Below are 72,089 nucleotides of genomic sequence, written 5' to 3' on the forward strand. Positions count from 1 at the left end.
GGTCCCCGAGGAAGTTCAGGCACGAGGTGGAAGAGCAAATCAAGACTAAGATACAGAAGTTGCTAGCTGCTGGCTTCATTAAACCCATCCATCATCCGACCTGTTTGGATAATATGGTTCCGGTAAAAAAGAAGAACGGAAAAATCAGGTGCTGCGTGGATTTCAGAGACTTGAACAAATGCTGCCCCAAAGACGATTTTCCCCTACCTAACATTGACATGTTGGTAGATGCCACCAGCGGACACGGCATGTTCTCCCTTCATAGATGGATATAGCGGGTACAATCAGATAAGGATGTACGAGCATGATGCAAGTAAGACAGCTTTTCGAACTCCTCTCGGAAATTTTTATTATACTGTAATGCCATTTTGGTTTGAAGAATGACGGTGCAACGTACCAACGCGCTATGACGGTAATCTTCCATGACATGATGCATAAGCAAGTTGAAGACTACGTGGACGATATGTTAGTCAAATCGGAAGCTCGGGTGGATCACAAAGGAGTCCTACGGCTAGTGTTCGAAAGGTGACGTGAATATAAATTGTAGATGAATCCTTTGAAATACGATTTCGGCGTTTCTTCAGGAAAGTTCCTGGGATTCCAGGTAACTGCTGAGGAGATCAAGGTGGACCCATCTAAGACCCAAGCTATCCTCACAATTCCGCCTCCCCGAACTGTGAAGGAGCTCCAAAGCTTCATGGGCAAGGGGAACTACATTCGAAGTTTTATACCTGGTTTGGCCCAGCTCGTTGCTTCATTCACCCCCTTGCTGAAGAAAGGAGCGAGTTTCGTCTGGAACGCACTACAACAGGAAGCGTTTCAGAAGATTCAACGGATATTGTCATCTCAAGCGGTCATGAAGTCCCCTATCCAAGGAAGACCGTTGTTCCTCTGCACCGCCTTCAGTGATACCGTCGTCGGGGCTTTGCTCGCTCAAGAGGATGATGAGGGAGTAGAACATCCCATATACTATTTCAGTCGAATATTAAGAGATACTTAACTCAGATATCCCAAAGCGGAAAAGGCATGCCTAGCCATGATTCATTCCATTCAGAAGTTCAGATGGTGCTTATATCTAAATTTGATCCTGCGAAGTTTTTACTTTCAAAGCCGGTCTTGATGGGAAGGCCGGCCAAATGTCTTCTTCAAATGTCAGAGCTAGACATAACGTGTGCATCACCAAGGGATATCAAAGGACAATCCGTTGCATATTTACTGGTAGCATTCCCTGGAGAAGGCACTACTGCACTACACGAGGATCTCCCTGGAGAATTTCCAAAGATCTCCGTTGTCGAAGGAGAGGCATGGCTTCTGTATTTTAATGGCTCCGTCACTCCTAGCAATAAAACTGTAGGGGCATGCATGGTCCCAGTGTCTCCAACTGGCGAAGTTTTCTCGCATTCCTTCAAGTTGGACTTTCAGTGCACCAACAACTCAGCAGAGTATGAAGCCTTTCTCATAGGACTGTCAATAGACAAACAAGCAGGGGCCACTCGCCTGGAGATAAGAGGTGACTCTAAGTTACTGGTTAATCAGATGAATGGAATGTATGCGTTGAAGGAGGTAGCGATGTCCCCGTATCGATCAGAGGCACAAAGATTATTAAACTACTTTGCTGATGCAACCATAACCCATGTTGGTCGCAACAACAACAGGCATGCCGATTTTTTATCCACGCTGGCATCCAAATTACAGTTCGAAGGTTTAGAAGTAACCCTGACGGTAAAGAGGAGGACGATGGAATGAACATGGCTTTCACAATGCAAAGACACTAGGACATGTGATTGGCGAACTCCTATCATTCAAGAACTCAGCATCTCGCTTTCTCAAGGAAAGGTCAGTCTCAAAACCCTGCAGAACTTCTTCATGCTTCATGGTATGCTATATCATCAAAACCCAGACGGCTCCCTATCAAGATGTCTCGGAGATGAAGAAGCGCAGCTGCAGCTTAACCGCGTTCACGATGAAATTTTTGGGAAAACGTTGGTAGTAACGCTCTATTGACGTCTTCAACGCCTGGGCTATTACTGGCCAGAAATGGAAACCCAATCTCGGCTACTCCAAAAGACTTGCTCTAACTGTCAAACACCTCCACATCAATTGGAGATTTTCAGCATAAGTCATGCTGGGGACTGGAGAGAGCCATATATTCGCTATCTCCGCGACGGAGTAACTCCTGCTAATCAAAAGGATGTTTTCAAGATGAAACAAAATTCGAAGCGATTCGTATTTCACGAAGGGATCCTGTATCGCAAAATCTTTGGAGGGGATCTGTTACGGTGCCTGGCCGAGGTAGAAATTCCAATCATGTTGAAGGAAATGCATGAAGGGGAACATCAAGGGAAGAGGAAATTGTTTCTCCAGATACACGAGAAATACTATTGGCCGACCATGGAGGATGATCCAGCTGCATTTGTTCAAAGCTGCCACAAATGTCAAATTCATGAGAACCTTGTTCACGCACCTTCCACTCCTTTACACTCGGTAAGCAATCCTTGACATTATTGGGAAGATCAATCCTCCGTCATCGAAGCAGCACGAGTATATCATAACCGCGACAGAATATTTCACCAAATGGGTTGAGGCTATTCCTCTACGAGGGACTACAGGAGCAACGATTGCGGCTTTCATTAAAGAGTACATCATTTGTCGTTTTGGTGTGCCTAAACACATTATCACTGATAACGGCACCCCCTTCGCCAACAAAAAGGCACGAGATTTTCTTGAAGAATACGGGATTAAACAGGTCTTCTCCACCATTTACTATCCTTAAGGAAATGGACAGGCTGAAAGCACCAACAAAACATTAATTCGGATTCTCAGTCGGACAGTACATGACAACCCCAGAGAGTGGCACGAGCAGTTACCGATGGCGCTATGGGCGTATCGGACGGCACCTAGAAGTTCCATTGGGGTTTCTCCATATTCACTTGTTCACGGTGCGGACGCGATCCTCCCAGCTCAAATCAAGGTTCCGTCATCCAGGATTGCAGCAGCAAGTGGGGTCCATTGGAACGAGGCTGAAGCATCTAACTCAAGAATCGCTGAGTTAGACACTCTCGATTCCCAAAGAAGCAAGGAAGATGAACGTACTCAAGTGTACTGAAATAGGATCTCCAGGGCGTATGACAAGACTGTGAAGCCACGTGTTTTTAAAGTAGGAGATCTAGTCTTGAAGACGGCCAAGCACATTCAGCAAGACATATCTGCGCCAAAGTTCTCTCCGAAATGGGAAGGTCCCTACGTGATTACTAAGGCTTACAATAACAGCTACTACAAGATCATTAAGGTGGATGGAGGCAAGTTAGAAGCAGTCATTAACGGAAAATGTCTCAAAGCATACTATGCTTGATCATTGTCCCGCTACTGGCCCGTGACATGACGATACAATCATCTTTCATTACACATTTGAATTATCAACTTGTTCAAAAAAGCAAAAACAAAAAATGAAATGGAAATTAACAATAAGGAGGCACGGCTTAGAAGAGGCCATCCAGCAGATTGTAGTTCCTTGAGAGCATCATCTTCAGCCTAGTTTGGTATCTCTCCGTCTTATTCTTCAAGTTTTGAACTGCCTACTCCACCTTCTCTGATTCCGCAGCCAGGGCCTTCTCCTCCTCCAAGATAGCTTTCGCAGCAGGAACTACATTCACAAGGATACCAGCTCGATCAACCTTGATGATGTCAAGACGCTGCCGCAACCATCCCACGTTGAACTCCATGGATTCGCAGGTAGATACCATGTTCTCTCACTTTTCAAGATTTGATTCAGCAACATTGCGAATAGAGATGTTCTCTATCTCAGCAATCATGGGAAGAAGGCAGTTTACCGTGGTGACCAAAGCAGATGAACAGTGTCGAACTACGTTCTTGGTTGCGATGTGGACATACTTTCTCCATACCTTTGTATACAAAGGCACAAACTCCTTCCGCACTAACAATCCACCGACAGCTCGGTAGCTGGAAGATAGGCATTTCATGTGGATATCGAATGAAAGACCCACGTTGGGGTATTCATAAGATGAGATACCCAGATCAGCATCTTCAAGGTCCGCATGGGTTGGTGTGTTTGAGTTTGAAGGAAGAGGACTAGTTAAGTCATCCTCATCGATAACCGTCACGCATGTTCCAGTGGGGTATCTCTACAAAAAAAAAAGGAGGATTATTCACCTGATCATGAAGAACAAGCAACTGTTCGGAAAAGAAAAGGAAGAGAAGAAGGAACCGGTATGATCTTCTTAACTTGGAGAACACGAGCAGGGAATTCATCATGAAGTTCAGGTTCACACTGAGATGCAGGTCGTGCACGTTTAACAGAAGACCCTGGATGCTATGAAGAAGACGATCTACTGTTGTTTGACATGATGGAGTTTCTGCAATAAAATCCAATCACAAAACAGTAAAAAGTGGTTCAAAATCCCTACATATACATATATGTCGAGGAAACCCTAAAGGAAGACTAAAAGCGGCTGCGGAGAGGTATACCCGATGGATAAGGATTCAACACCGACCAAGTCGTGCTTTCTTCCAAACCCTAATCAAGATCGGAAAGGCCGTTGGATATTTAAAAAAGGAACGGTTTGACCTGCCCCGGACGTTTGAGGCATAGGACGGTGTTCTTCTATGCGGTAAATATGTATTTACTTAAGCTTAATCATTCTAATATTTGAACTGTCACCATCTCATGCCTACCCCACAATAATGCAACCATTATGTGCTAGGCATGGGACTTAATGTTGATGGTGGATTTTAGTTCAGGGCTAAAATTGTAAAACCAATCTTTAATGTGTTGACATCCTGCAAAGGGTAAAGCCGTTTGATGAGTGATGAATACTTTTTCGCTTTATTTATTCGAAGCAATTCAATAAATACACAAAATTCACCCAGAATGGTGCATGTAGCAACAATCCCAAATATTCTGTGAGTTTTAGCATTATTAATTAATGCACGACTAGCCTAGTGTTTCCTGTGATGTTCCTAGCCGAGCTCTCATTATTAGCATGACATGACGACTGAGTGTTCACTCTCAACATAGTAACATTAATCTCCAAGTGTCAATTCTGAGACATGCACGAAATACCCGTACAGGCTACTCTCTGACAAAGATAATTTCGAATCGATGCACTTTCAGCTCGATCGAACACATTTAATTTCCTTAAGGAAAATTTGGACTGTCCATATCAGTCTCTGAAACGATCGCGACCACACAAGTTGTCCGCGCAATTTAACAAGCCTAGCCAAACCCTGGCAAGAGTAGGTGATTGACGTGATGACTACCGGCGGGCCCGCTTATGCCCTAGCCGGTCGAACATCACATGAACTCCTCCCAGCACGTCAAACACCATCCCTAAAAAAGGTTGGTTGCGCTGCTTTGGAAGAAGCTCGACGAGCTTAGACTGGTTGGACGGCTCAGATCATCCCGCGAATGCTCAGTGAAGCGCTAATGCACACATTGGCGGGCCCACTCTGTCCCTACCTGATCGACTTGCTCACGGCATGGTCATAGACACAATGAACGTTCGCCCAAAACATGATGGGCGTGGGGCTTTTCAAGGGTCACGGAAATTCCACTAGCGTCTTAAATTGATCTCAACCATCCAACTTAGTCAGCATATTTGGATGGATTAGATCGCGCCTAGGACCATTAGGGAGGTGCACATATGTTCACCGACAGCCCAACGTGGGCCCCACACGATCGACCTCTTCAAAGGAGAAGCATAGCTTGCCAAACCGATTGGACAAAGTCACGCGGGCGTGACCGTTTTAAAACCCTAATTAGGGTTTGCGGCGCTGCATAACTGTTGCAGTTCGATCACGTCCATCCATCTTCGCCAGCCTAAACAGAGGGTGTAGATGTAGACTCAAGAGGTCCCAAGGATGTTGACGTGATCACCTTGGGACCACCTATGTGTGTGACCGACCGGCCTAGGAAAACCATGGTCGAGCGCCTCGAAACGCACGCCTAAAGGTGGCATGTCACGCGGCTTCCAAATCCTTTGCGGCAATGGATTTCTATCGCAAATCGATCACGTCCACTCATCTTCGCCAGTCAACTTGAGTGGCCTAGATCAAGCCTTCATGGGACAGAGAGGTATAGACGTGCACAACAACGGACCGTCTCCATGCACGACCAATCGGTCCCACCAAAATTGGCGCCCATGAGTAGTTTCGGTCAAGCCAAAGAGGGATGCTTGCGCACCTCTTAGGAAACCTAGGATTCCATCAACGGTCGCAAATAAGTGCCTCAAACCATCTCATCCGTCCAACTTTGCTAGCTTGGTCGGACATCTTAGGTTAAGAACTAGAAGACCCATGAAACACCTCGATGATCACCGTCCGCCACTCTTCCATAGGGAGTGATCGACCAGGAGATAGCTCGCCCATGCGGTTCCAAAAGATCACTCAAAGATGGTTGGGCGTGATGCTATTTTAAGACGCTTAATTCGCGACTTATTCGGTTAAGCTTTAAAACAGCGCTGCTTCATACATATTGATTGTTTTTAATGCATTACATGCATCGAGCATACACGGTATTTCATGAATATCAATTTCTTAAATAACTTAGTTATTTAACCTAATAGCATCACGTGTTATTTCTTGCGGCGGGTCCCACGACTCGACCCACTCACTCGAGACATCAAACATGTCACAAACTGGGGGATACTTATTGGGGTATTGGTCTGGCGGTTTACAACGTGCGGCGTGCAACGCGCCCATATATAAGAACGTGTCAGGAGGCATGGACGGTTAAGATGATGAGGGAAGTGGGATAAGATGTGATCGTGCAATCACCTACACGACCCCACTACTCCATCACTCAACTTCCTCCACTCCCTACGAGATGAGAGTTTGCGCTCAATGACTTGTATAAATAGGTCCTCCGCCTATTTCCAAAAAACACAGAAAAACAAGTGTCGTCATCAGTATCCAAAAAACACCAGAACTGATAGCTTCATTGTATAAGCCAGTTCATCATTCTGATACAAATCATAAACAACCAACACCTTCATAATCTCAACACCTTCTTCGCTTCCCTCCCTAAGATCAACCCCATCTCCTTCACTTTGTGACCGAAGTAAGTCTGGAACGACCATTTCTTGGTTTGGGCCAGAATTGTATAGATTGATCTCTCGAATCAAAAGCACTCCCGTGCAGTGCATTTGTTTAAGGTTTGGATTCGTTTCTCATCCGCACACACCCAAATTTACCAAAACCAGCAGAAACAGTTTTCACCCATAAACACCCATTTGCCTAAAAACGTGTTGCACATGTTCATAGGATCGGTTCCCTGTTCTACTATAAACCTTGCTGCACCTCATATAAGGATCGGTTCCTCTTTGTGATGTACTGCACTTCTTACTAGGATCGGTTACCCTTTCCCATATTTGGTCAGACATAAAATCACAAACCCGGTCATACCATCTCAGGTGATTACTTAAGATCGGTTTCACTAATAAAAGTCATACCAATACATAAGTAAGGTCGTTGTGAATAGTTCTACCAAGAACACAAACAAGTCGTGAACGGTTATACTCAATCACACATATTGGTTGTTCATAAGATATGCAATGAATAACAATACCAATAATGCCTGGCGATTTCCTTTTCGATTCACAAACAAGTTTATGAACTTACTTTCTTAGAACACATGTAAAATATTGTTCCCTAGGATGAAATCCTCACCTCATACCCATACATAATCATAATAGCATTCTAATGATTATGGTCATGTCTTATCTACAAAGTTTAATGGTTAAGCAATAAACCTCATATTGTAATCTTTAATACTATGTTTATCTAGAGTTCAAATATGCTTCGCAGTTTTGTTTTCAATATGCACGACTTGAAAGATGCGTTAGGGAATGAAACAGTTCAAGTCAAATATCACTAACCTCAAGTGGAAGGATGATTGTTGTTGTTGTTGTAGCTCCTTGCTTCTTCACATCTTCAAGTCTTCGCAATACTTATAATGTCTCATTATCCTAATACTTTCAAGCTAACCTATACGAAGCTGACTCTAGTACATAATCAAGCGACTCTTAACATGAGTTTTGATCGCTAAAATATGACAACCAAACTTGACATACCAACGCTTGATGGGTTCAACCGAGCTATGCTCTAATAAAAAGTGCATCAACACCCGCGCTTTGGAAACAACATTTACTACAACTCCTGTTCGTCGAATTTCTAGGTTTGAGCAAGAAGAAAGGCGCAACAAAGGTTTATGTTTTGGTTGTGCTGAAGTTTATCAGCCAGGTCATTGGGGCTAAGCAGCAGGAGCAGGTCAATTACTACTTTTTGAAGGAGTCGACGCTGAAGATGTGATCGTAATAAATTATTCAACTGATCCAAATTGAGGATGAGTTGCATTTCAAGAGGCTGGAGATGTTGGGAGACCCACTCCAATTATAATTTACATTATCTTTATTTAGATGAAGAATTTGAGAGGTTTTTTCGTGAGAGTTTTTCCAAATCAGAGTCTAGTTATTTTAGAATTTTCTTTATTGTTTTGCAAGTTCTGTTCACTGTAAATATGCTAATTTGTTCTAGGTTTTATACATGCAATTAATATAATAAGAGTTTTAAGCTTGTCAATTTGGTGGGTAATCTCCAATAGAAGTATTTTTAAGCTTGTCAATTTGGTGGGTAATCCCCAATAGAAGTATTTTTATCGTGTTGGATCTGGTTCATAACAGGCAGGCTCTATACTTCGACATATGTTTGTCGAGGAGCTTAAATTAGGGTTTGGAAATTAACATGGAGATTGTCTTTTAGGCGACCTTCGACATATGTTTGTCAAGGAACTTAAATTAGGGTTTGGAGATTAACATGGAGATTGTCTTTTAGGCGACCGAGGAATAGGTGATTGATGTGTTGCGAAGAAACCCTCGGTACTTATTGGTCGGGGCCAGATGCTATAGAATTCAAATTTTTGGCCTAAATCATCCTCAAATTATATATACAAGATATCACAACTTTGTCCTTTAATTCCTCTGGCTTAAAAACAAAAGCATTACAATGAAACCAAAAAGAAAAAGGTAAAAAATCAAAAAAAAAAAAAAAAGAGTAACATCGACCCTTGCAGATAATTTCTTTTATACAACAACTAAACTAACTCATACATTCAGCTTCTTCTCACAAATCGACCCTGCCAAACAAACAAAAATAATCAAAGTTAACCCATATGAGTGAAAAAAAAGTTGATGATCAAAGATTGTAATAATACTTTGTATTCCAAATTGCTTCTAGAAATGAGATTCCCTTATTAAGGTCAAGCGAGGATTCTTAAGTAGTCGTCGCTACCGTTCGTAGGGCAGCCGGTTAATTTGGTCACCAACATACAGAAAATTTCAGATCATTCATGTGAGCAATTATTGGATGAGAGGTATACCAGATTTTCACCAATCAAGGGGAATAAACTTCCAATGATGGCTCAAATTATGCAAGTCATGGGTCCAGATTTTGTTTGTTGGTCTAAAAAGAAAAGGCACAAGTTTGCATTAGTACCTTCATTCTAGGGCGTTTCTCAGCATTGAGCTTCCGAACTTCATAACGGATCCTCTTAGAAAACAGCCGATTTTGCCTCTTCTCTTTGTATCTTAACACCCTAGCTTCTCTCTCTTCCATCATTTTACTGTGATCTTCTCTAATGGATTGTGCCCCATCATGGGGAAGATGTTGTTCTGGTACCTTCCAGAGCATACATCCTGCAGCATCACCATACGTTACCTGCACAACATATCAAAAATGCCCAATTGGTTAAAATGAGCTTTATTCAATGTGGTATTTCGGAATATGGTAAAAAAACCACGGTTCTAGAAGGAAAAAAACCAAGGTATTTTCAGTTAAATGCGTGGTAAAAAAAAACTGACACCGACACGAAGTAACAAGACTCTCACAGTGTTGGTGCTATCTGGAGTAAGAGGGTCATCAAGGATATCAGGAACAATCTGAGATGAGCTGCAATCTCCTCCGATGTATAACGAGCCTTTATCTGACCACGCATTCATGATCACCTCATAATCAAGCTTCAATGACAACCGTGGGGAGATTTGAGTACTAGTATTATAGTGGTGGTTACCACTATCCGGGGTGCATGTACTCATATCTTCCTCTTCTTTCTTCTCCACCACCTCCGAATAAAAAACCCACTTTTCCTCGGTAGTGCTACTATCTATCTCTCTCTCTTTTTGCCTCAAAGCCGTTCTTAGCAACAATGAATTACCATCTAATCCGTCACTAGCTTCTCCTTGGAAACTATACGTTAGCGACTGCGGAGATAACGATTCCTCCTGCTGCTCTGTCGAACACTGCTTATCAACTCCTTCTATTGAATCCCATAAAAGACCAGTCAAAGAAGCAGCTCCACAATCAGTAGTAGTATCAAAGAAATTATAAGTAACTACGGTGCTGTTATGATCTTCCTCATGTTGCAGATCTTTCATTCTATGATTATTTTTATCACTTTCCTTCATTAATGACCTTTTTGGGTGTAAAGGAAATAAGTTGATAAGAAGCTGATCATCATCATCATCATCATCATCATCATCACTCATCTTTTGATCATCTCTAGTATCGTTCTTCGAAAGCTGTCTTCGTAAATCACTAAGAAACTTATGTTTTCTAGCTTTCTTAGCCAATGGTTTCGACTTGGATGATTGTTGAGGTTCATTAGTGACGCTTTTTTTCTTGCTTTTTTTGCTGAGAACAGATCGAGAACTGCTGCTACTTCTCATTCTCATTTTGACCTTATTCTCACTGTTAGACCACATTGTTGAAACTCTTCTTTGTTAACACTCTAGTCTCAATAATATAAATTTCAATGAAGAAGAAAATACAAGGAAGATGCTAGAAAATGAAGAAAAAGTGTTGCACAATTTCACTTGGGTTTTAGGTAGGGATCGGATGGATGGATAAATGAGTATAAAGACAAAACAAAAATCAATAATCTGATCTTAGCTAGAGTTCAAAGGGATGAGTTTTTATGACATGTGGCTTTCTATAATTGGTAGATTTCATGGATTCTCGTGTTATCCAGATTCCCTCCTATTCATAGTTTATAAGCTAGATCTTGTGTTACCTATCACTGTTGCATCTACATGTACGTATGGGGTAATTAGGGTTGTCATGCGCCCATTGTGATGCAACTAGATGCAGTTGACAGGAACCGAGGTTGCAGTCTCATCTGTTAAGTAAGCATTGAGTGTTAAACTTTTTACACTCTCACCCAGTCTTTTCTATCTTAAACATTTTTTTTTTCTTCTCTAATTTATATTACTAACTCCTTCCCATTATTAAATGATCTAATCTAATTTAGTTATAAAATAGGTCACTTCATAGTGGGATCGAGGGAGTATATCTTAGTGAGCGTTACTGCTGTGTTTATAACCGGAATTCATTTACATCTTTCGATAATGCCCCCGAATCACCGATTAAAAGAGATGGAGCAAATCGACTCAAATGTGCTTATTTTTCCCGTAAGGTCGATAGCTGTCTACAGAGAAAAGACAATCGGAGGAAGTGGAGGAAGGTTTTCGTAAAGTCAAAACTTATCCACGACCTTGTTTCAATACGAATTACTAACTAGTCGATGAAACTAAACTAAAAGAAATGGAGAAAAAGGAGACTTTTTTGCCACGCTTTTGTAAGATTTGGAGGGTAAGACTGAAGAGAAGAGAGATACTACACATTAATAGAGATCACAACTCACGATTAGTTTGTGTCGTATATGGAAGGGACACTGCTACTCTTCCCGAGGAATCTGCGGTTTCCACAGAGATAGAAAGTGATGATGATGGTTCGGTTGATGATTTCAGTAAGAAAAGTAATCACGGATCCTTGCATGAAGTCGATGGGAAAAGGGTAACTAAGCAGTGATAGGTCTATGATCAATGTCAGTATGGGGTTTGATGTCAATGGAGTTTGGAGTCTTTGGACGCACCTTTCTTGTTTTTTCTGTTCTATGAATGTGGGGTCCTTATTTATACCTCTCTACGTATTATTAATAGTCACCAAGTTTGAAGCTTACATAAGCACACCCGATAAATATTTGAGCCTAGCTGGACTTAACATGGTCCAAGTCATATTGTGATTTTTCTTTTCTACTTTTCTTTTTCTTAATTTTATTTTATAATAAAACAGAGTAAGTGCCCAAGAAGAGCAACTAACTCTAGATTACACAACTTTGTTGGGATGGGCTAAGACTAGCACCATGTTGAAGAACCACAGTTAGATAAGGGGTATTACATATTTTCTCAACAGTCGAAACATGAAAAGACCGGAGAGTATCAAAAAATTGTTGGAGGTTAGGACCTTTCCAGTTTAAGTTTTGTAATAAGTTTGACTGAGTGGAAAGTTTTGCTAATCTAATAGCCGAGAGGTTCTGATGATGAGCTACTTTAATTAAGTCGCCTAAAACAAAATCAATAGCTTCAAAATTTCCCCCATGAGTCTAGTTGAATCCTACTTGAAATCTGAAAAGGCGGGGGTCTAACAACCACACCCAATATTTCGTTTGATAATATGAATAGACAAACTCCAATATACTTTCAAATGAATCAACTAGACAGTTAGACTCAATCTAAAGAAAAGTATATCAAAGAGTTTTATATCTCTATCTCTCAATTCAATCTGCAATCAGCAAATAGGAATTTGTGAGCCCGATTGAATATAAGAGAAATAACATGAACGGTATCAAAGACCAATATTCAAAGATCAATCAATTTCAATCAACAACCAAAGGTTGGATTTACCAATTGATCGATTCAACGCACAAAATATAATGCGGAAAAGAAATGACACAGACACCAGAATTTTGTTAACGAGGAAAACCGCAAATGCAGAAAAACCCCGGGCCTAGTCCAGATTTGAACACCACGATGTATTAAGCCGCTACAGACACTAGCCTACTACCAATGAACTTCAGATTGGACTGTAGTTGAACCCTAATCAATCTCACACTGATTCAAGGTACAGTTGCGCTCCTTGCTTCTCTGATCCCAACAGGATACTACGCACTTGATTCCCTTAGCTGATCTCACCCACAACCAAGAGTTGCTACAACGAAAAGTCGAAGACTTGATAAACAAATCTGTCTCATACAGAAAAGTCTATAGGAAGATAAATCTGTCTCCCACAGAAATACCTACGAGTTTTGTTCCGTCTTTTGATAAATCAAGGTGAACATGAACCAATTGATATACCAGACTTATATTCCCGAAGAACAGCCTAGAAATATCAATCACCTCACAATAATCTTAATCGTATGGTAGCGAAACAAGATATTGTGGAATCACAAACGATGAGACGAAGATGTTTGTGACTACTTTTTATCCTGCCTATCGGAGATCAAATCTCGAGCCAATCTTAGAGAAGATAACTGAAATATGATAGAAACAACAAGATCAGATTATGCAACTACAGAGAAAATAGTTGGGTCTGGCTTCACAATCCCAATGAAGTCTTTAAGTCGTTAACCTACAGGATTTGGTGAAAAACCTAAGGTTAAAGGAGAATCGACTATATCTTATACAACTAGTATCACACAAGATGTATGGGGATTAGATTTCCCAGTCGCTAGAGTTCTCCTTTATATAGTTTTCAAATCAGGGTTTGCAATCAATGTTACCTTGGTAAAAAAGCATTCAATATTCACCGTCAGATGAAAACATGATTAGATTCAAGCTAATATATTTCAACAGTTAGATCGAACTTAGCTTGTTATACACAAATGAAATGTAGCTTCATTTAGGTTTAGTAACCGTACCTAAACGTGTACACCATGTTGGCTCAACCGTAGTTAACCGAGGTTAATTATCTGAACACTCTCATATCAACCTTATTCATCTTAACCATAAATAGTTCAAATGACTCAAATGAAACTAGTTAAAGAGTTTTTCAATTGCTATATTCTAATAGAAGTATACAAGAACACAATTGAAGCAAAATCGGTTTGATTCACTCGAATCAATTCATGAACATTATAGCCACGGTTTGCAAAGAATGCATTCCTTGATATATAAATGTATTAGTTCATGAGCCAATCGATTTTATAACTTTAACCACTCAAGTATGCAAACGGGTACGCATACTTAAGTAGCCGGTCTGAGTTTGGGTTCGCCAGTATGCAAACGGGTACGCATACTTAGTACACTTCCAAAACCTAGCAGAAATTCCCAGACCTATACCTTACGCAAGTATGCGTACCGGTATGTGTACTTGGTACACGGAATTTCACAACTACAAGTATGCATACGGGTATGCATACTTTAGTTCCGGTCATGGATCACATACATGCAAGAATGCACACTATGTTTATAATCCAATGATGGTGAAGTATTCTAAACTCTTATTTCGATCATTGAAACTTTCTTAGAGGATGATAATAGCCGTTTTCACACACTAGCATCAAAGCAATTTTCAATTTATTGAAATAATCATAACGAAACATTCCAAGTCTAAACCAAATGATTGTCTCACACAAACCATGTAAGATGTTACTCGGTGATTTTCACATGATCATCATTTGACTTTCGTCAAGAATATAAGATGAACTTGGTTGAAGCGAAAGCTTACCAACACATATTCCGAGAAATATGTAAGCGAGTTAAACTCAACTCGAAATCTCAAATGTGTATAATCGAAAACTATATAGTAATACGACTTTTGTCTCAATATAGGAGATAAAGTAGAAATAGACTTTCCAAGTGATAGATGAGTTTTAGTCTCCACATACTTTTTGTTGATGAAGTTCCACAAGCTCTCCTTAGTAGTTCTTCTTCTTCAATTGATGAACGTCGTGAAGTCTAATGCTCAAATACACAATCTATCCTAGTCCGAGACACTACTATAATTAAACTAGAAATCAAGACTTATAGTTTTGATCACTAACATTGACAAACAAGCTTGAGATAGCAACGCTTGTGAGTTCGGCCGAGCAGTGCTCTAACAGTCTCCCCCTTTGTAAATTTTAGTGACAAAACTATCAATACATATGAATTACAAAACAAATAAACTTTGTAGCTTCTCATACAAATGCTTGATCTCCTTGGTACTTCAACATTACTCGAAATCTTCGTCACTTTAAAGTACTCCAATGATTCCAAATGTGTTCAACTCAGCATCATAGTTGTTGAAGATCCGTAGCTATAACAATGAGAAGACAGTTGCTCTCAATCATCGTTATACAGTGTCATAGTATCATTACACAGCATCAAAGTTCAATTGTATCACAACTTTTATAACAATACTATGGTGATATGTATCACCCCCCTTTAGTCAATACTTCATCTCACAATGAAAACCACTCTCCCTTACATAATGATCTGTAAACCATATGTATTTGTAGTGTGAACTACACATCAATTCTCCCCCTATTTGTCAACATGAATTGGAAAAGGTACGAAAACTAGTGGGATCCTCATGAAATTTCCATAGAGATAAACAACTGATGATAAATAACTGGAGGAAGATCTTAATAGATCTTTTACTGAATATCGTGAAGCTCAGCTAAAATTGATTAGATGTAAAAACGCTATTGCTACGAAAAAAGATCTTGCTGAACGTCAAAAATCTGCTCATGTAGAACATGCATATGTTATGCAAACTCAGACAGGTAATACGAAGTCTGTGGAATTTCAGTCCGTGCAGAATTTAGGAATACAACCAACGTTCGTCGCTAAGAATAACTCTGAAAGTAGGTCTGTATCCAAGCAAACTACAACTCAGGCCCTGACTACTTCTCAGGGTTTGAATATTAAAAAAACAACAAGGGTCTGATTTATAAACAAATCCAGTTTTGGATACTACTTATGTGTCCGTGTATAATTCAACTTCTAAAAAGGATTGGACACCAGTAAAGGGTTTCAAGCAAGCTGTCGGTGATACAAATGATGGATGGACGCAAGTTAAAGGGAAAAATAAAGGTAAATATTTAATGCCTATGTGTGATGCTTTGGAAAGCTCATCTGAAATGGTTATCACAATTTTTTTTGCTTCTCTAAATTCAGATTTGGGTTTTAAAGATGTTGTAGAAGAGTTTCAAAGTGTTACTGAAAGTATAGATGAGGAAGATACTGAGTTGGATGTGGCAAGTATGGTTGCTGAAGTTAAAAATTCCAAAGAGTGGGGTACAGTTCATGATGGAAAAATAAGAAGAAAAGGAAGAATAGGGCTTCGATTAGAGCTATCAATCTAGAGTCAGTGGAGAATGTAGTTGAGAAGACAACTTTTCTTGACAGATTGGAGGCTATAAGGCAACAAAGGACTGAAAATTTACTCAACAAGGAAGAGCTTTAAGCGTTAGGAAACATTAAGGATGATGAGGTTCGTTTAAATTTCATTAGAGATCCAGAGGAAAGAAATGAGTATTTTAAGGAAGTTCAAGAATAATAAGAGAGAATGAATACTCCACGGAAGAATCCTATCACTACAACTTATGTTAATGCTAGTGGAACTAAATTAACTAAAGAAGAGGTGGAGGCTCTTGATTTGGTTTCAGATGAGAATCTTAGAGAAGATTTCATTGAAAATGACTCTTTTAAAGAAGCGTGTATGAAGGAACTCAATAGAAGTGAAGAAAATTAGGCTTTTTTTTTCTTTTTTTCTTTTTAAATTTGTTGTTTTTCAGGGTTCTTGAACTCTTTTGTGTTTTTCTCTTTTTTGCTGAAGTAAGCCTTTGGACTTAGCAGAAAAAAAAACATAGAGATATTTCATGACCAAAAGAGAACAACATCCCAACTTGTTTCGATGATTTCACATAGTCGAAACTTAGTGTATTCATCAAGGAGTTTATAAATATACAAGATAACCCCTACAATATTACAAAATCGCACTCCCCACAAAGATTTGGCAATTAAGCACAAGTTCAAATAAGAACTCTCCCCAATAAAATGTCACTCCCGAAAGAACAACAAGAGCGACCTTACTTTTACAAGAAAAGAAGGATTTCTTTGGATATTAAAAAATCACATGAAACATGAATTTGTATCCAAAAACCTCAATTGAATTAACCACAAGAAAAAGATCAATTCAATTGGTCGCTCAACATAAGAGAACTTACGGATCAACACAGTATGTACACAAAGATGTGGATCAGGGAAAGACCAATAATGCGGAATAATAAAAGATTCATTTTATTTTTCATCACTATTTGCACAATGGCATTTAATAGACTTAATCTTTGTAAACAAAAGTTCATCATTTCTTCCATCTATATTTGCATAATGACATAAAAGTCTTAACTTTTGTAGTCAAAAGTTCATTATATCTTTTATCAATATTTTCATACCGACATATGATAGAGTTAACTTTTGAACAAGTATGGGACTGTCAAGGTTCACGAATGTAAACAATATATCCCATAACACTTTGCAATATATAAACCAAAAAAGATTAATACTGCAAAAATCATCTTCCAAATAAACTTTAGAATTTAAACAAATAAATCTAAAAACATTGCAATATGAAAACGTTGGCAATAGCTATGTGTACTAACAATAATGGCTATTCCAAACCCTAGTTATCCTTCTTAAAAACACAAGAATGAATTATCATAAGAAGTTTCCTATACATTTTAGAGATTTCTTAGGGCATCTACTGAGAATTTCTTCTCATTATTGATAATGGGATCATTCAATTCCTCAAGATCACCAGAGATATCAGTTAACTCACTAAGTTCTATTTTCACTCTACTCAGAGTGTTCTTTGTTAGAGACAACATTTGTTCATAGTGAGCCCCTAATTTTGTAATTCTTGTAATTAGGTTTCTTTGCTGAAGTAAACCTTTGGACTTAGCAAAAAAAAAAAAACATAGAGATACTTCATGACCAAAAGAGAACAACATACCAACTTGTTTCGATGATTTCACATAGTCGAAACTTAGTGTATTCATCAAGGAGTTTATAAACATACAAGATAAACCCTACAATATTCCACAGCCGCAATCCCCACAAAGATTTGGCAATTAAGCAAAAGTTCAAATAAGAACTATCCCCAATAAAATGTCACTCCCGAAAGAACAACAAGAGCGACCTTACTTTTACAAGAAAAGAAGGATTTCTTTGGACATTAACAAATCACATGAAACATGAATTTGTATCCAAAAACCTCAATTGAATCAACCACAAGAAAAAATTTCAATTCAATTGGTCGCTCAACATAAGAGAACTTACGGAGCAACACAGTATGTACACAAAGATGTGGATCAGGGAAAGACCAATAATGCGGAATAATCAAAGATTCATTATATTTTTCATCACTATTTGCACAATGACATTTAATAGACTTAATCACAAAAGTTCATCCTTTCTTCCATCTATATTTGCATAATGACATAAAAGGCTTAGCTTTTGTATTCAAAAGTTCATTCTATCTTTTATCAATATTTTCATACCGACATATGATAGAGTTAACTTTTGAACAAGTATGGGACTGCCAAGGTTCGTGAATGTAAACAATATATCCCATAACACTTTGAAATATACAAAACCATAAATATTAATACTGCAAAAATCATCTTCCAAATAAACTTTAGAATTTAAACAAATAAATCTGAAAACATTGCATGATGAAACCGTTGTCAATAGCTATGTGTACTAACAATAATGGCTATTCCAAACCCTAGTTATTCTTCTTAAAAACACAAGAATGAATTCTCATAAGAAGTTTCCTAGACATTGTAGAGATTTCTTAGGGTATCTACTGAGAATTTGTTCTCATTATTGAAAACCCATTGATAATGGGATCATTCAATTCCTCTAGATCACCAGAGATATCAGTTAACTCACTAAGTTCTCTTTTCAGTCCACTCAGAGTGTTCTTTGTTAGAGACAACATTTGTTCATAGTGATCCCCTAATTTTGTAATTCTTGTAATTATGTTTCTTTGCTGAAGTAAACCTTTGGACTTAGCAAAAAAAAATAAAAAAATATAGAGATACTTCCTGACCAAAAGAGAACAACATACCAGCTTGTTTCGATGATTTCACATAGTCGAAAGTGTATTCATCAAGGAGTTTATAAATATACAAGAAAGACCCTACAATATTCCACAGCCGCACTCCCCACAAAGATTTGGAAATTAAGCACAAGTTCAAATAAGAACTCTCCCCAATAAAATGTCACTCCCGAAAGAACAACAAGAGCGACCTTACTTTTACAAGAAAAGAAGGATTTCTTTGGACATTAACAAATCACATGAAACATGAATTTGTATCCAAAAACCTCAATTGAATTAACCACAAGAAAAATGATCAATTCAATTGGTCGCTCAACATAAGAGAACTTACGGAGCAACACAGTATGTACACAAAGATGTGGATCAGGGAAAGACCAATAATGCGGAATAATCAAAGATTCATACTATTTTTCATCACTATTTGCACAATGACATTTAATAGACTTAATCTTTGTAAACAAAAGTTCATCCTTTCTTCCATCTATATTTGCATAATGACATAAAAGGCTTAACTTTTGTAGTCAAAAGTTCATTCTATCTTTTATCAATATTTTCATACCGACATATGATAGAGTTAACTTTTGAACAAGTATGGGACTGTCAAGATTCACGAATGTAAACAATGTATCCCATAACACTTTGCAATATATAAAACCATAAAGATTAATACTACAAAAATCATCTTCCAAATAAAATTTAGAATTTAAACAAATGAATCTAAAAACATTGCAAGATGAAAACGTTGGCAATAGCTATGTGTACTAACAATAATGGCTATTCCAAACCCTAGTTATCCTTCTTAAAAACACAAGAATGAATTATCATAAGAAGTTTCCTAGACATTGTAGAGATTTCTTAGGGCATCTACTGAAAATTTCTTCTCATTATTGAAAAACCCACTGATAATGGGATCATTCAATTCCTCTAGATCACCAGAGATATCAGTTAACTCACTAAGTTATCTTTTCAGTCCACTCAGAGTGTTCTTTGTTAGAGATAAAATTTGTTCATTGTGAGATATTTCTTCCAAAGATGAAACGATTTGAGATTTTAAATCATTTCTATTTCTGATGAAATCTTCCACCATAGCCCTGAAGTTATTATCTTAATGACAAACAGACAAAACGCAGTTAGAGGAGGAACCTGAATCACTAACCGTAGCCTTCACCTTTTTCTTTCTTGAGGGAATGATTCCTTCACATAGATACACATTGACAGCTTCTATTGAATCTCTTTTTGTAGTACCTCTAGTTATAGTTGCCATGAGACTGTATCTTTCAAAAAAAAAAAAGTGAAGTACAATTCTGATCACAAGTGAACATAGATAGACTTATTAGAAAACTAACCCTAAAGAACTTCTGAAAAAGTCTCCACGGTATACGTTCCATTATCTATCTTAACAACAAAATATTCACTTTCTCAAAATAACTTTTAGTCATAAATGGAATAACGAAAAATAACCAACATATTTTACAGGACTTGAGAAACCTTGATGTGATCCTTATTCCAAGTCAAAAATAAGGACTCATCACATTACTATGATTTAGATAGTAATGAGGCGAACAAAATATGCACTTCTTCTGTCACAAGATGACATATGAAGACTTGTTGGATAAATAGAATTACCTCGTCTAACTCTGATTCTTTTAGACATTTTCTTCTTGTACTCAGACGTTTGCTGGTTCTCCAGAGTCAGACTCATCCTTTGCATGTTATTTTGAAGTTTGGTAATTCTTTTGTTGTTCCTCTTGAATTTCCAACACTTACTTTGAACATGACTTGCACTTCCACAAAAAGAGCAAAACAGTGAGGAGTTTTTTCTTTGTAGAGATGACTCATATTTATCACAACTTACAAAATCAGTTGTTCCAGAACCGGCTGGAACAAATGAGTTGATTGTGCCCACTGTCTTATTTTTGAACCCTAAACCTTTTGTGTTTCCAAAAACCTTTTGACCAAATAACATTGCTGAAATTTTGTCGGAGCTTCTTGTCAACCTTTGCAGGTCACACTTGAGCGAATTAATCTCTTTTTCTTTCAGAGATAGGGTTCTGGTAAATTCATCATTAAGACAGACAATCTCAAGAGATTTCACCTGAAGTGATGATTCAAGTTTCTCCAACAAAACTTTTAGTTGAAGATTTTCCTTGTGAATTTCTTCACTTTTATCCAAGAAAGCTAAAATCTCAGTGTTAGACTCACATTCCGAACCAGAATTTGAGTTAATGGAGACTTCTGCCGAGAGAGCTGAAAATTCTGAACATACTTCAGGAGTATGTATATCATTGACACACTAAGATATTTCTTCTTGAACTGAATCATCAGAGAGAGAAAGCAGTCTCTCGGATCTCTCTCTTTTCTTCATAATATCCTTGATCTTTTGTGTAGTCGACCTATTAGGGACAGATTGATTAAAACAACACTCATCAGCCCATGACAAGTTAGAAGCTTCTATTGTAATGGTCACACCATTGAACGTAGACGTTCTGACTGTATTCTGATCATGATCAAGTAATTTTAACTTTCCAAGAAGAGAATTTCTGAAAATAGTATCAAGGTTATTTTCCTCAATGATATCATGCTTATTAGAGTAGTATCTGGATGGCAGTGATCTGAGAATTTTCATCACAATGTCCGTTTCAGAAATAGTCTTACCCAAAACAAAATATGCATTAACAATTTCAGACACTTTGTGATTAAACTCATCAAATGAATCTTTGTATGCCATACGAAGGTTTTCCCAATCAGAATTTAGGTTTTGCATCCTAGCTTTCTTTTCACAAGTATTCCCTTTAAATACGGTTTCTAAGATATCCCAAGCATCTTTAGACCGAGTACACGTAGTCACATGGTGCTGAAGATCTGGGGTAATGGAATGAATAATAGCATTTAACCCGTCAGAATTTTGCTTTGCAGCGAGAATCTCGGCAGGACACTAATATCCTTTGGAACAGTTGCATCGCCTTCTGCAAAAACCGGAGGATTATAGCCATTAACTACATAAACCCATGATTGAAAATCATGTGCTTGAAGAAAGGCATGCATATCAATTTTCCACCATAAGATTTGAGCCATCGAAGACTGATGGTACGTTTATGGAGATAGCACTTCTGTCCATATTCAGATCGCTACAAACACAGACTTGTAAGGCCTCTAATGTGTTTGCATGCTCTGATACCAATTGAAAAAGCGGGGGTCTAACAACCACACCCAATATTTCTTTTGGCAATCTGAATAGACAAACTCCAGTATATACTTTCAAGAGAATCAACTAGACAGTTAGACTCATCAATCTAGAGAAAAGTATATCAAAGAGTTTTATATCTCTATATCTCAATTTAATCTGCAATCAGCAAATAGGAATTTGCGATCCCGATTGAATATAAGAGAAATAACTTGAACGGTACCAAAGACCAACATTCAAGGATCAATCAATTCCAATCAACAACCAAAGGTTGAATTTACCAATTGATCGATTCAACGCACAACCTGTAATATTTCAATTATATAAAAAATATAATGCGAAAAAGAAATAACACAGACACCAGAATTTTGTTAACGAGGAAAACCGCAAATACAGAAAAACCTGGGACCTAGTCCAGATTTGAACACCACGTTGTATTAAGCCGCTACAGACACTAGCCTACTACCAATGAACTTCAGAATAGATTTTAGTTGAACCTTAATCAATCTCACACTGATTCAAGGTACAGTTGTGCTCCTTACGTCTCTGATCCCAGCAGGATACTACGCACTTTATTCCCATAGCTGATCTTACCCACAACCAAGAGATGCTACGACCCAAAGTTGAAGACTTCATAAACAAATTTGTCTCACACAAAAAAGTCTATAGGAATATATAAATATGTCTCCCACAGAAATATCTACGAGTTTTGTTCTGTCTTTTGATAAATCAAGGTGAACAGGAACCAATTGATATACCAAACTTATATTCCCGAAGAATAACCTAGAAATATCAATCACCTCACAATAATCTCATTATATGGCAGTGAAACAAGATATTGTGGAATCACAAACGATGAGATGAAGATGTTTGTGACAACTTTTTATCTTGTCTATCGGAGATTAAATCTCGAGCCAATCTTAGAGAAGATAATACCCAAATACGATAAAAACAACAAGATCAGATCACACAACTATGGAGAAAATAGTTGGGTCTGGCTTCACAATCCCAATAAAGTCTTTAAGTCGTTAACCTACAGGGTTTCATGAAAAACCTAAGGTTAAAGTAGAATCGACTCTAGCTTATACAACTATTATCACACATGAGGTATGGGGATTATATTTCCCAGTTGCTAGAGTTATCCTTTATATAGTTTTTGAATCAAGGTTCAATCACTGTTATCTTGGTAACAAAGCATTCAATATTCACCGTTAGATGAAAACCTGATTAGATTCAAGCTAATATCTTCCAACCGTTAGATCGAACTTAGCTTGTTACACACAAATAAAATGTACCTTCTTTTAGGTTTAGTAACCGTACCTAAACGTGTACACCATGTTGGCTCAACCATAGTTAACCGAGGTTAGCTATATGAACACTCTCATATCAACCTTATTCATCTTAACCATAACTAGTTCAAATGACTCAAATGAAACTAGTTAAAGAGTTGTTCAATTGCTATATTCTCATAGAAGTATACAAGAACACAATTGAAGGAAAATCGGTTTGATTCACTCAAATCAATTCATGAACATTATATCCACGGTTTGAAAAGAATGCATTCCTTAATATATAAACATAGTAGTTCATGAGCCAACCGATTTTATAACTTTAACCACTCAAGTATGAAAACGAGTACGCATACTTAAGTAGCCGGTCTGAGTTTGGGTTCGCCAGTATGCAAACGGGTACACATACTTAGTACACTTCCAAAACCCAACAAAAACTCCTGGATCTATACCTTACGCAAGTATGCGTACCGGTATGTGTACTTGGTACACGGAATTTCACAACTACAAGTACGCATACTGGTATGCATACTTTAGTTCCAGTCATGGATCACATACATGCAAGAACGCACACTATGTTTATAATCCAATGATGGTTAAGTATTCTAAACTCTTATTTCAATCATTTAAACTTTCTTAGAAGATGAAAACAACCATTTTCACACAATATTAGCATCAAAGCAATTTTCAAGTTATTGAAATAATTATAATGAAACATTCCCAGTCTACACCAAATGAGTGTATCACACAAACCATGTAAGATGTTTCTCAAGGATTTTCATATGATCATCTTGGTTGAAGCGAAAGCTTACCAACACATATTCCGAGAAATATGTAAGCGAGTTAAACTCAGCTCGAAATCTCAAATGTGTATAATCGACAACTATATAGTAATACGACTTTTGTGTCAATATAGGAGATAGAGTAGAAATATACTTTCCAAGTGATAGATGAGTTTTAGTCTCCACATACATTTTGTTGATGAAGTTTCACAAGCTCTCCTTAGTAGTTCTTTGTCTTTAATTGATGAATGTCGTGAAGTCTAATGCTCAACCACACAATTTATCCTAGTCCAACACATCACTATAAGTAGACTAGAAATCAAGACTTATAGTTTTGATCACTAACATTGACAAACAAGCTTGAGATAGCAACGCTTGCGAGTTCGACCGAGCAGTGCTCTAACAAAATCGTTCTTGAACTTCCATCTGGTAAACCTTCTTAATGGCTTGTAAAGTTTCATCATCTTCTGCAGCAAATTTTATGTTGGATTTCTGCATTTCCTTGCCCCATTCCAGGGCTAGATGAGCTCCTCGGGCTGCTATGTCTTCTCTGTTGAGTCCAATTGTTGTGTCCTTGTAGTTCCTTGCTCCCACACATTGTCCTGAAAAGGACATAGCAACTAGAGCATAGTTAGTATAGAGGGGTAGATCACCATTAACATTGTTATTATATACTCCCCAAATACTACTACTAATAGTGATTCCAAAATTTTCCTTATGATGTCTTATGAGCCTAGCATTTCTTGTATGTTGATCATTGTTGGTACCCTAATAGTACAGATTGTTCAGAATATGCCTGGATTATTTATCACCCTGGTAAAAGAGCAAATATGTTGAGCTATTTTCAAAGCAGTATTGTCAGCAGAAGGGGTGATATTCCTGAAAACCATATCACATCTGGCTTTCCAAATGAATCAACATATAGTAGCAAAAGCTGCACTCCAGCTGGTAGTAGGATTGTGAGGAGTGAACCAGCTATTAAGCCAGTCATGGAAACAACAGAAGGTACTGAACAACTGATGAGAACTCCCAAAATAAAATCCCCATACTTCAGAAGCAGCATGGCATGTTCGGAGGGCATGAGGTATATCTTCTTGAGCACTCTTGCATATATTACAGATTGGGTCAATGTATGTCAGAATACTAGCATTCTTGGAATTGGTTGGAAGTATGTCATGAACACTTTTCCATATGAATAACTGAATAGCTGGAGATGTATTAAGTTTCCAATTTTTTTCCCAAGGAGAAGTGAAAAAATCATTAACATACTTATCAGCAATATGCTTATCATATAGAGATTTAACAGAGAAAACCCCTTTTTTAGATAGTCTCCATGTTATTTTGTCTTCAGAATTGATGCTGCGATGAGTAAGAAGGATATGTTGTTGAACATCTTGGGTGAACCATATGGCTAATGTTTCTTGATCCCAATCACATGTGGTATTCAAAAGTTGATTGACAGTGCTGAGGTTGGAGGGGCAGTTAGGGGTTTTTGGAAGGATGTCAATTTGACCATCAAACCATATGTCCTCCCAAATGTGAATTTGGTTACCATTCCCAATCTTCCAAATGTAGTACTTTTGGATGTTAGCAATTCCTTCAAGAATACCATTCCATATCCAAGAATCAGAAGGTTTAGGTTTGGTATCCATCCTTATGACTTCTTGGATCAGGGAAACATCACTACTGCGAAATTTTCAAAAGTTCATTTTATCTTTCATCAATATTTGCATAATGACACAATAGACTTAACTTTTGAAAATATATGAGATAATCATAGTTCACCGACGTAAACACAACATATCCCATAAAATATTTTTGCAATCTATAAAACCAATAAATATTAATACTGCAAAATCATGTTCCAAATAACTTAGAATATAAATAAATAAATCTAAAAACATTGCAAGATGAAAATCGTTCAAATAGCTATGTGTAATCATAAATAATGCTATTCCAAACCCTAGTTATCCTTCTTAAACATAAGAATAAATTCTCATAAGAAGTTTCTTAGACATTAAGATTCTTGAAATATTCTTTATCGTCCCCGAACTCCTTGTCGTCAACGGACATTGGAACATAAGGTTCATGAAGAAAGGAGTCAATTCCAACAAACCTTCTCGACTGATGTCGAACCATGGCCTTCTGAATTTCAAGAGATCTTAGAATAATAGACTTTATTTGCTGCATCTTCATCCTTGTTTCTTTCAACTCTTCAAGAACACCAGAAAACTTTTGAACATTTGAGATGTTAGCCCTTGGTTTCTTTATATTCTTCCTTTTTTTCTTTAAAGTTGTAGAGGAATGGGATTTATCTTTTTCCTTCATGATCGATGGTGAAAAAGTGGGGGTCTAACAACCTCACCCAATATTTCGTTTAAGAAATTTGTATGGAGTAACTCCAATATAATTCTGAGAGCACCAACTAATAAAGCAAGCTCAATCAAGAAATATATCCAAGAGTTATATCTCTATTTCTTAATGTAATCAGGAAATCAAATAGATAGAAATACGTGAGCTTGATTATTATAAGAAAAAACTTGGACGGTATCAACAACCAATATCCAAGTGTCAATCAATTCAATCAACAACCAATGGTTGGATTCACAACTGATTGAACTTACGCATAACCTGTGATATTTTAATTATATAGAAAACATAATGCGGAAAAGAAATAACACAGGCACCAGAAGTTTTGTTAACGAGGAAACCGCAAATGCAGAAAAACCCCGGGACCTAGTCCAGATTTGAACACCACATTGTATTAAGCCTCTACAGACATTAGCCTACTCCAAGTTAACTTCATACTGGAATGTATTTGAGATCTAACCAATCTCAAACTCAGTTAAATTTCCGGACATCAACTTTACGCCAGTACACATACGAGTATGCATACTAAGTTCCCGGATTTTCATTAACCAACTAGTACGCGTACGGGTATGCATAGTATGGTTCCCGGACTTGGAATAACATGCAACAGTTTAGCATACAAGTACGCATACTGTTCTATATCCAATCATGGTTAATTATTATAAACTCTCATTTCAATCATTGAAACATTCTTAGAAGACGACAATAGCTGTCTCACACAAACTATTAGCTTCAAAGCAATTTTCAAGTGATCGAATGATCAATACGAAACATTCTAAGTCTACATCAAATGACTGTCTCACACAAATCATGTAAGATGTTACCAGGCGATTTTCACATGATCATCTTTTGACTTTCGTCAAGAATATAAGATGAACTTGGTTAAATTGAAAGATCACCAACACATATTTCGAGAAATATACAAGCGAGTTAAACTTAGCTCGAAATATCAAATGTGTATAATCGGAGTCTATATAGCTATACGACATTTGTCTCAAATATGAGATAGAGTAGCTAGACTTTTGAGTGATAGATGAGTTCAAGTCTTCACATACCTTTTGTTTATGAATTTACCCAAGCTCCCCTTAGTAGTTCTTCGTCTTCAATCGATGAACACCGTGAATCCTAACGCTCAACTACACTTACTATCCTAATCCGAGGCTTAGCTATAAGTAGACTAGAAATCAAGACTTATAGTTTTGGAAACTAAAACTTGACAAACAAGATTGAGATAGCAACGCTTGCGAGTTCGACCAAGCAGTGCTCTAACATATGGCTTAACAATCATATTAACATCTTTTCCATCAGAAGATATGATGCTTGGAGTCTCCATAAGGATATGGGATTCTGACAAATACACAAGACAGTAGCTCCACAAGCAGTCTTTTGATGAAAAAAGTATTAGAGGAGGAAAAAGGAATGTAGGGTTACGGAACCTATATACAGAGTAAATACGGCTCACGTCTGATCAACACACATTACCTTCAAAAGGGTAGAAATATCGATTTTAACCCCATTTTCTTAACCAAGAGAAAAAAAACTCTTTTCAACACCATTTGAGGATATGAAAAAAAACAATATATTATTCAGAATTCAAAAATTCAAGGAAAGACAATCTAAAATATTTCTGACCTTAGAACCCGACAGTGCATAACTCTTGTCTCTTTTAGAACTGCGGGCACATGAGACAAGATGCACCTTTAACACAATCAGATTGTGTTGGGATGAAAAATAATCTGTTCACCATAAGATTCCTGCACGAAAATTTCAATACCCCCTTTTGTAGATCGTTTAGACCTAGTTATTTTTTGTCAAGATATAAGTTTTTCGTTAGAAATCAACTTCTTAGGGGGTGAGTTAAATTTACATAACTCAGATGGATTCGATTTAAGAACAAGTTTGAGCTTGTTTGCTAATCGGTTTGATCTCCATTGCAGTTTGTTGGCATATCTTACTTTGTGTTTTTACTTGAAATAATTAGAGAGTTCATGACCCTTAATAGTACAATAAGAACGTGTCAATGTGGAGGATGGTTCAGGCACCATAGACGAACATGCTGCTAAACAGATTGAAGTACCTGAAACATGTGAGATAGAATTTTCAGTAGATAGAGTAAAATCCATTTTATCCTCCAAAGTGGTCGAAGAAGTTTCTCCAAAAAGAATATCAAGATTGATGTAGGTATTGATGCAATTATCAAAAGTAATACTTTCGCCAAGGAGTGATGTACTTGATTTTTCATCTTCGTTTGAATCATAGTGATCATACATTTCATCAAGAGTTGCAACAAGACCTTTGTTTCCAGTGTATTTTCTACGATTTGGACACTCATTAGCAAAATGACCAAAATCTTTACACTTGAAGCACTGTGGCATATCCTCATCATCAATGTCGACCGTGTCTCTGTTTTTAGGAGGAACACGATCATGAGGTTTAACTGATGATCTGGGTTTATCTCTGGTGAACCGTTTACTTCTCTTTAAAACAAGATCTTTAAACTATGTTGTGAGCAAAGAGACTGATTTGTCAAGATCTCCATCTGATGAATCAGTCTCAATAGGATCATCCAGAGAGTTGCCAACACTTTTACTTTTATCAAGTAATTTAGTGTTCTTTTGTGCTTTGAATGCAATATCCTTTCCAGATTTGGATATATGCTCATGATCAAAGATCTTTAACTTCCCAACAAGTGTATTTCTGGAAAGCGTTTCAAGGTTATTTCCTTCAACGATGGCATGTTTCTTAGAATCGTATCTAGCTGGCAGAGATTTGAGAATTTTCATCACAATGTCCTTTTCAGGAATAGTCTTACCCAATGCAAAAGATGCATTAACAATTTCAGACACTTTGTGATTAAACTCATCAAATGAATCTTCATCAGCCATACGAAGGTTTTCCCAATCAGAATTTAAGTTTTGGAGCCTAGCTTCTTGTTCAAAGGTATTCCATTCAAATACGGTTTACAAGATATCCCAAGCATCTTTAGACCGAGTGCACATAGTCACAACTGAAGATCTGGGGTAATGCCATGGATGATAGTATTTAACCCGTCAGAATTTTGCTTTGAAGCGAGAATCTCGACAGGATCATACTCACCAATATCCTTTGCAACGGTTACACCGTTTACTGTAACTAATGGAGGATATACCCATTAACAACACGAACCCATGATTGAAAATCACGGGCTTGAAGAAAGGCACGCATATCAATTTTCCACCATAAGTAATTCCAGCCGTCGAAGACTGGCGGTACGTTTATAGAGATAACATTTTGTCCATAGAGTCAGATTGCTACCAACACAGACTTATGAGGTTTTAGCGTGTTTGCCCGCTCTGATACCAATTGAAAAAGCGGGGGCATAAAACCACACCTAATAATACGTTTGACAATCTGTATGGACTAAACTCCAATATAATTCTGAGAGGACCAACTTAAAAGCGAGCTCAATCAAGAGATATATCAAAGAGCTTTATCTCTTTCTCAATACAATCAGCAAATTAAACAGATAATAATCAGCGAGCCTGATTGATATGAGAAATAACTTGGACGGTACCAAAGACCAATGCCAAATTTTCAATCAAGTTATATCCAACAAACAAGGTCGGGTTTATCAACTGATTGAACTACGGACAACCTGTGATATTTCAATTATATAAAAAATATAATGCGAAAAATAAATAACACAGACACCAGAAATTTTGTTAACTAGGAAACCGCGGATGCAGAAAATCCTCGTGACTTAGTCCAGATTTGAACAACACACTGTATTAAGCCGCTACAGTCTCTAGCCTACTACAAGTTAACTACGGACTGGAATGTACTTGACCCCTAACAAAGTCTCACACCGATTAAGGTATTGTCGCGTTCCTTACGCCTCTAGAACCACGCCAGATTATGGGCACTTGATTCCCTTAGCTGTTCTCACCCACAACTAAGAGTTGCTAAGACCCAAAGTCGAAGACTTATAAACAAATATTTCTCCCACATATATGTCTATTCTTTATTCGGTTTTTGTTCTGTCTTTTGATAAATCAAGGTGAACAGGAACCAATTGATAATCCGGTCTTATACTCTCAAAGAGCATCCTAGAAATATCAATCACCTCACAATAACCCAACTGATTGACATAAAAGTTTACTGCAGAATCACAAGAGTCTGAGATGAAGAACTGTTGTGATTACTTTTTATATCTTACCTATCGGAGATAAATCTCGAGCAAATCTGGGAGAAGATAGTACTCAAGCGATAGAACAAATAAGATTATAATACGCAACAACATAGAAAATAGTTGGATCTGGGTTCACGAATCCTAATGAAGTCTTTAAGTCGTTAACCTAATATGGTTTTGGTAAAAACCTAGGTTAAAGGATAATTGACTCTAGTATGCAACTAGGAACACACATAAGTGTGGGGATTAGGTTTTCCCATTGCTTGAGTTCTCCCTTATATAGTCTTTCAAATCAGGGTTGCTTATAATCAAAGCTAAGATAGCTTAGTAACAAAGCATTCAATATTCACCGTTAGATGAACTCCTGATTTAAGATTCAAGCTAAGTCTGCTTAAGAATAAAGAAATCAATATTCACTGTTAGATGGTCTTAGATTGTTACACACAAATGAAATATACCTTCATTTAGATATGGGTAACCATACCTAAACGTGTATATTGAGTTGGCTCAATAACAGTTAACCGAAGTTAGTCGTCTTGTCTTACCACATTCATTTAACACTTCTAAATGAAATATGATGATTAACCAATAATGAAAGATAATCAAATGAATGTAATTGTGTTTCAAATAGAGTTGTTCAATTGTTCACTATCTCATAGAAATATATATGAACAAGTTGAAACAAAATCGGATTGATTCGTAATTCTACAAAGTACTTATACAAGAATCAATTCATGAACATTAAGTACGGTTTGCAAACATTGCATTCCTAAATTCATAAATGTTTTAGTTCATGAGTATGAGAATCATACTTAACCAATGTGTTTGCAAACCAGGTACGCGGACAACAACTCTAGACCTTGGCCTTGTCCAGCCGTTCGCAAACCAGGTACGCGAACAGCCGTCCCGGACCTAACTCAGGAAAAACCGTTCGCATACTAGGTACACAAACAAGGTTCTTGGACCTTTACAGGTAAAACCGTTCGCATACTAGGTACGCAACCCGGACTTGAATTATAACAATACAATTCGTATACTAGGTATGTATACCGTGTTGTATCCAGACATGGTTAATTGTTCTAAACTCCCATTTCAATCATTGAAACATCCTTGGAAGACGAAAATGGATGTCTCACACAAACCATTAGCTTCAAGTAATTTTCAAGTGATCGAATGATCAATACAAAACTTTCCAAGTCGACATCAAATGATTGTCTCACACAAATCATGTAAGATGTTTCAAGGCAATTTTCACATGATCGTCTTTTGACTTAATATTTAGTTTCCAACAAATAAATTGTTTCCAACTAACCTCGTCAAGAATAATAATGAACATAGTTAAAGAAAAAAGCTTCCAACACATATTTCGAGAAAAAGATAAGCGAGGTAAACTCAGCTTGAAATATCAAATGTGCATAATATAAAAGTATATATAGCTATACGACTTAGTCTCATTAGAATATAGAATAAAATAGACTTCTGAGTGATAGATAAGTTTTAGTCTCCACATACCTTTTACTGATGAAGTTCCTCTAAGCTCTCCTAAGTAGATCTTCGTCTTCAATCGATGAATGCCGTGAATTTTAAAGCTCAACTACACATTCTATCCTAATCCAAGACATAACTATAAATAGACTAGAAATCAAGTATGTAGTTGTGATCAACTAAACTTGATAAACAAGATTGAGATAGCAACGCTTGCGAGTTCGACCGAGCAGTGCTCTAACAAAAACTGATAAAGAAATGCACTTAAAGAGTTTGATAGAGGACCACGATATACTTGAGGTAAATAATTCATTGTTAATTAAGAAATATGAGGATTCGTTACAAGGTTTGTCTAATCATTTGCATTATTCTATATCTATTGATCATTTCCATCTAATCGAAGTAGATTCTCAAAGAGTTGTTAACCCGACTTTTAGGAAAATACCTCACTTAGAATTTGAGTTGTGTGCTTCCAAAGTCTTAACGTATTATTTTACTTCTAAATATCCACCACTTGATGTTTTTGATTCTAACATTGTGCAGGTTCACTGAGAGGAACCCGACGAAATTCCCTTATTTTATGTTCTCTATCTACTACGGAGTGTAGAAAGGACTAAGTGTGGTGGAAACTTCAATAAAGTGATAGCTTCAGTATTTATATCTTGTGCGAACATTTTTGTGAAGCTGTTGTTAGAAATGCAGATATTTTCTACCCAGACTGCCAGATTCTCAAATTGTTGGTGTATGGCCGATAACAAGAAGGTCAGTCTGAGGACGTTAAACTAAATAGGAGTAAACCTATTGGTTTTATATTCTCTATCCTTTTAATTTATTTTTTCTTGTATTGCATATCATATTAGGATTGCCCACCTTGATTTTACTTTGGATTACTTTATTACATTTGTTAGAGCATAGCTCGGTTGAACCCACCAAACGTTGGTATGTCAAGTTTGGTTGTTATATTTTAGTATCAAAACTCATCTAGAGTCGCATGAATAAATACTAGAGTCAACTTCATTTAGGTTGGACAAGAAAGTCTAGGAATGTTGAGACGTATAAGTATTATTCCGAAGACCTGAAGAATGTGAAGAAGTAACGACTACAACAAAGATATCATCATTCCACTTGAGGTTAGTAATATTTACTTGATCTTGTTTCCATTCCTAGCGTATCTTTCAAGTCGGATTATATAGAAAACATAACATGCGAAGCTGTATACAAAATACTCTAGTTGTTAAACTTGGTTATATCATTATGATCAAAGTGTCGAGGAACTTATTGAATTACGATGTATAAACGCTTATCTTTTGGAACTATCTAAATAAAACATCAACATAATCTTTGTATTTAGTTATTTGATTATATGTAAGATATAGGTATGATTTCACCCTAGGAAACAATGTTTTATAACATTTATTTAAAGGAAGTACATATATGAACTTGTTTCATAATCAAAAGGAAATCATAATTGGTCAGGTTCTTTATTGAATATATTTTGAATGGCCAATACAAGATGACAAGTTAGAACCTGCCAAGTTTCCCACAAACGATACTCGTAGAGCTTCTTGATCCCACAAAAGTCTTTAAACGAGCGGTCGTAAGAGATTTCGCTTAATTAAGGTACTTTCCTCTCTGGATAGAGGCTCCATCGGAAACAACAAGAATGAAGTTTTCCCGGCTCTTAGGATAGTTTGCAAGAAATGCAAACTCGGGTATTTATAGACCAAGGTTGTTTGGAAAACAAGGAAATTCCAAAACCGAAAATATTCTCAAGATATTAACATTAAAGTACCTAATTTTGGTTTTCCTATTTCCAATTAATTACCAAACCATATTTCCAAAAACTCCCTTAGAAAAGTTGTATTATTAGTCTAGCACATTAACTAATAATATTTTCCAGAGGATATGCATTAATTGCTGGTAATTAAAACATATATTATGAAAATCATAATTAAATGCTTTTCAATTTTTTGGTATGGGATCACCTTGAGTATTAAGGAATATCTTTGAACAATTAATGATAAGAGTTATGTACATGTTAAAATAATATCGACGTCTAGAAGTTTCTCAGCAAACCCTAATTCCAAGCTTCATACAAAACATAAAAAGAAATGTGAATATTGGAAACTCAGTTTTGCTCTTTGGGATCAGTTCGACCATAATTCACAATGTAAGTTATGATCGGTTATACCATGCTTTCCAAACTAGGTTGTGACCGGTTACACCTTGCTTCCCATAGGTTGCTTGTGATCAGTTACACCTTACTTCCCGAGTTAGCTTGTGATCGGTTACATATTGGTTCCCAAAGTAACGTGTGACCGATTACAACTAAATTCCCAAATTAGCTTGTGTTCGGTTACACCTTGCTTCCAAAAGGTAGCTTGTGACCAATTACAACTAACTTCTTAATGTAGCTTGTGACCGGTTACACTATGCTTCAAAAACTAGCTTGTGACCGATTACAACATGTTACACAGTATAGGCTATGACCGATTATGCATCAAATCTCAACAAGTTAAGATAGGTTCTACCTTGTCATCTTGTATTGATAATTCAAAAGATATTCAATAAAGAATCTGATCAATCATGATTTCCTTTCGATTATGAAACAAGTTCATATATGTACTTCCTATATACAAATGTTATAAAACATTGTTTCCTAGGGTGAAATCGTACCTATATATTACACATAATCAAGTAACTAAATACAAAGATTATGTTGATATCGTATTTACGAAGTTCCAAAATAAAAGCTTTTATATTTCGTAATTCAATAAGTTCCTTGACACTTTGATCATAATGATATGACCTAGTCTAACCACTAGAGTACTATACATACAACTTCACATGTTATGTTTTCAATATAATCTGACTTGAAAGATACGTTAGGAATGTAAAAAAGATCAATTTAATATTACTAACCTCAATAGAAAGGATGATATCCTCGTTGTGCCATTACTTCTTCACATTCTTCATGTATTCGGAGTAATACTTTTACGTCTCAACATTCCTAGACTTTCTAGTCTAACCTAAACAAAGTTGACTCTAGTATTTCATCAAGCGACTCTAAATGAGTTTTGACACTAAAATATGACAACTAAACTTGACATACCAACACTTGGTGGGTTCAACCGAGCTATTCTCTAACAATCCCCCCCTTTGTCAATTTTAGTGACAAAACTCTATTACATATTGAGATAAACGAATTACAAAATAACTCATTCTTCATATGCTTGATTCCAAGTTTTAAAAACACAATAACCTGCATATATTCAAAAAATAAATACGTTGTTGACATTTGAATAACAAAAGCTTTTACTCCCCCTAAAGGCAATCTAGGTAAATATTCAATATGAACATCTTTGTTATTCCCCTTTTGTAGTATGAAATACTACCCAACATGATAATATGTTTCTCCCCCTTAGTCTATGCTTTACTATCTCGTTAGATATAATGTTTAAACACATATATCTTTTGCAAGTGATTAAAACTCACTTGTCCCCTTTTTGTCACAAAAATGACTAAGGTAGGAGCAAACAAAAGGACAAACCTAAAGGATCTTACAAATGCATAAGACTTGTACAACCTATAAGAGTTAAGCACGAGGGTTTCACATACCATTTTAGATAACCAATACTAAAACCGAATCTACAAAAGTAATTTAGTTTTAGTATGTTATCAAGGAAAAAATTGCCCGAAGCAATTTTCCCTTTAGTCCGACAAACCGACTAAGATAACTTAATTCTTTTGCGAACCGATTGTGTATGTACAATCGCTTATTTTGATAAGATACAAATAGATATCAGAATTAACTCTATTTCTCTTATCATGCTCTAATTATTTCATAAAATAACTTAGACCTTTCCCTTTAGAAAAAAAAACACTAGCTTAGTTAACTAGTTTTTCTTGTCAAGGAATTCGATTAGACTTGAATAACCGAATCCTCCAATTCATAAGTCTAACTAAGATCAGAATTAACTTAGTTTCTCTTATCCGGAATCAAATGGACTAAACAAATGACCCCGTAAATTCGTTAAGCCAAAAACAATAGAAACAAACCAAACAAATTGACTTGCTCTAGTTTTCCTTAACCAGAAGCAATTTGAAATAAATATAACCAGTGTAAGCACCGCAATTGGACCAAATTTCGTTAAGAAAAAACACTTGATACCAAACAATAAAGAAGATATCAAATCGCAAGTCAATAAATTGACACATTTTTTGTTAACGGGAAAAAATTGAATCACCATAATCGATCCATACAATAATAGAACGTATCAATTGTACCGAAATTTTGTTAAGCAAAATAAAAATATATGCAATAAACTCAAGCTTTTCTTAAACAGGAAAAATGATTAACTAACAATAAAAATCGTTACCTCAAATTCTGCAGCCACTTCTCCCCAAAAAGATATATTTTTTAAGCGCAAGTTCAAATAAGAACTATCTCCCAGTTTGTTGTCATCATCTCGCAAGAACAAAAGAACAACAACAAGAGTAACCTTTACCAGAGAAAGGTTGAATTGGGTTTAACTAATGCTTGCCAATAGCGAAATTTTAAACCCGAAACACATATGTTATGCCAAACACAACTTATGTAAACATAAATTTATCATCAACATATTGTGACTTTTCACATATGAGTTTCAGTCGGAACACCTTATGATCCTTTGATAAAGCCTACCAATAAGGGCTAGAACTTAATCTCGCTAAATCAGAAATCCACACAAATCATAAGGGAATCCAGAACATGAGATCGAATATTTAGGTTAATAAAATCCGAAACTAACATCTCACAATCCGAAAGAAAATAACATAAAATTTATTCATCCATAAGATATGCAATCGGAAACTATCAAATAATGAAACACAAAAGTTATAAAATAAAATTTTATTAATTCATAATTAATTGATAGTTTTATTCAAATAGGCCTTACAAAATATCGAAATAAATCAACAAGTTGAATAGCCTAATTTTAAATAAGAACTTAATATTATTTTGCTTTACATGCCTTTTCCGTGATTTCCTTCAAAAGTTTCTTACATTATGTCATATTCTTTTTATTGTAATCCAACATCTTTCTATGATAGGCATCATCTCCTTCTTGTTTTAGTGGCCACTGATGATGGGCTTGTCTATACTCATAGCAGTAGATCCCATGCTTAGTATCAGCAATGTCATCCTTGAGTAGATCCCTTCTTCCAATGAGTTCTAGTGTTCCTTCAAACAAACTAAAAGCATTCACCGTTGTGACAGTTGTCTTAATGGGAAAAAGACAGTATTCGGAGCATAATTCGAATTTCCCTTTCTCGAGCTTGAGTCAAGAATTTTCTCAATCTTTCCGAGACAGTATTCACAGACAACATCACTACTTTCTTTTCCATCTTTTACAAAAAGAAAAGTATGAAGTTCTTTCGACAATGGCAGAAATCTGCAGGAGTTGATTACATCCAAAATTTCCTTTGTTAAATCTTCCTCCTCCGCATAAAGAAAATACATTATGAAACATTCTTCTGTATACCAAAGTATTTCTTTAAAGTATTCTTGATTTTGTATGAAAAAGAATAAAACCAAAACCATTCATATAAATAGTCTCTTTCAAAACGCTCAAGAAAGAACCTTTTAAATTTCGGAAGTAAATTTTTTGAAAACATACACAGTTAAAGAAAGTCCCTTTTGGATTACTTTTTTTTATTGGTAAAGAGATATCCATTGATTAAAAAAAGTGAGGGTATAAAGGTTGTACTACCCTAGACAAAGTACAAGGGGAAAACATAAAAAATAAAAGAGGTTAGTAACAGGCTACTAACCTAAACAAAATTAAAGTATATCCTACACCAGTCTCATAACAGTAGAAGAGTTTACATAATCAAACTCTTTGATTGCTAATGCCCAAGTAAACAAATAGTAAACTGCATTGTTAACCACCCAAATAACATTGCTTCGCTTATCAGTAAATATTCTTGCATTCCTCTCCTTCTAGAGACACCAAATGATGGCCATAGGGACTAAATTTCAGACTGCTAAGTAGCTGCATTGAGTTGAGGTAGATTACAGGCCTGTAAAGATGGTATTATATCCATGTGCACACTACAAAACCATTTCAGATTTGCTAAGAAATTATTCCACACATCTGTAGCAAAGGAGCAGTGAAGAAGTAGATATGCACTAGTTTCACGGCTATTGCAAAAAACACAAGTTGCAGGAACTTCAATTCCTCTATTTGTCAGAAGATCTCTAGTGGGGAATCTATTATAGGCAATCAACCAGAAGAAAAACCCAACTTTTGGAGGGCATTTAAGATTCTAGATGAAGGTGAAAATAGAGTTGTTATGAATAACACCATTCTCCATTATGATTTTATCATAAGCTGAACTGACTATGAAAATCTTACTCTTTGTCAAGGACCATTGCAATTCATCTTCAGTACCTACATTGAACCTGAAAGAGGATAAATATAGCATGAGAATGTGATACTCAGTTCTTGCAGCAACATTGAGCCTTGTTGGAACTTGAAGATTCCAAGAATAAGCAGGTCCATCTGTATTGCAGATTTCAGCTACAGAAAGATGCCTAGCTCTGGATAAAGCATACAAGTTAGGATAACTAGTTTTAATAGGCTGATCATAAATCCAATTATCATCCCAAAACAGAAGTACCATTGTTTACTTTAAATTTGATGAACTGCAAAACAAAAGATTTGTATTTCATGATTGCTCTCCACACAGACCTCCGTACATGCATTTAGGGGTTTTTGAAATCCATTTAGCATCTTCACAACCATATTTTCAGAAACAATTGCTTTCCAAAGAATACCATCTTCCACAGCAAACCTCCAAGTCCATTTTGAGAGTAAAGCTTTGTTCATCTTCTTCAAGCTTTTAATCCCAAGACCACCCAAATTTTTTCTTATGCATAAAGTTCTCCATTTAACCAAATGAATCTTCTTCTTCCCTTTGTTATAATTCCACAAAAAATCTCTCATGATTTTCTCTAATTTCTTAATGACTGAAACATGCATCTCAAAAAGAGACATGTAGTAAATAGGAATACTACTAAGAACACTATTAATCAAAGTGATCTTACCTGCTCTAGAGAGTAAAATCTTCTTCCACCCAGCAAGTTTAGAAATAAACTTCTCAATGATTCTGTCCCATTTATCTACTCCACAACATTTGTCACCTAATGGAAAACTAAGGTATGTTGTAGGCAGAGTACCACTATGGCAACCCAGAAGAGAAGAGAAGATAGTTAAATCACTATCATAAGCAACTCTAAAAATCAGACTTTTAGCAAAATTAATCTTCAATCTATTTAGCAACTCAAATAAAATAAGAATTAATCTTAGGTTTTAACTTGATCTACATCTGCATCAAGAAAAATAAGAGTGTCAACTGCAAATTGCAAATGACTGACCATAATACCATCTTCTTTAGTTTGAAAACCAGAAATAAGACCTTCTTCTTGAGCTTTTTTAATCATGAAAGCGAGAGCTTCTTCAACTAATAAGAAAAGAAAAGGTAAAATTGGGTCTCCTTGCCTAATCCCTTTATTTCTTTTAAAGTAACCAGTTGCACTACCATTCACCAACACTGAAAATATAACATATTCAACATAGCACTTTATCCAACTTTTCCATTTTTCTCCAAACCCCATGAGATTGAACATATCATCCAATAAATTCCAGTTCACATGGTCAAAAGCTTTCTCAAAATCAACTTTACATAACAAACCTGGTTTTCCACTCCTAATTCTTGAATCAATGAGCTCATCAGCTACTAAGACACCATCCAAAATTTGTCTTTTTTTTACAAAAGTTGATTGTTGTCGAGAAATAATAGCAGGTAGAGTAACTTTAAACCTTTCAGCTAAAATTTTAGAGACAATTTTATAGGCCTCATGAATAAGACTTATAGGTCTCAAATCCTTAATCACCTCTATGCAATCTTTCTTAGGAATCAAAGCAATAAATGTACTCTTCAGCCTCCAGTCAAGAATTTTTTTTTCTTGTAATTCTTTGATAATGTTGAGAAAATCACCTTTTAGAATGTCCCATCAAACAGTATAGAATCTAATTGGAAAAGCATCTGGACCTGGATCCTTAAATTGACCAAGTTGTTTGGTAGCAGCTAAACATTCATCTTCCTCAATATCTCTCTCTAACCAATTGCACATATCTTCAGAAATTTGATTGAAATGCATACCTTCTGCAGAAGCAATTCTTTGTTGTTGAGATTGAAAAATGTTCTGAAAAAGGCAACAATACCATTCTTTTTCTCCTCATTGGTAAGAACTCCATCCACCTTAATAGAACCAATGTAGCTTTTTCTCCTTCTGTCATTTGCAAGTCTGTGGAAGTATTTAGTGGTTTTTTCAAATATTTGAAATAAGTAGCTCTACTTCTACTTATCCACTTCTGTACCCTGATGATGCTCAAATTGCAATATTCCTGCCTTGCTTTAACCCTTTCATTCTATTGAGAATCAGATAAGCCATTATTGTTATGCTCCACTGTATCCAAATCAACAAAAATGTCCTCCAACTCCTCAAGACTTCTATACACCTCTTCGTACTCTCTTTTGCTCCATAATCTTAACTGATGTTTGAGTAATTGAAGCTTTTTGCAAAAGACAAATCCATCACTTCCGGAAACATATCTCTAACAAAAGTAAGAAAATCTAGATGTGCAAACCAATAATACTCACAAGGGAATGGAGATGGACCATGCTTCACTCCTTCACAGATCAGAGCTATAGGATTATGATCAAAACATGGACGAGCAAGAGCATGCTGAGTTGCTTGAGGATAAACAATTCCCCAAGCTGTACAAATTAAAATTCTATCAATCCTAATCCTTATGGCACAACTTGCTTTGCTGATATTTTAGGAGATGATGGTTTGGACAAGTCTGCTCGTGTTAGTGATTTAATCATCAACATAGAGTGGGTTATGCCGGAGGAACACCTACGGAACTTAGTTCAAGCTGGTGGGGTTTATGAGCTGCTGCCTTCTCTACGGGATGAACCTGATTGTACGGTCTGGATGCCAGACTTGCATGGGAAGTTTCTGGTGAAGTCAGCAAAGGAGATTATTCGTACAAATCAAGTGCCAGTTCCTGGTACTAACCTTCTTTGGCGTCATGCAATACACCCGTTCTTGCAGCTCAAAACTGGAAGATCTTGAGGGGGGCTTGTGCAACAATGGACAAGGTACAGAGAAGATTCAAATATTCACTCCCTACTAAGTGTTATGTGTGCAGGTGTACGGAGGAGTCTCTTGATCATATCATTTGGAGTTGTAGCTTTGTTGTTCGTGCTTGGCAGTGGATGGCGGATGTTTTTGGATTACGGCCTCATCTTAATCTAACGCTCTCTTACAAAGCTGCTAAAGGAAGGAGTTGCATCATTAAGGACATGTGGTTTGTTGCTATTTTAGTTATCCGTTTTGAACTTTGGAACACTCGTAATAAAGCAATTTTGAAGGAAAGGCAGCAAATTGGACTTTTTTCAAAATACGAATTGTTCACTTGATTATGGAGTATGAAACAAGGTTAAATAGCTACATGTTCAACTCTGGTGATGATGTGAGAATTTTGAACTACTTCAGAGTTCATCATAGACGAGTGAAGAATAGAGATCCTGTGAAAGTTTTTGGGAGCCTCCGGCAAGTCATCATCTGCTTCTTTGTTGCGACGGTGCTGCTAGGGGTAGTCTGGGAGTGGATGGAGCTGGGTTAGTGGTTCGTGACAGTGATTGTCAAGTTCTTGGTGCTATGAGTATCGGCCTTGGTATCACTAATAATTATTTGGCGGAGTTGTATGGTATTATAATTGGTTTGGAATGGGCTACCAGGTGGGGAGTTGCGCATATTTTAATCCGTTCTGATTCTAAGAGTGCTATTCATGCTTTGGAAAACAATGATGTTCCATGGTTTTCCAGACAAAGATGGGATGATGTGAGAAGATTATATGACTCAATTTGTTTTCAACATACTTATCATGAAGAAAATTTTGAAGCTGGTGTTATTGCCAAGAGAGGTTGCTTTTTAGGTGAAGAGGAAGGTTGGAATTTTGAAGGAAGACCTAACTTTTTACTTTCAATTGAATTTCTAAATGTTTCTTATTTCAGATTCAAATAGTTTATAAGTTTTTGGGGTTTCTATAACCTCTTTTCTTGTAAACTTGTTTGTAAATATTGCTATTTCTTAATATAATTTTTTGACTTATCAAAAAAAAAAAAAACCTCAACTTAACCATGTCGTTGGCGAATTAAGTGGAGAAGGAAATGCATTATTATAGAGTTGATCAACCTTAGTGGAGACTACCTATTTTTACATCAAGTGAGGCACCAAACCTTCAATTCTTTGTAGCTGATTAAAGCTTTTTAGAGTCTGTGTCACCAAACTTTTATTTCCAGGTAGAATGGTGAGCTACCAAACCTCGCACCATTTTCAGCACTATTTGATCTCTTGAGTGCTAATTTTGTCAATCATGAGGGTGACGTCCATAGATATAAACACCTTCTTGTATTTTGATTTGCAGTTAGCACCATTCTCCCTCTCGCCAACAACAGGTCCATAGAAACATATCATCATCAGCAAGGGAGCGAGATCAAAATCTACAGGGAAAGTTGAAAACGTTTATGGTTTACAAGCAACAATACAAGGAAGGGCAAATTTAATATCCAAGTAAAGCAACATACAAAGAGCAGATTTCTATATACTTGTTAAAGACTTACAATACATTGAGCAGAATTTTATATCCAAGTTGAAGACTTATTTACAAGCGCGAAGAAAAATAAAAGATGAGAATTATTGAAGTTTATGATACGAAACCAATACAATTTGTTAAGATTCTAGTGGTAAAATACTTTTTTCATGGCCATGTTAATTTAAAAAATGAAACTATCAATTATTAACAAAGGATCAATACTTTACCACTACCAACTCTTGTGGTAAAGTACTTTTTTCATGGCCATGTTAATTTTGGTTTCGTTTTTATTATTGTAGTTGCAATCTTTTTATCTTTTAAATAATAATAATAATAATCTAAAGAAGAAGAAGAAGAAGAGAAAATACAAAAAAAAATGCATTTAGGTTGTTATTTGTTCAATAAGGCCATGAGGAATAAAAATCTATAAAGAAGTTTCAAGCAACAAAGAAATAGTGAAAAAGAGTTACAAATTGTCGAAGTTCTACGAAGTTCAAGATTTTATCATCAGTAGTTGAAGCCAAAGACGAAGACCAAGAAGATGGAGAAGACGAGTCGAAGACGTTTCTATTGGATGTTATGAGAGTGGTGCTACCATTACTGCCGATCGAATGTGAAGGTGAGTGAGTACTCCCATCCTTGCATAGTGGTTGGTTCCCTTTCTTAGAGATCATACTACACCAAAAATGAACTTTAGCAACTGGCTGCTGATGCTGCAAATCGGAGTCGCAACAGCACTCAGCTGTTGCGACAGGGGGAGACACGAATTTTCGCAACGGAATTGTAGTTGTTGCGAATTTCAAGTCGCAACTGTTTTCGCAACAATTTTAAGCTGTTGCGACATAAAATTTTAGCAACAGTCCGTTAGCTGTTGCGAATTTGTTACTAGTTGTTGCAATTTATTGACTAAGTCAACGAAGACTGACCCAACAGAAGTAGCGGTAAAAATTTAACAACAGCTTCTATCTGTTGCTGAAGTTTTCAACCAGGAAAAAAAGTCAATCTTCATTGACCTAGTCAAAATCAATCCCCATTTTTCCTGCAATACTACTAGTTCTTACCTGCAACTACCCTGGTTCAACAATTCAATCTAATAATTCATATTCAACATACGATCAGGATCAAATTTAACTACAATATCTGATTATTGACACAAAACAAAAACAATATCTAGAGTAGCTTTAGTTTGCAATCTATCAAGACATCCGACAACATAAGCATTTTGATTAAACGCAGTTATGCCACTTTTAAATTTCTGTGTTATGAAATGATACCATGGTAATGAGTTCAATCACGATTCTATGTTATAAAATATGCACATATTGAGGTCAATAACTTACTAATTTTGCTCCGTCACTTGGTTCAATTCCACGTCTTTCAATCTCCTTCACATCACTTACTTTATCTTCACATCACTTACTTTATCTTTGACATAGTTAAATCCCAGTAAACCATTGTAGCATATACATTATCTCTCAGATGAGAAGATAACCTCCTGAAAGATCATGCGTATGCTCCAAAGGTTTGCTGGAACGAGAAGAAGTCGACCGAATACTGTATATGACAAGGTAGGTCCTATGTTATCACACCTCAAAAAATGGAAGTTGTTTCTCTGCGATCAACCAATTTCAACCATCACAAGTAAAATGACAATGTAATAAAAATGAAGTCGAAAAGAAGAAGAAAACTAAACTTAGTGTACTATGAGACTTATAAATAAAGATCAAACAAAAGCAATGAAAATTTATCTTCTTGATCAAGAGAGTAACTATACCTTGTCTCTGCCGCATTAAATAAGTTGCTTCAAGAAGAAGTCTTGACTGATGATCAACATTATAAGCTCTAGCAAAAGCTATATTATCCATAACATCAGCACCATTCCATCCAAACCTGCAAGCATCCTCAATTCAGCATCACTAAGCCATGGTCTATGCAAAGCTAGAATGTCCAAACATACACTTCATATGTGACTCAATCAAACAAAGCTCCATTTGTCCAATTCCTGAAAACAAACAGTTGACAGTTTGGAAACAACCAAACATGATGCAATAATCAGTGTGTGACAATCAAACAAAGCTTATCACTACCTACACCGAAACTTTATATGTGAATAACACCCAACACCAAAGGGCTCTACTACCAGCAAACAAAAAGTGCATCAGAATTGAACTCGCTGGAAAGGAAAATTAAGAATTAACATAAGACTAAACATCTTAGTTACCTGAACATTGGTCTCCTCTGCAATCCGGATGTTCTGCAAGCCCAACCTACTGAACTAAACATGCATTCAACTGAGTAGTTCAATGAAAATCAATAAAGTCACTACTTAAAAAGGAACAAAAAAACACAACTATATGCTGATACTAAATATTAATAAATCAATAAAGTCACTACTTAAAAGCATAAACCTTTTCCTTGGGTACCAGAATACGACAAGGACAAATAGTACAAATATGGGAGTAAAACTTCAGCACTTAAGTGCTTATCAACTCCTTGTTCTCTCTGTGTTTTGTGCTCTTTTTTTTCTCTCGTTCATCTATATTTCAGATTATAGTGAGAGGAATTAGCATAAGATACCAAAGCAAATTTAGTCGAGTTCTATGATATCAAACTGACTTAGTTTGTGCTTATAATCTGGAGATCAGTTTATGCTATAACTAGTAACATAAAATCCTCACAGGTACTCATTTAGGGTAGCTAACAAACGATATATTAGTTCATCTAATTTTAATTTGTACCCACCTCTTTAAACCGGAGCAGGTTTTTTGCTGTACATGTATTGCAGATCATGTGGACTCACCTCCTTGTATGGTAATCTACCCTTAACCGAAACCGAACCTGCGGTACCATTTCAATGGAGGTTTAGAAAATTTACACATACATATCTGTAGGCAGAGATACTAAACAAAATTTACCATTTCAGTGGGAGGCCGACGAAGAAAAAAATAAATAAAATTTGTTATATGTAAGGAAATGCAATAGTTGTGTTCTTTCATCAAACCATACAGTAAAAATATGAGTTGATTGGTGGACAGAATAAACAAAAGGTTGAATTGGCACCTGCGGGAAACAATAACAACACAACCTTAAGACAGAATCAATAAACTCCCATGCAAATGCTTTGCAGAGTCCCTTGATACTGTATCCATAAAACAGACACCACAAAACTATTAGTGACCAGACAGTCAAAAATGTTATTATATGCAGGGATATGTACAACACTTGCCATCTTTATAATGACTGAAAAGTCTATTCCCTGTATGTTATTATCATAATGGGTGATTACTGCTGAAGAAATCAGATTCAACAGCGCATCGTCGATGAATAAAACAGTAAGTTTTAATGGAAACCTGACGTGTTGGTGTAGGATGTTAGTACTGGAAACGATAGAAATAACACATCTTTATAAACTTCTCAATAAGAAGTGATTTTATTAATCTCTGATTCAATGTCTTTACATTTAGACGAGACAGCCTTTATATATAGGCTTCAAAACTCCTAAACCAAAACCTAGAAAATAAAGCTACGGATACTGAAAATCTAATCAAATATGAATTCATGCCATAAGTAGCGACATATTCTTTTATTCCCTAGCTAAAAATCTCAAACATACCATCTTAGACTGAAATGCCATATTCAAGACTAAATTCCCATAATACGTCAACGATTACGGTGTCGACGTTCCCTTTCTTCTAGGTATGCTTCTGCTATATCGTACACTACATCACGTGTTAAGCTCGACACGGTGTCATGGCCTCTCACACTTTGAGATTATCCACATCGCCAAAGACTTGTCATTGGTATATTGCTTTTCTAGCAGCTAATCAGTTGGAAACACTCAGATCTTTTCCAGAAAACAGAAAAGAAATAGACTGTTGTTATACCTTGGATTGGTAAGTGCAGGCACAGGTAAGTCCACTCTAATGAAGTGTTTCACTGAATCGCATTGTTATGCCTTGGATTGGTGAGTGCAGGCACAGGTAAGTCCACTCTAATGAAGTGTTTCACTGAATCGCCTGGTACTGTATCAATAAAACACGCAACCAACACGTAAGTGAAGAGTAGAATAAAGCAATTGCCAGAGCATGTCAGACCCGCAAAATTAAATTTGGGCATAGTTGTAAAAGTAATCAGGTGAACACTCAGAAATAACTTAACAATGAAATGTTGTTACAACCTCTGACCAAAAGGCATATCTTTTTATATTGCATTGTAAAATTTACATAACCCAACTTAACAAAGAAATCTTGTTACCACCAAAGGCAGTTCCCTTCCAAACTCAACCTGCCCTTCAACTTCTTAAACTCAACCTCTACAAACACAAAACCCAGGTAGTGAAATTATAATATTATGAGGACTCATTACTATAAAACCTTGTATTAACACTTAACACTAGTCAAAACCTCTTTAAAATCCTAAAACTAAGCATCGTATACAAATGTTAAGTGCTTCAAATAAGGCCAAATAAACTATAACCTAGAACGAAAATTAAATTCATCAATTCCATGAATTTATGAATCATTATTATACTCGGTGTATGACAATCTTGGTACAGAACTGTTTATCTGATTGTATCTAAATGAAATTGTTCATCAATTAAACGGATTCAGTCAAATCTCATCTTAATTTCATGCAATTATGAGATAAAAAAATGATTTCTATTTCCTGGGACAAACTTTGTGACCGACACATAACAGTTAAGTCATCTGTCATCGTGTAGAAGTCCTCCTAAAGTCGGCCAATTATATTTTCAAGTGTGTATGGTTTACAGTGGATTACCTGGTACAGGTTCGTTAATCAGTATCTGAAACTTGGTGCACCATGACTTATCTCTACCGTGCAATTGATGACAATTAGAGATAACGTAAATTTTTAAGAACACTGACTTGCAAAAACTTCCTGGTTTTAGTACAATACTCATCTATTTCACCAGGTCTTCAGCTAACTAACTACAGCATCACATCAGAGTCACTACAGCTGTAGCTGCAATATGACTGCAAAGCCATCTTCTCACAAACCTCAGCTGCATCCACTGCTCAAACCTGGAACCCACTGCTGAGTTTAACAGCTCCATCAAAACTTAGAGCAGCAACAACATTTCAGCTTCTACCACCTACATACCCTTATGCACATAGCCGATGCAGTTGAGGTCCACCACTGCCTAGCCATTTCTGCATACCCATTCTTACCAGGACTCAACCCCAACACCATGACTAGCCACCAGTTATGCCCATTGCTTGCTTCCATCTCAAACCATTCAAAACTCAGCCACATCAAGACTCCACTTCACATCTTCTTCTGCAATTTGAGTAACAACAAAATTCCCTGTAGCTCCATCTCCTCATACCGCCTGCATCACTTATTGCTCATACACAGATTAATCAACCCCGGCGAACCCATCTCTTCCTTGAGCTCAAACACCATCGACCTCCATCACAGGATCTGTTCAACAACCCATTTCACCATGTAATAGATTTCCATCAGCTCTCTGACCCAATTCAACATACCAGACCTGAGCTTCAAATCACCACTTCCCTGTAACTTTTACTAGAAACTCAAATTCATCAATCACCAGATCTGTAAATCAGAATTACCACCACCTTCGCTGCAATTTCAATTCCATTCCTGCAGTTTCACATACACAACCAGCATCAGGGCTTGACTGACTGTGGTGACAAGATCAAGTCACTTCTTCTTGTTCTCTTATTTGTAGTTGCAGCTGCAATTACCATCACCAGCTTCATCTCTGCTTAAACATATCAGCTTTACACTATCCTCATCCTTACCAATTCATCTCAAACCCCAATTTTAGAAGCAAACTCAACCAGTGATCAAGTAGTCACCAATTGCAGCTACATCATCTGTTCTCAACACCATCAAAACCTTCTCGACTCTGAATTTGAACTCAACCCCATATCTCTGTAACCAAGTGCCTGCCCACCAGCATAATACCAAGCGAAAACCAAAACATCAGCGAATTCTTAACAAAAAGAATCAAAAGAGGCCTAAGAATCGGAAACCTAAAACCTAATATCTTCACTATTATAAAGCAAATACTAACAAAGAATAAAAAGAAGGAAAAAATAATTACCTATTTGAAATAACTGCCCTAAATCCCCAAATCAAATTAGCTGAAATAAGTAAAACCCAATCCTGGATTTCCTTTCTTCTCACCTAACAAAATCAAAGAAAAAATAAATCATTAACATATAACATACACGAATTAAATCTCTATCTCTATTTCTCTTAGGAAAAAACCCAAAAAACAGTGAAAGAGATTCGTTACCGTACTTTTCAATTTTCATCCTTTTATAGATCAATCAAAGAAATCTCCTGCTCATTTTATGATTGAAACCCTAGATTAGAAATAAAAATACTGGATCTAGGTTTTCAGCTGCAGAGATTAAACAAGAGATCAAGTTTTACGAAGAACTGATCTAAGAAGAAGAAGGTAGGACAGTTTAGTGACATGGTGCTCAAGATTGTAGTTGTGGAGTGAATCGCAGAATTTCAATGGCGGCATGTTTATTTCTCTTCTGTCTGAGATAGTGAGAGAGGACGAGTGGTTGTGAGGATAATGACTTGATATTTTTTCCAAGGATAAGAAGTGGCTTGACACACGATAAATTCGCATGATTGAAAAAATGAGAACTTTTTTCAGGTGTTTGCTGCCACACGCATAAGTGGTATGCGTGAAAAAAAAGACAGTTGCTATGGCAACTGAGCGACAGCAGATGCGAAATTAGCAACAGCGAAGACTGTTGCGAATATTTAGCAACAGTAATTCGCAACTGAACTATGTTTCCATTGCGAATTTGAGTTGCTAAAACCCATTTTTGGTGTAGTTGGAAAAATATTTTTATTTCCCACGATCTTGTGGGGTCTCCAGAAACAATTCTGAGGGTTTTCTTCCTACATTTAACATGCGCGAGATTTCTATCTTCATTCCCGCCTGCACACATATGTGAGACTAAAAAAGCGATCTTTTGTGTGCAACTATTGTAAAACCCTATTGGTGAGGCAGAAGTCGAAACATTCGATCAAAAATGCATTCTCTCATTATGGCATAGGTTGACCGATCACACTTTCTTCGATAATCGCATATTACATGTTAATTTTCTCTTGTACTTTTTACTTCTTGACAATAAGTTGAGAACCCTTATGTCTTTCTATCTCTTTGGATGTTTGGAATCCTTGAAGGCATTGAAGTTGGAGCAGGTTTTGTAGGTATACCTCTTGTAAGCCCTCATGAGACTATAACTCGTCCATTAGGGACACCTAGGGGTTTAAAGGATTGTTGCACATGCTAAGTGTATCCGTGACCTCAACTAAAGGGAGTTGTTGTATTTAGTTTAGGTAGGTAGTTTGCGCGAGTACTAACAAAAGCTAAGTGTGGGGGAATTTGATAAGTGATTAATTTACATGTTTTGATTGTCAATTCCATATTTGTTTTAGCTACATTTCTTGCATATTACTTTGTATTATGATTGTTTTCTAGTTTATGTCTTTTGTTAGGTGAATCATCCGAAAAAAGTGAAAATAGCTATAAAAGTGAGTCTACAAATGGAGAAGGTCCAAAGACCAATTAGAACTTGAAATAATTTCTTCCCATCATCTTGAAGAGGACGAAAATACGAAGCCAGTAGCGAAAAAAAGAGCTCAATCCGACATCGTATGAAGAAGTTATGGACGAAGCGAGAAGTTAAGCTTGTCATTTTTCTGTAACTAATAGTTAAAATGAGAAGTGCCAAAGCCACCAGGATGATTACTCAGGGCTGCCACTGCTGATAAGGGCACCACGACATTTGATATGGGCACCCTGTTTTCTTCCCCATTCAAAATACATACTTCGATGGTGATGCTGCCGTGATGTTAGATGATGTTTTGATGGAATTCAAGAAGAACACTTCATGGGTGAATGATTGATGGTCTATTGGTTTGAGTCGGATAGAAAAATGGAAATATATGAGAGTTAATGGGAAGGAGTTATTTGCTTCCACGGTGATAAGATAAAGATGGTGGTGATAATGGGTTGTCGAGACTGTGGACAAAGATGATTGTTGGGTTCTATTGATTCTCCGTTAGCAGCGAAGGTTGAGATAGAGTTGGAAGACTCGATGGAAACGATGTATATAGTAAGTTAAAGATCAGCTTGGTTGGTGATTGATCATGATGAATGATGGCTGCTATCATTGAAGTTGAAGACGAGCTCGATTCTATAAGGAAACAAGGGTTTGTCGAATCGTTGGTGATGAGAGGTTGATGTCATGGGAGCTCGAGAATAAACCAGTTGAGTAGTGATGATGGAGCCCGAGTATGTGGTCGTTGGTGATGGCAGGAAAGCACAACTGAAAAGAAGGCGATGAGGGAGAATATGTAGGAACTAAATGGTCTCTACCATTAATGGCAACATTGTTTGGGTCTGTAATGGAGGAATGAGGACGATGGTTTTTTTGTTGTCGATAGAGAATGTGAGTTGTGGTTATCATGGTATGCCAGTTGTTGTTGGGAATGGTTAGAGCTGGACGAAGAGATTCGGACCTCAAGATGGATAAGGAACATGTTGTAACAATTTCCGATTTCACACCTGCAAAAAAAAGATTAGAACACAAAATAAAATGACGGGTGAGTCACGACCAGATCGCTTTCTTTAAGATGTTTGGCTCTGCCTTGAGTTTTGTGCAAGTAGTTCTTTATTCGTCACAACGCCCTCGGGACAAAACAACCGAGAAAAACTCTCTTTCGATCTCTCACGCATACAATGAGAAATCGATCACTTCTACTCTCCATTCTTGCTCATTATTTTTGGTCTCTTCATTCTTAGAAAACAATGGTGTTAAAAACTTATGTTTTCTTTCTGTTTTCAAAATTGATTTTATAGCCAGAAAATCAATACGAATTAATAACAATAAATTGAATTAATTGCTGCAGTTATAGTTCCATTCGTCAGTCAAAAAATGGGAAAATAAATCATACCATAATTGGAGTAACTAAAACATAATTAAGTGAAATAAAACGGTTTGAAAAAATATTTTCAAAATCAGCAAAAATTAATTTCCAAATTCAAGAGACCTCCCAAGACCCCCAAGGCCTCGCTCCCGGACTAATCTATTATATGTTTGCGTCCGTGAACGGTGATTGTCCCATAGAATGAATCTTTGAACATTCCGCAGTATTCGTCTTTCCCTGATCCACATCTTTGTATAAATACTGTGCGGCTCCGTAAGTTCTCTTATGTGAGCATTTCCGATTAAATTAATCATGGGTTCTCTTGTGGTTAATTTAATTGAATTTTCTGGATACAAATTCATGTTTCATGTGATTTGTTAATGTCCAAAGAAATCCATCTTTTCTTGCAAAAGTAAGGTCGCTCTTGTAGTTCTTTCGGGAATGACATTTTATGGGAGAGAGATCTTAATTGAACTTGTGCTTAATTGCCAAATCTTTGTGGGGAGTGCGGCCGTGGAATATTGTAGGATTTTTCTTGTATCTTTATTAACTACTTGATGAATGCATTTAGTTTCGACTATATGATTGCATCTAAACAAAGTTGATATGTTTTCTTTTGGTCATGAAGTGTCTCCATGAGAATTTCATTAGGATCCCACTAGTTTTCGTACCTTTGCAAATTTATATTGACAAAAAGGGGGAGAATTAATGTATAGTTCACACTACAAATACATATGGTTTATGGATCATTATGTAAGGGGGAGTGGTTTTCATGTGAGATGAAGTATTGGCTAAGGGGGAGTGATACATATCAACGTAGTATTGTTGTCAAAGTTGTGATACAATTGGACTTTGATGCTGTGTAATAACACTATGACATTGTATAACAATGATTGAGAGCTACTGTTTTCTCATTGTTATAGCTAAAAATCTTCAACAACTATGATGCTGAGTTGAGCACGTTCAAAATCACCGGAGTACTTGGAAGTGACGAAGATTTCGAGTAATGTTGAAGAACCAAGGAAATCAAGCATTTGGATGAGAAGCTACAAAGTTTATTTATTTTGAAATCCATATGTATTGATAGTTTTGTCACTAAAATTGACAAAGGGGGAGATTGTTAGAGCACTGCTCGATCGAACTGGCAAGCGTTGCTATCTCAAGCTTGTTTGTCAAGTTTAGTTGTCAAAATTATAAGTCTTGATTTATAGTTTACCTATAGCTAAGTCTCGGATTAGGATAGTAAGTGTAGTTGAGCATTAGACTTCACGGACTTCATCGATTGAAGATGAAGAACTACTAAGGGAAGCTTGTGGAACTTCATCAACAAAAGGTATGTGGAGACTTTAACTCATCTATCACTCAAAAGTCTATCTACTCTATCTCCTATTTGAGACAAAAGTCAAATAGCTGTATAGACTTCGATTATACACATTTGATATTTCGAGGTGAGTTTAACTCGCTTACATATTTCTCTAAATATGTGTTAGTAAGCTTTCGCTTTAACCAAGTTCATCTTATATTATTGACGAAAGTCAAAGGATGATCATGTGAAAATCACCTGGTAACATCTTACATGATTTTTGTGAGACAATCATTTGATGTAGACTCAGAATGTTTCGTATTGATCATTCGACCAGTTGAAAATTGCTTTGAAGCTAATAGTTTGTGTGAGACAGCTATTACCGTCTTCCGAGAATGTTTCAATGATTGAAATGGGAGTTTAGAACATATAATCATGATTGGATATAGCACAATATGCGTACTGATATGCTAATTGTAACAAGTTATTCCAAGTCTGGGAACCATGGTATGCATACACGTATGCGTATTGATTGGTTTAGTAGAGGTCCGGGAACTAAGTACGCATATCGGCACGCGTACTAGCGTGAGTTTCAAGTTCTAGGACTTAACCGAGTTTGGTGGTATGCGTACCCGTTCGCGTACTGGTGAATCCAAACTTAGTCCGACTACTTAGGTATGCGTACCCGTTTGCATACTTGAGTAGGTTATGTTCTTTGTTCATGAACTAATACATATATATAATAAGGAATGCAATCTTTTTCAAACCGTGGATATAATGTTCATGTATTGATTCACGTGAATTAAAATCGATTTTGCTTCAATTATGTCTTGTATACTTCTATGAGAATATAAACAATTGAAAAACTCTAGAACTAGTTTCATTTGATTCATTTGAACTAGTTATGGTTAAGATGAATATGATTGATATGAAAGTGTTCATATGGATAACTTCGGTTAACTATTGTTGAGCCAACAAAGGTGTACACGTTTAGGTACAGTTACTCGTATCTAAATGAAGTCACTTTTCGTTTGTATGTAACAAGCTAAGTTCGATCTAATGGTTGAAAGATATTAGCTTGAGTCTAATCATGTTTTCATTTAATAGTGAATATTGAATGCTTTGTTACCAAGGTAACATTGATTGCAAACCCTTATTTTAAGACTATATAAGGGATAACTCTAGCAACTTGGAAACCTAATCCCCACACCTCTTGTGTGATACTAGTTGCGACTAGAGTTGATTCTCCTTTAACCTTAGGTTTTTCTAAAACCCTGTAGGTTAACAACTTGAAGACATCATTGGGATTTTGAAGCCTGACCCAACTATTTTCTCTGTAGTTGCATGTTCTGATCTTGTTGTTTTCTATCGTGATTGAGTATTATCTTCTCTAAGATTGGCTCGAGATTTAATCTCCGATAGGCAAGATAAAAAGTAGTCACAAACATCTTCGTCTCATCGTTTGTGATTCCACAATATCTTGTTTTGCTACCATACGATTAATATTATTGTGAGGTGATTGATATTTCTAGGCTATTCTTCGGGAATATAAGTCTGGTATATCAATTGGTTCCTGTTCACCTTGATTTATCAAAAGACGGAATAAAACTCATAGGTTTATCTGTGGGAGACAAATTTATCTATTCAATAGACTTTTCTGTGTGTGACTGATTGGTTTATCAAGTCTTCGACTTTGGATCGTAGATACTCTTAGTTGTAGATGAGATCAGCTAAGGGAATCAAGTGCGCACAATCCGGTGTGGTTCTAGAGGCGTAAGGAACGCGACTGTACCTTGATCAATGTGAGATTGGTTAGGGATCAACTACATTCCGGTCCGAAGATAACTTGGAGTAGGCTAGTGTCTGTAGCAACTTAATACAGTGTGGTGTTCATATCTGGACTAGGTCCGGGATTTTTCTACATTTGCGGTTTCCACGTTAATAAAACTTCTGGTGTATGTGTTATTTCTTTTCCGCATTATATTTGTTTATGTAATTGAAATATCACAAGTTGTGCGTAAGTTCAATCAATTGTGAATCCAAATTTGGTTGTTGATTAAATTGGTTGACACATGGATTTTGGTTTTTGATACCATCCAAGTTATTTCTTAGATTCAATCGGGCTCGCAAACTCATATTTGTTTGATTGCAGATTGAATTGAGAAATTGAGATATAATTCTTGGATATATTTCCATTGATTGAGTCTAACTGTCTAGTTAATTCTCTTGGAATTATATTGGAGTTTGTCCATACAGATTGCTAAGCGAAATATTGGGTGTGGTTGTTAGAACCCCGATTTTTAAATTGGTATCAGAGTGGGAAAACACGTCCAAGACTTTATAAGTCTGTAGTTGTAGCGATCTGACTCTATGGATAGAAGTGTTATCTCTGATAAACGCATTACCAGAAATAAAAATTTTGTTTCCAAGAAATATATTAAAGAGAAAGATTCGTCTATCTCGAATTTAGATAAACATTATGTTCCAATGAAACAAGATTGCACTGATAAGTGTCATCCCGATTACCTTTCTAACAAGTCTAACTCTGTTGATGAAAAGGAAGCATCCAAAGAGAGTGAACTGATTCTAAATCTTGTAAGAATCCAGGATAATATAATCAATCGGTTGAAACACAACGTCAATGCATTCATCGGTATCGTAAAAGATCGTGACTCTAAATTAAAGGCTCTTAGCAAAGAAAACGCCGAAGTTTGCTCCTCACGAACCTTACTCGAGGCGAACTTACGAAAGATGCCTTGGAAATTGAACATCTTTTGAGTAAACTCTCTATTCGAGGATGTTCTAAAGAGTCGACTATACTAACCGCTTCTGACCCAACTGTAAATTCAGTTCCGGAAGCTGAATGGCAATCCCTTCCGATTAGAAAAGATGTGCGTGTATCTTCCTATAATCAAGGAAACTTCACATCGCTCGAAAGGAAGAAATCTTCTGACGATAGTGTTAAGACTCTTCACTCTAATCACTTCGGTGATCAGAAAGTGTATCTCTTTTGTGATTCAAAAGAATATGTTGAACATAAGAGCAAATCTAGGTTGAATGACAATTTCATTGCTCAACTTCAACAAAACTTAGATTCAATTCTCAAAGGTGTAACTGACATTTGTATGTCTAAACCAATTGGTTGTAGTACTCACCTTGTGAATCCTTCCATGAAAGTCAGTTCTATTTGTTCTTCGAATCGCAAGAGCCATTTTAACACAAATCGTCCAAGAAGTATTCAAGGATCTTCTTCGGATAAAAATGGAGATGATGTTGTTCTTGATGTGAAAAAGATACCAGAAGAAAGCAAAAATGGATATATGAAAGACAACCTGAATTTGAAAATTGAAGGATACAAAGAGCTCATCAATAGGCTGTCGAATCCCTCTAGACAAAATTCTTCAGGTAAGAATCTCTATTATGCGTCGTATCTTGATGATAGTAAGTTTTATGATAACTTTTCACATCAAAAGGTTATTCCTCAAAAATTTAGGGAAAAGAGGTGTAACTATGAACAACCACCATTTGATGAGTACAAAGATCATACTTGTGCTAGTTAATTACAAGGTTGGAAACTCACTCACAAAAATACTGGTGAGTGAATTATGTTTAGGTATACTTGATGGCAAAAATGTTTTCTGATCGTCTAGCTATTTTCTTATCGTTCTTAGCTGGAATATCATTTGCAGACATTGTTGCATAAGTATGTGTGCCTTGGCTTTGTCATTATTGACTCTAAATTTCTTATGAAACTTTAATGTACTAAAATGCTACTCTTATGCTCTAATTTTTTCTCTTGAGAGAATATAAAATTTATCGAGCTAAGATTTGTGAACTTATTCACTTAGCAATATTTTGCTTTGCAAACAATTTTTCTTGGTTTGCCCTTTCTGTCGTTTCTTCGATTATGGGTCAAGGTTGTATTCTTACGGGTACTTGTGTTACATGTGTCGAATCAACTATAGAAACCTTAAAATTTCCCTGAAAGTGTTTATATATCTTCCCTAGTGAGTTGAGATTATCTCACTCTAGGTTTTCTCTTATAAAAAATGTCTTTTCCTCCTTGCTCTTGGGATTTGCCAGAAGGTTTTATTGATAATGCTATATATTTCGATTTTGGTGGGAAGAAGAAAAGAACTCTTGTAGAAGTTGACGATATCTCTTCTCAATCACCTGATAATTATTCAGACATTGAGGATGGTGAAGATATTTCTGCTGAAGCAGTTCTTGATTTTATTAAACTCTTTCAGGAAACAAAGTTGCAACTTGTTGACACCATGAAGGGTCTTCATGTGCTACGTACTGAGTTGAAAAGGGTTAATTCTGACCTTGCTCTCATGAATTCACATGTTAAGGATTGTCTCATTGAGAATACCGTCTCCGAAGAAGCGGTCAATGCTGTCAATCACAAGCTTAAATGCCTTGAAACCCGTGAAGCTTTCGAACGTGGACTTTGATTTTTCTTGTGATTGGGTGTTTAGAGTTTTTTATTTTTGTCTAGGAAACTTCTTATGAGAATTTATTCTTGTGTTTTAAGAAGGATAACTAGGGATTGGAATAACAATTATTGTGAGTACACATAGCTATTGCCAACGTTTTTCATCTTGCAATGTTTTTATATTTATTTATTTAAGTTCTAAAGTTTATTTGGAAGATGATTTTGCAGTATTAATCTTTATTGGTTTAATATATTGCAAAAATTATTGTGGAATATGTGTGTTTGCGTCCGTGAACTGTGATTGTCCCATATATGCTCAAAAGTTAACTCTATCATATGCCTTTATTAATAGAAGATAGGATGAACTTTTGTTTGCAAAGATTTAAGTCTATTATATGTCTTTATGCAAATATTGATGAAAAATAGAATGAATCTTTGAACATTCCGCATTATTGGTCTTTCCCGATCCACATCTTTGTGTAAAAACTGTGCGGCTCCGTAAGTTCTCTTATGTGAGCATTTCCGATTAAATTAATCATGGGTTCTCTTGTGATTAATTTAATTGAGTTTTCTGGATACAAATTCATGTTTCATGTGATTTGCTAATGTCCAAAGAAATCCTTCTTTTCTTGCAAAAGTAAGGTCGCTCTTGTTGTTCTTTCGGGAATGACATATTATGGGGGAGAGTTATTAATTGAACTTGTGCTTAATTGCCAAATCTTTGTGGGGAGTGCGGCTGTGGAATATTGTAGGATTTTTCTTGTATCTTTATTAACTCCTTGATGAATAAATTTAGCTTCGACTATATGATTGCATCTAAACAAAGTTGGTATGTTTTCTTTTGGCCATGAAGTGTCTCCATGAGAATTTCATTAGGATCCCACTAGATTTCATACCTTTGCCAATTTATATTGACAAAAAGGGAGAGAATTAATGTATAGTTCACACTACAAATACATATGGTTTACAGATCATTATGTAAGGGGGAGTGATTTTCATGTGAGATGAAGTATTGACTAAGGGGGAATGATACATATCAACGTAGTATTGTTGTCAAAGTTGTGATACAATTGGACTTTGATGCTGTGTAATAATACTATGACACTGTATAACATGATTGAGAGCTACTTTTTTCTCATTGTTATAGCTACGGATCTTCAACAAGTATGATGCTGAGTTGAACACGTTCAGAATCACTGGAGTACTTGGAAGTGACGAAAATTTCGAGTAATGTTGAAGGACTAAGGAGATCAAGTATTTGGATAAGAAACTACAAAGATAATTTATTTTGTAATCCATATGTATTGATAGTTTTGTTACTAAATTGACAAAGAGGGAGATTGTTAGAGCACTGCTCGGTCGAACTCGCAAGCGTTGCTATCTCAAGCATGTTTGTCAAGTTTAGTTGTCAAAACTATAAGTCTTGGTTTATAGTCTACCTATACCTAAGTCTCGGATTGGGACAATAAGTGTAGTTGAGGATTACACTTCATGGCGCTCATCGATTGAAGACGAAGAACTACTAAGGAGAGCTTGTGGAACTTCATCAACAAAAGGTATGTGGAGACTTGAACTCATCTATCACTCAAAAGTCTATCTACTCTATATCCTATTTGAGACAAAATTCGTATAGCTGTATAGACTTCGATTAGGCACATTTGATATTTCGAGATGAGTTTAACTCGCTTACATATTTCTCGAAATATGTGTCGGTAAGCTTTCACTTTAACCAAGTTCATCTTATATTCTTGACGAAGTCAAAAGATGATCATGTAAAAATCGCTTGGTAAAATCATACATGATTTGTGTGAGACAATCATTTGATGTAGACTCGGAATGTTTCGTATTGATCATTCGATCACTTGAAAATTGCTTTGAAGCTAATAATTTATGTGAGGCAGATATTCCCGTCTTCCGAGAATGTTTGAATGATTGAAATGGGAGTTTAGAACAAATAACCATGATTGGATATACCACAGTATGCGTACTTATATGCTAACTGTTGCAAGTTATTCCAAGTCTCGGAACCATGGTATGCATACACGTATGCGTATTGATTGGTTTAGTAGAGGTCCGAGAACTAAGTACGCATATCGGTATGCGTACTAGCGTGAGTTTCAAGTTTCGGGACTTAACTGAGTTTGGTGGTATGCGTACCCGTTCGCGTACCAGCGAACCCAAACTTAGTCCGCCTACTTAGGTATGTGTACCCGTTTGCATACTTAAGTAGGTTATTGTTCTAAAATCGGTTTGTTCATGAACTAATACATTTATATGATAAGGAGTGCAATCTTTTGCAAACCGTGGCTATAATGTTCATGAATCGATTCGAGTGAATCAAAATCGGTTTTGCTTCAATTGTGTCTTGTATACTTCTATGAGAATATAAACAATCGAACAACTCTAGAGCTAGTTATGGTTAAGATTAATATGATTGATATGAAAGTGTTCATATGGCTAACTTCGGTTAACTATTGTTGAGCCAACAAAGGTGTACACATTTAGGTACGGTTACTCATATATAAATGAAGTCACTTTTCATTTGTGTGTAACAAGCTAAGTTCGATCTAACGGTTGAAAGATATTAGCTCGAGCCTAATCAGGTTTTCATCTAACAGTGAATATTGAATTCTTTGTTAACAAGGTAACATTGATTGCAAACCCTGATTTGAAGACTATATAAGGGAGAACTCTAGCAACTGGGAAAACTAATCCCCACAACTCCTGTGTGATAGTAGTTGGGACTAGAGTTGATTCTCCTTTAACCTTAGGTTTTTCCAAAACCCTGTAGGTTAACGACTTGAAGACTTCATTGGGATTGTGAAGCCAAACCCAACTATTTTCTCTGTATTTGCGTGTTCTGATCTTGTTGTTTTCTATCGTGATTGAGTATTTTCTTCTCTAAGATTGGATCGAGATTTAATCTCCGATACGCAAGATAAAAAGTTGTCACAAACATATGCGTCTCATCTTTTGTGATTCCACAATATCTTATTTCGCTACCACACGATTAAGATTATTGTGAGGTGATTGATATTCTAGGATGTTCTTCGGGAATATAAGTCTAGTATATCAATTGATTCCTGTTCACCTTGATTTATCAAAAGAAGGAACAAAACTCATAGGTTTATCTGTGGGAGACAGATTTATCTATTCAATAGACTTTTCTGTGTGAGACAAATTGGTTTATCAAGTCTTCGACTTTGGGTCGTAGCAACTCTTAGTTCTGGGTGAGATCAGCTAAGGGAATCAAGTACGCAGTATGTGGCGTGGTTCCAGAGGCGTAAGGAACATGACTGTACCTTGATCAATGTGAGATTGGTTAGGGCTCCACTACATTCCAATCTGAAGTTAACTTGGACTAGGATAGTGTCGGTAGCGGCTTAATACAGTGTGATGTTAAAAGCTGGACTAGGTCCCGAGGTTTTTCAGCATTTGTGGTTTCCTCGTAACAAAACTTCTGGTGTCTGTGTTATTTCTTTTCTGCATTATATTTGTTTATATAATTGAAAAATCACAGGTTGTGTTTTTTTTTTTGCCAAGTCCAATGGTTTATTTCAGCAAAAAAATGTAATTACAAGAATTACAAAATGAGGGGCTCAACCCCCCCCCCCCCCCCCCCCCCCCCCCCCCCCCATAAACCAAAGGGGTGAAAAAAAAAATAACAAAAAGGGGAAAATGAAAAAAAACTAAACGACTAGTTTTCTTCGGTTCTTGTATCTTCATTGATTTCCCGCATACATGCCTCTCTAAAAAAATCATCTTCAATGAATTTTTTTCTGAAATTCTCATCTTCAACAAGATTAAGTGCCTCTACCTCATCCTTTGTTAATTTTTTGCCACTAGCACTAACATAAGTTGGTGATCTAGGTTTCTTCTTTGGAGTTTTCATTCTCTCTAATTGCTCTTGAATTTTCTGAAAATATTCCTTTCTATATGCTGGATCTCTAATGAAATTTAGACGAAGCTGCTTTATAGCCTCTAGTCTGTCAAGAAAATATCTTTTCCTTTCAGCTTCAACTCCATTCTCCACTGCCTCCGAATTGGTATTAGAATTACCTCTCACTGAAGCCCTATTCTTCTTTATTTTTTTCCATCATGAACTGTACCCCACTGATAGACACATTTTTGTGTACGATTTGTCTCGATTCTATATATTGTTAGGGCTCATTTTTGTACTTATTATGGTGTTTTATTTATTTTTAGGTATTTTTGGCTAATAAACATTTTTGGAAAAAATTGGCTCGAAAAGTTGTCGGAAAGCACCCGGAGGACATTTGCTATTCGGACTCTCACTTTGGATAAGGGGTAACCTAATTACTAAGTGGCATCCCATTTCCAGCAGTTGCTAATCGCACCCCTACTCTGGATAAGGGGCAACCATCTTCAACATTTCAAAAACCAGATTTTTGGCGGGAAAAAGTGCAGTGAAGAACAGTTTTGGCAATCGTGATTTGGAGGAGTTTGAGGTCGATTAAACCTCTGATTTTCATGGGATAGACTCCTTATGGGTCTAGGAACCTGATTTGGGTGTTTAAATCGATTAGACTGGGCTCAATCGACGGATTTTTCTCACAACATAAAATATGGAAAGTCACGTGTGTGACCTGTTTTAGGGAATTTTAGAGAGATTAAAGCGCTGTAAATCTTCCCAAAGATTTGTATCTATCTAAGGAAGAGTTTAGAATAAAAAGAAAAGCTCAGAAATGCGTAGAAATCCTAAAACAAGAAATTGCCGCAACTTGGCCGTGAAGAGAAGGAAAGAGATTTTGGAAGATTTGGGAGAGATTTAATCGGTATTTTTGATATAAATAGATGCCTTGGGTCATATAGGAGAGGTGTCGAGAGTTTGGGAACCTAAGGAGAGCCAGAGAAGAAGAAATCAGAGCTTTACCAAACTCTGTTTCTGCTGCTGCTGCTGCTGAAGAAGAAGAACGCGAAGAACATTGACGCACGGTAAACAGTCGCAAAATAGTGTCGTTGTTTAACAGCTGAAGAACATTAAGCTGTTCAGGGCAGTCGTATTCTAGGGTCTTAAAATCAGCGACAAAGCAACAGTTTTTCTGTAACAGTTCCATTGTAACAGCTGTTTTGCAACACCAATACACTGTTGCAAACAGTCTGTGTTATTACTTTTCACTCTTTTAATCATCTTTTGAGCAACAAACACATATTTTGAGATCATGATTAATATGAGGAGCTAAACCCCATTGCTGAGGCGATAGAGGAAGCTATTTTTCCAACAAAATAATATGATTATTTGCCTTGAACCATTATTGAATATGATTTTTATTTGAGTGATTGTGATCTATTTTGATGGAGTATGCTTAGTTTTAAGACTTTTGATGCTTCATACTTGGTATTTACAATTATTACTTTTGAAAATCTACTTGTTGCAATATTTTAGAATCAAATTAAACAAGAAAATTGCATAAATATAAGTATTGGTTTAATCACTTTGAACTTGGAAAATAGTGGAATCATAGCCTCAGTGTTTCTTTTAGTATTGATATCATCTTTGATTGAGTTTGCTATAATTTTTAGTGAGTTTTCTATTTTAATATTAGAATTTAAGTCTAATTAATATCCTTCACAAGTCTGAGAATCGAACCACTTTTACCACTATCTACAAATAACATCAATTTTTGGCGCCGCCGACGCGGACTTGTTTTTAGGGTTTTAGATTTTTTTTATTTTTTTTTTATTTTTATTTTTTGTTTTTTTTTACTTTATTATTTTTGTCTTTTTTTATGTTTTTGGGTATTTATCTTGTGTCTACAGGTTCTGGATCATAAAGAAAATTGAGCCAAGGAGTTTGGTGATTTCATAAAGACTTGGAGCTAAAGATTAAAGCAAAAAGAACAGAAAAGAAGACAATTTTATTTTAGACAATTTTAATTTAGAGTTTGTTTATTTTATTTTTAAAAAAAAATTGTATTAGGGTTTATTATTTTTGTAATTTTTCTTTATTTTTTTTGGACTTTTGGACTTTGGGACACTTTTTTTTTTTATTACCCTACGGAAGGGTACTTTAAATATAAACTGTTTGCAGAGAAGGAGGACAATTACGATATTGTCTCTGCACCTTGGGTTCGTACACTAGACATCGGAGTCAGTGGCCCGAGTCGACTACAACCGATTCATCCCCCGTCTGGAACGGGAGGTAAGATTCTAAACACTCGCGAATCCCCTGTCAGCGAGTTACTGGACTCCTTCGTATGCATATATGTTGAGGACTGAATACGGACATTTATTTTTCTAGTAAAGGGCAAGGCCTGGCCATACAAGATAAGGGTTCGGATTTCATCACCGTTCTCTTCTTGCCCGCTTTAGGAACACGTAACCTACGCGAACCTAAGCCTAAAATTTTGACTAGAACGAGACCGATAGAGTAACGAGCTTAACAGGAAAGTCAGTCGAAAAATATTGGTTACTCTTTTAAGCATACTTCGAAGTTCTTGACGGTTTCTGTAAGTTGAACGCGTGACTGCGCCGCCTTGTAATACCGGTGAGGCCTTGGGTATCAAAGCTCCACCGAGCTTCTCTCGCCTCTATTTAACTTACGTTAACTCGGATTGATTCCAGAGGGGTTTGCTTAAATTGTAACGAATTCCCGTTCGAAGGATTAGAAGCTGGTCTAGAAACAATCTAAGTGGAGCCATCATGCTTTTTGTTTGCTAGAAATCAATAGGTATGGTTTGGTTGAGTCGGCCTTGATCTGTGTTTGCTTACCCTTCCAATTTAGAAAATTCTATTGTATTCCTGAACGTAATAGAGACGCACTAGGTATATTTGTTAAAGAGAAACCTAGTAGTTCGAAGCGTCTCGATTACCTTAATCTAGAAAGTCCGGCTTTTGAAGAGTCTGTTTTTGAACGTTCTTTGACTGAGGAGAGAATCCATGTTGATCCGATAGCACCAGAAATGGCAACTTTGAAAGCTTTGTTGAATCCAACTAGGACTACCCGTCCTTCGTGTATTAAGTTAGCTGAAACGGAGGCACCCTATGAACTGAAACCTGGGACCTTACAGATGCTCCCAATCTTTTTAGGGAAAGAAAATGAAAACCCTTATTACCATGTTAGGGATTTTGAGGAAATTTGTAGTACTCTAAGAATTAGAGTCTTAGATGATGATGCTTTGAAACTTAGGTTATTCTCATTTTCCCTGAAAGATAAGGCCGAGTCGTGGTTGTATAGTTTGGACTCCGAGTCAATTGAGACATATGAACAACTTACATCTGCCTTTTTCAATAAGTTTTTCCCTAGGCACAAAACATTGTCTATTAGGACGTAAATATGCACATTTTCACAACAAGAGGGAGAATCTTTATATAGGTATTTGGAAAGGTTCAATGATTTATTATCCCAGTGTCCTCATCATGGTTTACAAAAGGTTAGGCTAGTTCAGATCCTTTATGAGGGTTTAGATTATTCCACAACGACCATGGTTGAGTCTCTATGCACTGGTGGATTTGAAAACCAAACTGTTGATGCGGCGATGAAATTTTTTAATGAAATCGCCGAAAAAACTTAGCAATGGGAAAATAGTAGTGCACCCCAGAAAACAATTCTTTTAAGTAGAGGAGACGTTAATAGGGTAGAAGGAGGCTATGAATTAGATGCCAAAATTGTTCTATAGCAAAAAGGTTAGAAGCCTTAGAAGTGGGCCAGACTAGTGGTAGAGTGGAGCCTTTTTGGGAAGGCCAGAATATTGAAGAGCAGGCCAATGCTCTTTATAATAACACTAGATTTGATAACCGTCAAAAGATTGACCCATATTCAGAAACCTATAATCCTGGTTGGAGAAACCATCCGAACCTTTCGTGGTCTAAGGGCCAAAGTCAAGGTCAGTTTAGTAATTCTAATGCTCCCCCAGGTTTTGGCTATACTAAGAATCCTTCAGGACTAGCTCAGTTTCAGAATCAGTCAGATAAGAAAATCCTAAGTTTAGAGGAATCTCTCGCCTTGTTAACTCAGCAAACTGCAAAATTCCAGTTATCCGTAGAACAGAGTCTACAAGCTAGTAACAGGATAGGACAAGAAAATAGTCAGGCTATTTCCGAGTTAAAAACCCAGGTTGGTCTGATAAGTGATTCTTTGAGAGAAAAAGGTAAGTTTCCTAGTCAAACACAACCCAACCCTAGAGGAGTTCATGAATTAGGTGCAAAACCATCGAATCAATTGAATGTTGTTAGAACCCTTAGAAGTGGTAGAGTTGTAGACAATAAGGTAACCATGCCCGATAGTGAACATATGTAGTTCACCCCTCAGGATCTCACCTCTCAGGACCAGTAGCTGAAGAGACTGATAAAGTTTCTGATGATGTGAATTCGGTTCCTGAAAGGTCTGATTTTAGGCCTAGAGCCCCATTTCCTCAGCTATTAGTACCAACAAAGAATCGAACTTTAATGACATAGTGGAGGTTTTTAAGCAAGTTACCATAAACCTTCCCTTATTAGATGCAATTAGGCAAATTCCTGCTTATGCCAAGTTCCTTAAGGATATGTGTACGCGAAAGCGAAAACTTAGCGTCCATAAGAAAGCCTTTTTAGCTAGTCACGTAAGTTCAACATTCAGAACACCACAACTCCAAAGTACAAAGACCCAGGTTCTCCTACCATTGCTTGCACAATAGGTAACTTCCGGGTAGAAAAAGCTTTACTTGACTTAGGAGCCAGTGTGAACTTACTGCCATTCCATGTATACTTACAGCTAGGACTTGGTGAAATGAAACCTACTCAGATGACACTGCAGTTAGCTGATAGGTCTGTTAAAAAATCCCTCGAGGTGTTATCGAGGATGTTCTTATTGAGGTCGACAAGTTTATTTATCCAGTGGATTTCGTGGTCCTAGATACCCAACCTGTCCCTGACCCAGAGAACCAGATACCTGTGATTTTAGGTCGCCCATTTTTAGCTACGTCTAATGCGATCATTAACTGTCGAAATGGTGTGATGAGTTTATCTTTTGGTAATATGACTATGGAGATGAACATTTTTAATGTCAGTAAGCAACCTCATGAGCTAGATGACACATGTGTTGAGGAGGTGAACATGATAGAAGCCTTAGTTCAGGAGTCATTACCAAACATCTTGTCTGAAGACCCATTAGAAAGTTGTCTATCCCATTTTGGTTTAGATTTTGACGACGATAGCACTATTGAACAGGTGAATGCTCTATTAGATTCTACCCGTGTTAGACACTGATAGATGGAAAGCTAGGTTCGAACCGTTACCAGTTTCTGAGACTACCCTAATTCCTTCTTTAGAAGAGCCCCCAAAGTTGGACCTTAAACCACTACCCGATACTCTAAAGTATGTGTTTTTAGGCCCATCTGAGACTTTACCTGTGATTGTAGCTTCCAATTTGGATAGTGATCAGGAAAGTAGGCTAGTAAATGTACTTCAAGACAATAAGGAAGCTTTAGGGTGGACTATAGCAGACATTAAGGGTATAAGTCCTACTGTGTGTATGCATCAGATTCATTTAGAGGAAGACTCCAAACCTTCTAGGGAGATGCAACGTCGACTGAACCCTAACATGAAAGAGGTAGTTCGAAAAGAGGTGCTTAAGTTGTTAGATGCGGGTATTATTTACCCAATTTCAGACAGTAAGTGGGTCAGCCCTGTTCAGGTTGTCCCCAAGAAATCAGGTATCACTGTAGTCCAGAATGATAATAATGAATTAATCCCAACCCGAGTGACCACGGGATGGCGTGTTGTATTGACTATAGGAAATTGAACAAGGTCACAAGGAAGGATCACTTTCCCCTTCCTTTTATCGACCAAATGCTAGAGCGATTAGCTGGACATAGTCACTATTGCTTCTTAGATGGCTACTCCGGTTATAATCAGATCGTTATTGCCCCAGAAGACCAAGAGAAAACCACTTTTACCTGTCCCTTTGGTACCTTTGCGTATAGACGCATGCCTTTCGGGCTATGTAATGCCCCTGCAACTTTTCAGCGTTGTATGATGAGCATATTTTCTGATATGGTAGAACGGTTCTTAGAGGTCTTTATGGATGATTTTTCAGTGTTTGGTTCATCTTTCGATGAGTGCTTGCATCATTTGACATTAGTGTTGACTAGGTGTAAGGAAAAAATTTAGTGCTTAATTGGGAAAAATGCCATTTCATGGTTAAATCAGGAATTGTATTAGGGCACATCGTCTCTTCAAAGGGTATAGAGGTAGACAAAGCCAAAGTTGACCTTATTAAGACTTTACAGGTCCCAAAAACCGTAAAAGATATTAGGTCATTCCTAGGGCATGCAGGTTTTTACCGTCGATTCATTAAGGATTTTAGCTTGATTTCTAGACCTCTTTGCAATTTGCTTGCAAAAGATGTTAAGTTTGTCTTTGATGATGCTTGTTTAGAGGCTTTTGAGAAGCTTAAAACTTTACTCACTACTGCCCCGATAGTCCAGGCACCTAACTGGAACCTACCCTTTGAGATTATGTGTGATTCTTCAGATTATGCTATAGGCGTCGTTTTAGGACAACGAGAAAACAAATTACTTCATGTGATTTATTATGCTAGCAAAACTCTGAATGATGCCCAAATGAACTACACAACTACCGAGAAGGAACTTTTAGCCATCGTGTTTGCCTTGGATAAGTTTAGGTCCTACCTATGAGGTTCGAAGATCATAATTTATACAGATCATGCCGCTTTGAAATACCTTTTATCTAAGAAGGATACCAAACCTAGATTGATTAGATGGATCATATTGTTACAGGAATTTTTCCCAGACATTAGAGACAAAAAGGGTGCAGAAAATGTAGTAGCAGATCACTTGTCTAGGCTAGTTGTTAGTTCCGCTAGTGATTCCCTTCCTATAAGGGATATCTTTCCTGATGAACAATTGTTCTCTGTTTCCCAATCACCTTGGTATGCAAATATAGTGAATTATCTTGTTACTGGTCGAACCCCTCAACATTAAGGTAAGCAAGATCGTTCTAGGTTTTTAGCCGATGTTAAGCATTTCTTTTGGGACGATCCTTATCTGTTTAAGTATTGTCCGGACCAGATTATTAGGATATGTGTATCTGAGAGTGACCAGTATAGTATTATCTCCTTTTGTCATGAACATGCATGTGGGGGTCATTTTAGTTCTAAGAAGACTGCTGCTAATATTTTGCAGTGTGGATTTTACTGGCCTTCGTTGTTTAAAGATTCCCATAGTCATTGTGTTTCTTGTGAGCGTTGCCAGAAGTTAGGAACCATTTCCCGTAGAAATATGATGCCTTTGAACACTATTTTAGTTACTGAGGTCTTTGATGTGTGGGGCATTGATTTTATGGGTCCATTTCCTATTTCTTTTGGTTATCTTTACATACTTGTCGCTGTAGACTATGTGTCTAAGTGGGCTGAGGAGATTCCGTGTAGAACGAGTGACCAAAGGGTCGTCGTCCAGTTTTTGAAAGAGAATATACTTACACGTTTTGGTACGCCGCGAGCTATAATTAGTGATGGAGGTTCACACTTTTGTAACAGACCGTTTTCTCTTTTAATGAAACAATACGGTATTACCCATAAAGTAGCAACCCCATATCACCCTCACACTAGTGGTCAGGTAGAGATTTCCAATAGGGAAATTAAACGTATTCTAGAGAAAACAGTTAATCCAAATAGGAAAGACTGGTCGTCGAGGCTTACTGATGCCTTATGGGCTTACCGTACTGCGTTTAAGACACCCATTGGAATGTCACCTTATCGTTTAGTGTTTGGCAAGGCATGTCACCTGCCTGTTGAGTTAGAGCATCGAGCCTATTGGGCTATTAGAACTTAAACTTTTCACTTGACAAGGCAGGAGCTCAAAGAAAGCTCCAGCTCAATAAGTTGAAAGAGATTCGTAGAGATGCATACGATAGTGCTAAAGAGTATAAGAACAAAATGAAACTTGTGCATGATAGGAATATTTTACGAAATCATTTTCTCCAGGTCAAAAAGTGCTTCTGTATGACACTCGTTTGCATCTATTCCCCGGGAAGTTGCGCTCTCGGTAGACCGGTCCTTTTGTGGTCCGTACTGTTTTTCCTCATGGCGCTGTTGAGATTGAGACACTAGATGGTAGTATTTCTTCGAAGGTTAACAGTCAGCGATTGAAGCCTTTTTTAGAGCCTTTTCCTACAGGTGATGTTGAGGAGGTCCCTCTGGAGGACCCTGTTTACCTTGATTGACCATCGAGGCGATTTTTTATGTTGTATAATATTTTTGTAGGTTTTTAGTTACACTTCACCCAGGTACTATCTTTCCGACTTCTCTCTTTACTATTTCCTCATGTTACTTATATTGATGGTACTGTTCTTTGATTAGAAACATTGAGGACAATGTTAGATTTAAGTTTGGGGGTGGGGTAGAACTTTTTGTTCCCTTTTCGTTGCAATAAATAAACTCCAGAGCCTAGAAATTTATCCCTATTAAGGATGGCACTAACCAATCTAAGTGGATGGAAGCATTTTGGTTGTAGGAGTTGAGGAACCAATCTAACTAGATGGCAACATCTAAAGAGTCTATTCATAAAAGCACAGAGCTCGGGTGTTAGAAATAACATGATAGTTTACCATATCTCGTTGAGTCCTTTTCACTTCTGTTTTTATTTTGTTTTGTTTTTAAACTATGTTTCTCTAAGTGATTAGGTGGGGCTCACGATTCAAGTTGTTACCAATTCTAGGGTGAATTAGAGTGATTGAGATACAAAAAAAAAAAAAAAGAGACCAGACCATCAGACCAACTGGAATAAATTCAATAAAGTCGACCACTGGAACCCTTGTATATGCTAGTGTGTTGATATTAGTCAGACCGGTATCTCAGTCCATTAGGATAGGTTCATTTTGGCGGAGGCCTTCAGACAGATATGAGAAACACCGTTCACCTAGTAAACATCAAAACCATCTATGTTTTTCTATATCCATCTTCTTGATCTATCCATGTGATTCGTTTTGACTCCGGATATTGATGTCCATAGTGCGACTATCTGAATAGAGCTCTGTCACTTCATATGAATTTTAGTATGCTCGAGTGCAAACTCGTGTACAACAATTGGAATTTCGCATCAGAGTACTTCCTCCTGTAGTCAATAAGTATGCCAACCAAGGAGATTCTTTAGTGCCTTCCAAGGTTCTGTGTAGATAGCTAGGGTCTGGAGTATAAAGGTTTTGTGGGTATACCTCTGGTAAGCCCTCCGGAGACAACACTCCGCCACTAGGGACACCTAGGGGTTTAAAGGCTTATTGCATACGATATATGCAATCGACGATGCCTGTGACAGTGAGTTAGTATTTTATTTCTATTTTATTTTTGCTCGAGGACTAGCAAATAATAGGTTTGGGGGTATTTGATATACACATTTTTGTGTCCGATTTGTCTCGATTCTATATTTTGTTAGGGCTCATTTTTGTACTTATTATGGTGTTTTATTTATTTGTAGGTATTTTTGGCTAATAAACATTTTTGGAAAAAATTAGCTCGAAAAGTGGTCGGAAAGCACCCGGAGGACATTTGCTATTAGGACTCTCACTTTGGATAAGGGGTAACCTAATTACTAAGGGGCATCCCATTTCCAGGCAGCTGCTAATCGCACCCCTACTCTGGATAAGGGGCAACCATCTTCAACATTTCAAAAACCAGGTTTTTGGCGGGAAAATAGTACAGTGAAGAACAGTTTTGGCAATCGTGATTTGGAGGAATTTGAGGTCGATTAAACCTCTGATTTTCATAGGATAGACTCCTTATGGGTCTAGGAATCTGATATGGGTGTTTAAATCGATTAGACTGGGCTCAATCGACGGATTTTTCTCACAACAGAAAATATGGAAAGTCACGTGTGTGACCTGTTTTAGGGAATTTTAGAGAGATTAAAGGTTGTAAACCTTCCCAAAGATTTGTGTTCCATACACATGATTGTTTACCTTTGTGAAATTGCTTTTGCTATAGTGTTTATGGAAAACATGAATTGTTTTCAAATCATTCCCAATGATTACTTGAAAGTTTAATGTTATTTCAACCGGGCACCCCTTTCAGGGATGATGTGCTCACCCATACCCACTTTCAGTTTCAGAGACAGATCAGAGTTGTGCGGAAAAAGCTTCGAGGAGTTGAGTTCGTTAGTTGGTGAACTTCGGCTATGCTTATGATGTTGCATATTATATTTGTAAACCAAATGACTATTGTATATGTATCATTTGAGAGGAGTTCTTGTATATATATATATATATATTTCTGAGCGGGGATAGTTCTTGGGTTAAGTTTTTGTAGCAGATTTCTTAATTGAATGTTTAGGTATTTGATTTAGATTCGTAGCGCCTCTTTATTTAGTTAATCTATTGGGTTAGTCAGCTGCTAGCTTTGCGGGCGCTACAATGTTGGTATCAGAGCTCACAATTAGATCTTATATGGGAAAAGATAGAAATATCCAGTGCCAGTTAGTGAACTAGATTAGTATAGAATTGGGTT

At 36.7% G+C, this 72,089-nt stretch overlaps 3 protein-coding genes and 1 long non-coding RNA gene across 7 annotated transcripts; 1 reads left to right on the forward strand and 3 right to left on the reverse strand.

Moving 5' to 3' along the window:
• The first annotated feature begins 1,062 nt into the window (after positions 1-1,062).
• Positions 1,063-1,746, forward strand: LOC113272806. The gene has a single exon (XM_026522604.1). The coding sequence runs from the start codon at positions 1,063-1,065 to the stop codon at positions 1,744-1,746; it is 684 nt and encodes a 227-aa protein (XP_026378389.1).
• Positions 1,747-8,967: 7,221 nt separating this feature from the next.
• Positions 8,968-10,897, reverse strand: LOC113276126 (zinc finger protein CONSTANS-LIKE 16). Its single transcript, XM_026525708.1, has 3 exons — positions 9,900-10,897; positions 9,508-9,729; positions 8,968-9,148 (listed from the first exon to the last, which is right to left on the reverse strand). Exons 1-3 carry the CDS (start codon positions 10,770-10,772, stop codon positions 9,125-9,127), a joined length of 1,119 nt encoding a protein of 372 aa, XP_026381493.1. The 5' UTR covers positions 10,773-10,897; the 3' UTR covers positions 8,968-9,124.
• A 27,359-nt stretch (positions 10,898-38,256) lies between these two features.
• LOC113272807 lies at positions 38,257-40,729 on the reverse strand. The gene is made up of 6 exons (XM_026522605.1): positions 40,698-40,729; positions 40,438-40,582; positions 39,650-40,183; positions 38,964-39,536; positions 38,668-38,853; positions 38,257-38,538 (listed from the first exon to the last, which is right to left on the reverse strand). The coding sequence occupies exons 1-6, from the start codon at positions 40,727-40,729 to the stop codon at positions 38,257-38,259; spliced, it is 1,752 nt and encodes a 583-aa protein (XP_026378390.1).
• A 5,614-nt stretch (positions 40,730-46,343) lies between these two features.
• LOC113276127 lies at positions 46,344-49,498 on the reverse strand. 4 transcript variants are annotated; one of them, XR_003324030.1, is made up of 4 exons: positions 49,233-49,498; positions 49,033-49,115; positions 47,721-48,874; positions 46,344-46,963 (listed from the first exon to the last, which is right to left on the reverse strand). It is a non-coding gene; the product is annotated as an uncharacterized LOC113276127 (long non-coding RNA). The 4 variants fall into 4 exon arrangements; XR_003324031.1 differs by having other exon boundaries at positions 46,344-47,253; XR_003324032.1 differs by having other exon boundaries at positions 47,196-48,874.
• Between the last annotated feature and the right edge of the window lie 22,591 nt (positions 49,499-72,089).

The sequence above is a fragment of the Papaver somniferum genome, chromosome 4 (genome assembly GCF_003573695.1).
Source record: "Papaver somniferum cultivar HN1 chromosome 4, ASM357369v1, whole genome shotgun sequence".
Lineage (NCBI taxonomy): Eukaryota > Viridiplantae > Streptophyta > Magnoliopsida > Ranunculales > Papaveraceae > Papaver > Papaver somniferum.

Bases quoted from the DNA above. Each gene is read 5' to 3' on its own strand.
- LOC113276126 (XM_026525708.1), bottom strand. From the start codon at position 10,772: ATGTGGTCTAACAGTGAGAATAAGGTCAAAATGAGAATGAGAAGTAGC. The intron at 9,730-9,899 runs GTGAGAGTCTTG...TATGTTGTGCAG, and splicing joins CTCCAGATAGCACCAACACT to GTAACGTATGGTGATGCTGC. The intron at 9,149-9,507 runs GTACTAATGCAA...TTTGTTTGGCAG, and splicing joins AGAAACGCCCTAGAATGAAG to GGTCGATTTGTGAGAAGAAG.
- LOC113272807 (XM_026522605.1), bottom strand. From the start codon at position 40,729: ATGGCTTATCTGATTCTCAATAGAATGAAAGG. The intron at 40,583-40,697 runs GTTAAAGCAAGG...ATACTTCCACAG, and splicing joins ATTCTCAATAGAATGAAAGG to ACTTGCAAATGACAGAAGGA. The intron at 40,184-40,437 runs GTATGCATTTCA...TTGATTCCTAAG, and splicing joins AAGAATTGCTTCTGCAGAAG to AAAGATTGCATAGAGGTGAT.
- LOC113272806 (XM_026522604.1), top strand. From the start codon at position 1,063: ATGGTGCTTATATCTAAATTTGATCCTGCGAAGTTTTTACTTTCAAAG.